This window comes from Passer montanus, unplaced genomic scaffold, assembly GCF_014805655.1.
Source record: "Passer montanus isolate IOZ18808 unplaced genomic scaffold, ASM1480565v1 scaffold34, whole genome shotgun sequence".
Classification (NCBI taxonomy): domain Eukaryota; kingdom Metazoa; phylum Chordata; class Aves; order Passeriformes; family Passeridae; genus Passer; species Passer montanus.
This window is the reverse complement of record NW_024368152.1, coordinates 8,478,501-8,550,589: the sequence shown is the minus strand read 5'-3', so window position 1 is coordinate 8,550,589 and position 72,089 is coordinate 8,478,501. Positions and strand designations below refer to the sequence as shown.

The 72,089-nt window shown below is 40.6% G+C and overlaps 1 protein-coding gene across 1 annotated transcript; it reads right to left on the bottom strand.

The window, feature by feature from the left end:
* Positions 1-41,718: 41,718 nt before the first annotated feature.
* On the bottom strand, positions 41,719-44,543 carry KCNF1 (potassium voltage-gated channel modifier subfamily F member 1). Its single transcript, XM_039715712.1, has 2 exons — positions 44,048-44,543; positions 41,719-43,946 (listed from the first exon to the last, which is right to left on the bottom strand). The coding sequence occupies exon 2, from the start codon at positions 43,745-43,747 to the stop codon at positions 42,284-42,286; it is 1,464 nt and encodes a 487-aa protein (XP_039571646.1). The 5' UTR covers positions 43,748-43,946; positions 44,048-44,543; the 3' UTR covers positions 41,719-42,283.
* Positions 44,544-72,089: the final 27,546 nt, after the last annotated feature.

The window sequence follows — 72,089 nt, the reverse complement described above, 5'->3', positions numbered from 1 at the left end:
ATATAATAAAATCACATAAGAAATTAAATGTAGAAATCGCCAAAAAAATCTTGAACTCTCATAGATATTTCTTTACATGAGGCATGAGGAGACGTTTGATGTAGGCTGCATAGCTTTCCCTTTTTTCCCACTCTGGTGAACAATCAAAACTATAAAATCTTCTGTGCAAATGGAAAAAATTAATAGAACAACCATCTCTGAGATGAATAAGTGACATTTCTTCAGATGAAAGGAACACGAAGAGCATAACTTTATTTTCTAAAAATAGATAACCAGCAGAAGTTTATGAAGTGGTATAGATTACTAAACCTGGTGTGTTAGCCTGCAATCCCCACTGCTGGAGGCAGCTCCTCCTGCTCTGCTCTCCACCATCCAGGACTGTTAGGAGTGCAAATTGCTGAGTGCATACTGAACACATGACAACAGCATTACTGATTTAGAGCTCATGTAAGATGATGAAGCGAAAAGTATCTTTATTTTCTATCTTTATTTTCCAGCCAAGAAATTGAGGGAGGAGGGTTCTGAAGTGCAAGTGCAGGCAACACCTGGGGAGAGAGGAAGTGCCATCCCAAGGAGACAGTTCTGTCTGCAAGAGTGGTGTCCAGCAGTGCCCAGCAGCACCTCAGGCATCTTGTTTGTCCTTGTTCTGCCCTGGAGTCACAGAATCATAGAATGGTTTGGGTTGGAAAGGCTCTGAAAATCAGCCAGTTCTAACCTCCCTGCCATGGGCATGGACACCTTTCACTAGACCAGGTTTTTCAGAGCCTCATCCAACCTGGCCTTGAACACTTCCAGGGATGAGACATACATCCACAGCTTCTCTGGGTGGCTGTTTTAATGCCTCATCACCCTCACAGTACAGAATTTCTTCCTAATATCTAATCTATACCTAGTCTAAAATTGAAGTCACTACCCCCTGCTCTATCGCCACATGCCCTTGTAAAAAGTCCCTCTACAGCTTTCTTGTAGACCACTTCAGGAAGAAAAAAATTTGTAAGACTTTCTCCTTTTGCAATTCTTTAAAGTGAACCCTGACTACCTCTGTCCCATGCTCCAGATCTTAGATAACTAAGCAGATTTTGAAGACCTGAGCAAGTTTTACAGTGAAGATATTTAGAAGATAAATTGGGTAAAGTGAATTGGGAAAGGAAGCGAAGGGAAGGGAAAATGGAAAGGGAAGGAAAGGGAGGAGAAGGGAATGGGGAGATAACTATCTCAAGTGCTTGTACAAAAGGTCTGAACAATAAAAAGGCTCCACATATATATACATATGACTCTTCTATTTAGTTTTGGGGAGCTGTGAGGGTCCACGTCCTGTCCCTGTGCCCACTGAGCCTGACCTAGCCGCTGGTTTTGTACTAATCACTCAATTTACTGGAACATGACACTGCATGTTGTAAATGATAAATGCGCCCACTCCTGCACAGAGCTTGGGCTCTCACAAGGTACAACAGGTGAAAAAATACAGGGTCCCTAATTTTGCTTTTTGAAGGCAGTCAGGAAGTTAGAGGACATCTTCCACTTTTGTTAAAATAAATTACCACTCATTTTGCTTCCTTGTGTGTACCTAAACACCCAAATTCTATTCCTTTTCTTTTATTAAGAAAAGATTTTTCCCCGTGGAAGAAGGTATGAAGCAATAATTAGCTTTCAAGGTTCGTTAAGTGCTGAGCTTCTGTCAAAAATAATCACATGTAATTTCTTAAAAACAGTTTAATAATGAAACTACTTTAGTCCAGCTATTAACTACATTTTGAACAGCTTTTTAAAAGTTATAAATAACTTCAAGCCATCCAAGTGACTGCAGAAAATGGGAGCAGAAATCAGAATAAGGCCATTGTCTTTCACATATCACTGTGGAAGAGTCAAGCTACTGTTAAACAGCTGTTAAAATTCACATCCTAAATTCAAGCATGACAGGCTTCTTCAGTTTCACTGGTTTCTAGTGACTTTAAAAAGGATTAGCTTTTCTCACTAGGTTAGATTTAAAACAACCATCTAATTTCACTTTTTTCTCAATCATATTTCGTTACAATACCAAAAAAAAAGGGGGGGGGGAGACCAAGCTGATAAATACTAATTGACAGTACCAATACTGATTGGCAGTACCAATTTTAAAACTTTTGTTACCAATTCCTGTTCAACAGCAAGCTCCATTCAGGTGACATTTACCTGTCCTCACGAAGAATTAAAAACTGATACAGCTGTTACTACCTTTACAGCATTGCTTTTGTACCGATGACTCCTCCTGCACAGCAAACACCCAGGCTGTGTACACTGTGACACAGAAACAGCAGGAGAGAGCACTGGGGGGGGGGAGACCAAGCTGATAAATACTAATTGACAGTACCAATACTGATTGGCAGTACCAATTTTAAAACTTTTGTTACTAATTCCTGTTCAACAGCAAGATGATTTTAGCTCCATTCAGGTGACATTTACCTGTCCTCACGAAGAATTAAAAACTGATACAGCTGTTACTACCTTTACAGCATTGCTTTTGTACCGATGACTCCTCCTGCACAGCAAACACCCAGGCTGTGTACACTGTGACACAGAAACAGCAGGAGAGAGCACTGGCTCCAGATCAGCTCTGCAATCCTTTGGCAAACCTAGAGTAAGTGTTTTTCAGTATCAGTCTTTAACTTACCTTTTTGTTTCTGGACCCTTAACATTAATGAGACATTTTAGTAACCTTCAGGTACTATTTAATTAGTCAGTACTATAATTAGCTGTAACTGGAATAAACTGAAGACAGGGCAAGCCTTGTACCTGAGACAGCCTGAGATACAATCACAGAGTCTTAGAATAGTTTGGGTTACAAGGGACATTTAAAGGTCACCTAGTCCCACTCCTTTGCACTGAGCAGGGACATTTTCAACTAGATCTGGTGACTCAGAGCCTGGTCTAACTTGACCTTGAATGGTTCTAGGGATGTCAATTGTCGAGGTTTCTGCTGGGCTGTTGGGGTCCACTCCGGCTAGCTATGGACCCTTGCCCACATGATAATTCACAGATGAAAGTAAAAGATTGACAAGGGCTCTTCTCCATGTGGGAAATGCTCTCCTTTATCCCAAGAGACACACCAGGTGGACAAACCCATGGGAGAAAGAGGGGGCTCCCTGCTGGCAGGGGACTTTTGTACCCCTGGATGGGGACTGAGGGAGAGGTCCACAGGCAATGGGATACCAGTGAGGAGTGGCGAGGGGAGTGTCTCTTCACCCGGGAAGCGACCACCAGGGGGTACTGGGGTAGGTGAGGGAAAGACCATGAGATGGGGGAAAGGGATAACAAACTGTGTGATATAAGATAAGCTATGCAGTGCAATGTAAAGACTACTCTGTGCAAATTCCCAATCACCAGTGCAAAAGAACAACTAAATAAACTAGTGCAACAAAACACGGATGGGGCACCCACAATTTCTCTTCTGCCAGTGTTCTACCATCCTTATTGTAAAAAAAAATTATTCTTATAGCTTGTCTAAATACTCTCTTTTAATTTAAAACCATTGCACCTTATGCTATTGCAACAGACTCTGCTAAAAAGTTTGACCCCATCTTTCTTATAAGTCTCTTTCAGGTAAGTGCTGGAAATCCACAATTAGGTCTCCCTAGAGTCTTTTCCAGGCTAAACAAACCCAGTTCTCTCAGCCTTTCCCCACGGGATATGTGCTCCATCCCTCTGATCATCTTCGTGGCCTCCTCCGGACTTGCTCCAACAGCTCCATGTCCTTCCTGTGCAGGGACCCCAGGGCTGGGTGCAGTATTGCAGGTGGGGTCTCACCAGAGCTGGGCAGAGGGGCAGAATCCCCTCCCTCACCTGCTGCCCACACTGCTTTGGATGCAGCCCAGGACACATTTGTCTTTTTGGGCTGTGAGGGCACATGGCTGGGTCATGTCCAGCCTTTCACCCACAGCACCCCCAGGTCCTTCTCTTTAAGGTTGTTCTCAGTGAGTTCTCCCAGTATTCAAGGAATATTATGATTTACTTCATCCTTTTTCTAAGTAATTCTATCAATAGATTTTTATATGCCGCTTGATTTGCTGTGCTGTTAAATTTCCTATTTACAAAACTAATGGATTTCCTTGGTTACTGCTCAATAAAACAAACAAGATGATGGTTTTCCTCCTATACATGCTATTATAAAAATTATTTTTCTCTCAGGGAAGCTTCCAGTGCTTCCTTCTGCATTGTAATTATTGTAACTATAGAGTGGTGACATTTGCATGAAGGAGCAATTCAATCAGGAATATGTAACTACTCACCCCAGTGACTGAAAAGGTGAAATGAAACAAAACTTAGTTGTTCTTTTGATTTGAAGTCATGACACTATTAAAATGACCAGCAATTGCTATGGTGGAATTGAGAATAAGAGTGTAAAAGTGCAGGGCTCCTGTGCAAAAAGCACTGGAAGTATTCTCCCATTCCCTAGATCCAAGGTAAATCGCTGGGATGCAGCACAGATGGATTGGCATGCAGGCTGCTGGAGGGACCTCCACCTTACACATGCTGCAATCCTAAAGGGAAGCCACACAGACTTTCTAAATGCAGCACACAGTAAATCTCAGTGTCCCCAGATGCTCCCAGGCCATCCATGTTCTGGTGCTGAAGTTTCAACACTTGGTCTCAGATGTTGTAAGGACCAATTTCCCAGTCAGCTCGCAGTTTATCCTGATCAGGCACCAGTACAAAGGCATGCAAACATTACACTAACTCTGTTAAGAGCACTTCTACAGAAATGCACTTCTATTAAAAATGTCATTGACCTAATAACAGCTGCAGATCTTTCCGTAAACATTGGAGGAAGCCATCAACAATTCACTTTATTTATTTTATTCTTTCTCCTTGAATTATTTTTTTCCAGGATTGATGGGCTGTTTACAACTTGCTGAACACAAGTATTTTTCACTAAGCTTTAAAACCCACCATGCTTTGAATTTTTCTGGTTTTCCGTAAGGTCTTCAGACTACCAAGTTAAAAGAGAAGATCCTGCCTTGACACCTTACCTGGACATCACCAGATGGCTCTGGGACATCACCTGATGGTTTTACAAAAATGAGTTTTCCCTAGAGAAAAAGGATGGGAATAATTCAGTTGTGCAGCCAACCGACATCCTGGCATATTATTAAATAATTTATTGCCACGAGTAAAGGCAAGTAGCAGGAAGAGAAATTGTAACGCAGCTGTAGGAAGAGAGACTATTTTGGCAGAGAAGGGGGCATATTTTTCATTCATGCCCTGGACATGGATTATTGAAAAAATGTTCAAAATCAGATTCATTTGAGAAGCAAAAGTTTGCAAATTCTACAATTCCAGGTCAGATCTGACCATTGGTGGTGCTCAACTCTGCCCCAGCTGTGTTCTGCTCCCCTTTAAGCTGTGTGATACCTCCTCATTCTTTGCAAAGGCTGGGCAAGAGGCTGAGCACCAGCAATGGTTGATGGTTGGACTGGGAAGACTTTGGCACCCTGGAAGAGACTCGGGACCTGAATTTGCTTCACACGATAAGGCTTGGTCTCCTTCAAACTTCCAGGCTTTTCAGCCTTTCACTTGGGATTACAGCTGCAGGCAAGATCAATCCTCAGGCAGGAACAGGCAGAAGAAAATTCCCTTTAAATTTACAGGAAAGTAATCTTTTGCCTTCTGTGTTTAGCATGGTAGAAGCTGCAGATGTGAACAGTTTTACAAAAGACACTTTCCAGCACTGTGATTTTGACTTCAGAGTTCACTTGGCACTTATGTCTGCATGTGATTTGCAGCTTCAGATACACTTAAAAAAGAATGAGATTTATAATAATTGGCACAGAGGCATTTTTGTCTCTACGGAGATGTTCTTGCTTGGAAGCTGAGCTGGTCACCTGGAGCACACCTACATGAGGAGCTATTAACAAACTGCTGCTACATCACCTTTATGAAGATTATGGGCAGCAATGTGGCCATTCCCAGCCAAGTAAGTTCTTCCTTTTTCCATATTCATATGGTACATCCTAAATTCAGAAAATATTTTGTTCATAGTCCATTATGAATATCCTAGACGGTAAAATCGTGAAATATTTGTGTGTGTCTTGAAGGTGCTGATGTACTGCATGGATTTTAACTGGTCCAACTCTACTGAAGTCTTGAGAAAGAAGCTAATTTTTGTCATTGGGGCTTCATCTTGTCACCATGGCATTCTTTTTCTGCTTTGTTATCAGCCAGCTAAGGAAAGAAAAATATTGTGCACATAGTCCCTGCCAAATGACTCCTCAGCTCACTGCCAGATCCTGTCCCCCTGTTCTCCACACCATGTGACTGGCAATTTGGTCCAGGGCTCTCCTTTTGAGAGAGTTTCTACATTCCCTAATACCACATGAAACAGAGTCAGGGATGATTTGTGTTTACAATGACTGAGCCCACACATTATCTTCCCATATTGTCCTGGCAGGTCTCAGAAATTCATACACCCCAAATCTCGATCAGGCTGTACCTTATTCATTGCACCAAATACCCTCAGAGTCACAGCATGAACCACTCCACTTTCCCACGCTATGGCAACATCTTCACCTTTTTATCAAGTTATTGAAATTAAAAAATCCTAGAAAATCACAGTAATGTTTTAAGTGTCTCTGCCCAGAGAAGACCCAGGATGGATGCTCTGCTCTGTGGATAGGGCCATTTGCTGGACAAGGGGCTGGTATGTAATGTAAATAGTTGTTGACTGATGATGCTTCTTCCTTAGCTTTTTTAAGCATTATATAATTACCCAGGACATACTCATAAATGGAGACCTAGTTTACTCTGCAACTGCTTAAAGTGGGATTTTTTTAAAAGAACAAACATATTGTGTTCCTTGGTGACAACAAGAAGTCAGAGGCTCAGTGGCATAGAATTTCAAATGACCTGCAAGAACTCTAACATTAAATGGGCAATTCTGTAAAGCACAGCTTTAAAGCTCATTCTCAATTTATTTGATTCATAAGCATAATAAGGGGAAAGAAACCCAAGAGGGCAAAATAGCAGAAGCTTGGACTGGGAGTACAGTATAATGCAAACCAAAAATACTTGATTTTTACTTATAATGAAGGGATGTACTTTAAAACTATATTATACACAGTACTGCTCTTTATAAAAAAAATTTAAAAAATAGAAGCTGGAAAGAAGTGGTTGCTGAATCATGCTGGCTTTGTTGGCTGCTTAGAAATCCTGTTGGCTGCTGAACGCTACCAGGAGTTTTCCAGGCACCTCGGAAGTGTGAAGGAGGAATTATTGTTGTAATTGCACAGCACAGGGAGAACACAGCTCCGGAGAGACTTTGGGCCTCTTGAGACTTTATCATCATCATCTGCAATTCCAGAACCTGGATTCAGAGGTTGAATGAGGTGATTAATCCTGAGCCTGGAAAAAGTTGGGCTGTATCACATGTGCTTGCTCAGTTCTTATCCTTCTCTATTTATTTTTTGTATGCATAGTTCTCTGTGCAGAGCTCTGTGCTAAACATTAATCAAGGGATGCTTTTGTGTCAGATTGCATTTTATATAGAAAATATGTTTCTAAACTCCACTGTCACATAGAATAAATAGTGAAGCAGTGGTCTGCACTTCTAAATCCCAGGTGAACCCAGAGAGAATTTAATTTCCTTTTAAATCTTACAAATAAGTCAGTCTCATGAAGTTTTGAAGAGAGATATAGGTATTTAGGCAATTTGGGTAATATAGGTTTGAGGCAATCAGTTCTTGATATCTTAGGCCTGTTTCAAGCAATTTAGATTTTTAACTTATTTTTCAAGATATATTGCTCTGGAAATTGCATTGACTGTGTGGTCTGTGTGTCACCATTCCATTTATGAAGTGAGACTTGGCAGACCTTAAGACCTACTCTACAAAGAGAGTTACCCCATGCTGTGGTGATGCTTTCAGCTTTAATTTGGTAAAAAAATAAGGCACATAAATAATAAAAAACAATTTCTATTTGCACATGAAATGTTTGTGCTCTTGGGCCCGTTGCACACCGTTGGCTAATATTCTGAAGAGTGTAGCAAATCAGTAGCTCCTAACATTGGAGAAGTCATCAAGAAGTTCGTTCCCCAATAACATCTCCTTGTATTTATGAATCTCAAACATTTGGGACTGTGATTAGGGGTGTACCTAACAAGCAGGACACCAAGCAGTTCACACTGGTGTATACAGTTATGACCCTGGATCTTCTCAGTGCTACTAATTTCTGGAAGTAATCATTCATTTCCTATGGATTTTTGTGCTCAAAAATGCCACAAATCAAACCTGGCTTTTCTACTCTATACAAAGCACATTGTGCTGTACAGCGGTTGTATGTTCTGAAGAGAGATTTAATGGGCACAAGTCAAGCTATTGATACAAATACCTGATCCCACAGCCATTTTAATCACTTTTTGTGAAACATAACCTGGATCAATTAAATTTCACATATCCTGAATTTTTGTCCTGTTCCTACCTGTAACTTCCCAAGTTTGGCCTTACCATCTGAGAGCTGTGTCAGTGTTCAGGTCTGCACACAAGAGCTATCGAGTCACCTGCACAGATCCCTTCTTCCCAGGAGTTTAGCTGATACATCCATCTACTGTTCAAAGTATGGCAATCCAAGCATATCTCTGTAATTCATTGTGTCAAATCCCCCACATGTCCTGACACTCCTGACCCAAAGGTGAAAGAGGCAGAGATCACTAGGTTGGTACCAAAGCCTTTTTTTCCAATCCCCTCAAAAAAATCTCTGCATCCTTTTGTCTCTGCATAACAAACAGTAAGATTTATGGCTGTTTCTTAAAGTAATTTAAGAGCATTTTATTGATTTTAATGTGTATTCACCAGTGATTACTTCACCTGTTAGCAGAGCATACCCATTTCTAGGAAAATACAGGAGCTCACATTATGTACAGAAAAGCAATTTGAAATAGGAAATAGACTGTACCCAATTGAAATTATAAAGATATTTAGTCAGGAAGAATGTAATTACCTAAGATGAAATTTGGCCAGGAGATGAAAGCTAATCTTATTCTATCCAGTGTCTACTTAACCTCATATCTTTATAGAGATATATATAGAGATATGAAACTTTTATGAAAAATAGCTTATTATTCCCATCTCTCCCAGTATACACACACACACACACACACAAAATTTACTCTTTGATATCAGGATTTGCTCTTATTTACTTGGCAGAGTTGCTTTGTAATGTAGGATCAGGAAAGTTGCAAATGTAAAATATATTGCAGATACACCATCAAAGACTGCAGAGGTTGTAGAAGGAGCAAAACGCAGGAGATAATGCAGTGGAGCTGCCAGTCACTGAATCCTCTGCTAGAAAAAAGGTATCACCTCTTTACCCTCTCCTCATTTCCTCAAGCATCTTTCTGCACCTCCTGAACCCTTGAATTTTCACACTCTCCCAAAGCAGTGGGGTTTACCAGCTTACAACCACTCTTGTATGTACAAGTTACCACTTGGCAGGAAAACGTGCTCTTCTCACCATGGGCAGGGACATCCTTCCGTCAAGGCAGCTAAGGCTCACACCAAACCTTCTTCTATTTCCTTTGCAACTCAGCATTGCTTCCCATTCCACTTTCCCAAATGATTTAGGACTTTTCTGTATTTAGTTCCTCTCTACAGCAATGAGGCCCTCAGTTTCCCTACAGCATGGGATAACAATATGTACCTTGTTGTTAAAATGTGGTTCTAGCAACTACCCTTTCATTTTTGAAATTTGCTACAGTACTAGTCCTACTGAGTTTTTAGAAAATAATATTCTTCTGTAATTATTAAATAAATTTGTACAGGAATTTGGACATATGTGAGCAATTGTATTTATTCCATATTTCTGACTTCACAGCAGCCAGAATTAGGATGAAGAAAACTACTAGACATCCTATAAAACAATTTCCAGCCACAGCTAATATCACCTGTCTTCTATCATCGCATGGAAAAGTGGAAGTAGAAACATACAAAGAGAATACAAAATTTGAATAACAAATTGATTTTTCCTCAGACCCTAATGGTTACAACAAGGAATAGTGAGAGAATATGCAAGTGTTATACAGCGTTACCTACAGCAACTGAGTGACTAAGATGCTTATTGTTATGTTAAGTAATCAAAAGTAGCTGCAGTCTTAAAAGATGGCAGATCAACCCTATTTAGGCATACTTTTTTAAATGGGTGTTCATCAGCTGTTTTCTTGTAGGAGGAATCAATTAGTAGAACTAAATTGTAGCACTGAGTAGTACATCAGCAAAAATAGATGAAGCGATCACAGCATCAGCAACTGTCATCTTCTCCCTGGAGAAACAAAGGCAGGTTTTAGCATCTTCATGGGCTGCAAGGGACAGCATGGAAAGGAGTGATAAGTGTATTTTTCTGTCTTTTAGACTTTTGTAACACAGGGGAACTGAAATCTGATAGTAAATTGTATAAGCACCACTGGTTTTCTCACTGATTACTGAGTTAAAATTTTCTGCAGTGCAATCAGACAATTGCCAAAGAAGTTTTGATTACACAGTGAACTATGTACTTAGCACGTCAGTAATAAAACCCTGGTTAATCAAGCTCATGCTTCTTCCCCTCTTGACCTCACACCAACAGCTCTCTAAAGCCCTCACGGGTTTGAGTGGAGCACTGCCATGAGGCCTTCCTTGTCTTGTTGTCCTACTGCAGCTGCGTGGTGCAGGAACTTTCACCAAGGGGAAAGAGAACGGCACCCCAGGAGCCATCTCACACACCCAAACACCAACACACCCCAGGCAGAGGAGCACACAGCTATGCCAAAAATTGTTCTTGACCTCTGAGAGGCTTTGTGGGAGGACCACCCCTGACATGACAGTGACTGGACACAGAGAAAGGACTATAGATGTGTAAGGTGGTAACATGCCCTCATATCTGTTATTTACTTGCACCTAGGGATCTGTTCTGTGCTACATTCAGCCAGAAGGGAGGAGTAGAGCACTGACAGGACAGACCATGTTCTCCAGGCATCTCACTGAGCATGGCACAGGTAGGCAGGGGAAAGGTTTTTCTTATATGTCACTCAATGATATTGATACCTCTGCGTATCAAACTAATAACTAACTAATAACTTAACATATGCAACATGTTATTAGTTAGTTATTAGTTTGATACACAGAGGTGCTGTTGAAGTGCAAACCCATTGCTAGGTAGATTTAGACAGGCTTAAGTCCTGTTAGTAAATAAGAATAATAACATGAACCTGGCTTTTTTGTAAGAAGATTTTGGAGCTAGGAGTTCACATGGTCTGTAAGTTCCTTAGACAGCTTTTGCAGCATGCAGTTTGGAAATCATTTGTTATACAGCTACATGTGTTTTCACAGGGGAGTGGCAGGTTTTTTACTAGCTCTTGCTGGATACCTAGTCATGGTGGTAATGAGACAGACTGGAGTGCATCAGTGCCTCTGATAGAATCATGCTCTCCTCACAGGTCTCTGGATTCAGGGAAGAACTCCGTGGAGAATTATGAGGTGAGCTGCTGGGATGGACACAGCAGAAAGTTACCAGAGGCTGAGTTTGATGCAAGTGTACCCCAACTTACCCATTCAGCAATGCTTATCTGTATGAGCTCTTCCCCATGGTAATGTAAACTACATTATCAATGTTTTACAGAAGGACAAATAATCTCATATTTATTGTGGGACAAGGACAGCTACTGCTAAAAAATTACTTGCCTGATTGTGTAGGTCCATCTTATTTCCACTGGCCAATCTGTTTTATTAAAAGTTCATGATAAAAGGTTCATGCAAAGATCCACCTTTATAAATGTTTATCTTGTTATCTGAAAATGCTGCAATGCTAGTACAGGCAGCAAAAGATAATGGAATATTTGTAATGTGTTTGTTTAGCTAGCACAAATGAAATTGATAAAGCAAACTTGTGCCAGGAAGATGGCTTTGTTTTGATAAATTATCCACAGAAGCCTTGTTCTCTAAAGGTTGGCTGATCAGTCAAGGTTCTCTGTATTTGCTGTACAGTATCTGCTGTGCACAGATATCTGCACAGTCACATAAGAGATACCTCAATAACCACAGCATGCTTGCTCTTTGATGTTACTACTTCTCACAGACTCTTTCCCCAAATGCTCCATAACAATTTAGAGCAACAATTGCTCTAACAGCATTCTTCTTTATTACCAGCTTTGCATTTTGTAATTTGTAATTAATTTGTAATTAATTTGCTATTGGTCCGCATCAACACAGACGACAGCCAGCTCTGCTCCCCGAGCTCTGCTCAAAGAAGGAGGCTGCAGTTCAGAGCCTCCTCACGTCCCTGGCAGGGGAGCTCCAGGCACAGGGACCTCCACGGGCTCTGCAGAGGCCTGGGATGTGTAACCACTTGAGAGATGAAGTCAGAGCTGGCAGGGGAATGTAAAGGGGTGTATTTGTAGCACCTTATAAGTACCTAAGTTAAGTGGTATGTCTTCCATGGCATCTGAGTCCAAGAGAATACAAGAAATTGAGAAGATTTGTTCTGAGGGTTCAGCTCCCCATGGCTCCCTGCAGATGCCATGGGAAGAAAGTGTTGTGATTCCTAAATCTGAGTGCTGCCAGCCCTGTGGCAGACTGAGCTGTCCACGCTCCCTTGAGCTCAGGCACTGAAGTGGTCGCAGCCTCAGAGAGCTGTCTGCAGATGGAAAGGTGTCTGTATTTAGGCCAAGAGCTCTTTTTTCTGTTTGCTTAAAGCCTTTTTGTGAACTAGGAGCCTGAACTTTCTGGTGTGGATGTGATGTATTTATAACTCATAAGACAAAATTTGAGGAAGCATGGGAGCTTGCATGAAGGAAATCCCTCAAACTCTTGGAAGGTGATCGATAAATAGCAACAAAAATAGCTTTTATTCTTTAAACAGAAGACAGCTGCTAGGAGGAAAAGCTGATATCTTGGGGACTGCAAATCACAAGCAGATGCAGTGCTTCACTAATTGTCAACTGATTCAACCTCTTCTGCTAATCTCTTAAGTGCCAGTAGTTCTTTTGTAACTCGGACACCACAGGAAATACATTTCTGCATAGAAAACAACTGGGAAAATGTATCCAAGTTAACTATAAGTCTCCGGCTGAGCCTTTGTTTTTTGACTACTGCTTTATCCCACACAGCACAATGGATTTATAAAAATGATGTGGTGAGACAGTATATTCATCTAGGGCCTGCACCATTCAGGTCTGAGTAGTTTATCCTACTGAATAGATTCTGTGCTGTGATTTGTATTGGCAGGACTGGACTAGAATTATGTGTCATAGTATGTTAAGCATAGTCTGCTTTAGAGTTACTGCAAGGTTGCATTTCTTAGGAGACTCTCCTAGGGAAGAAATTAGAAGGATGGTCTTATTAGCATTCATAACTGTACTTGCAAAATTTGGAAATATAAATCTATGTACAGTACAGGTGAGGTAAAAACAGGCTGAAAAAAACTATAGATTGTGTAAATCCTGTTGTGGATTCCCAACTCCTTTGAATTATCTCCCCAGCCATTTATAGCCATCTGTCATGGTTTGACACTGGCCAAACACCAGGAACCCACGAGAGTCACTCACTCACCCTCCCCTGCCACAGCTGGGCAGAGGAGAGGAAAAATTAACAAAGGGTTCATGAGCTGAGCTAAGGACCAGAAGAAAACATTTCAAGGGCAAAACAGGCTCAACATAAAGGTACAAAGTGAGTTTGTTGCTAACAGAATCAGAGGAGGATAATAAGAAGTAAAATATGCCCTTAAAACACTGTTTCTTCCCCCAGCCCCTCCCTCCTTCCCACTGACAGTGCAGGGAGAGAGGGCATGGGGGTTTGCTCAGTTCATCACTGAGATTTTCTTCTGCTGCTCTGGGAGAGGAGTCCTTCCCCTGTGAGGCCGTGGGGTCCCTCCCACAGGAGACAGCTCTCTGTGAACTTCTCCAGCATGGCTCCAGTATCACGAGCAGCAGTCCTACCATACCTGCTGCAAGGTGAACAACCCCCCACGGGCACACAGTCCTCCCAAAACTGCTGCAACATGGGTCACTCCTCCATGGGGTGCAGTCCTCCAAGGACAGGCTGCTCCAGCCTGGGAGCAGGGACCCTTCTCTCCACCGGGTCTCCCACTGGATCACAGCTTCCTCCAGGCATCCTGCTCTGGCATGGGAAACTCCCCCACGGGCTGAGGATGGATTTCTGCATCCCCCTGGATCCCCACAGGCTGCAGGGGCACAGCTGCTTCACCATGGTCTCACCACGGCCTGCAGAGGAATCTCAGCTCCAGTACCTGCAGCAGCTCCTCTCCCTGCTTCTCCCCTGACCTTGGTGTCACCATGTTGTTTCCCTCACATGTTCTCACCTCCTCCTCTTCTCACTAAAATAAAAAACTGTGTGTGCTCTTTGTTTTGATTTTCTTCTCAAATATGTCATCACAAAGGTGTTAACAGCATCTCTAATTGGCCCAGCCTTGGCCAGCAGCATGTCCATCTTCAGGGCCATCAGGGGTTGGCTCTGCTGGATGTGGTGGTGTGAGCACCTTCTCACAGAAACCACTATGGTCCCCTTACCACCAAAAACCAGGCCATGCAAAACCATTGTCCTTGCTCTTTCTGCTTCTATAATCAGCCTCTTTGTACCAAGAAAAGGGTACAAATCTCAGACAATAAGGCAATAACCTTGTGATTTCAGTTATTTGAAAAATATTACAACAAATTAATTCTGTGTGTATGCTATCAATGTTGTGCTCTGGACATTATGCTTATCCTGTAGTAAATGTTCTGCAGGATTGAGAAGGATTTTTCAAGAGTAGAAACTAGCTTTTTGGTTAGGTGAGAGATTTTCAGAGGGCTAAAAGTTTCATTAAAGCAGGTAGATGATCTGCTGTTTCTCCTGAACTGAAGTGGAAAGCACACAGCATGGATGGCATGATAATTTTCTATCTCACTGGGCAATGCTTTGTGCATTTACTCTACAGAATCCCTCTACAGGATGCTGCACAGTCAGCCAGTGCCCCATTCTCATCCAAGTCCTGACAATCAGAGCTATTTGTGTGTGTCAAGTGAACTTGTTAATCTTAGAAATAACATTACATTTTTGACTTAGTAAGTACTAAAATTATTGAAAGTACAAAATTTTTTTTCCCTTTCATGAAGATAATATCTAATTAGATGCTTTATTGCATCTTCTGCTGCAGGAAGAACTAGAGAGCAAAAAAGCCTACAAATTCGTACATGGAAACACCCTCATTATTGTCTTTAAGGAAGAGTAATGGCAAACAGACTGTGACTTCTAATTTCTAAAATCTAGATATTTGTTGATTACAAGTAGGGAATTAAGACTTGAAGTTTAGACTTGAGAAATTACTATTTTCAACCAATGTATCCCTCAGTTACCCCTAAGGAGATGCTGAAATGTGCTCATGTGGGAACTATCTGTGCTTTGTTAGTTTGTGAATTTTGTACAAGAAGGTGCTGGAATTAATAATGCCCATGTAAGCTAAAGAAGTTACACACATCCTACAATTTGCACTATTGGGTCCCTTAAATGCATTCTTTTCCATACTTGTCATGTAGACAGAAACAGTGGTAGAAAGAACATGAGATTTTTCTGAGGATTTTAGGTCAAGTTTAGGGAAGAGAAAGATATGAAAGTAAGTATCTCTATGCTATAACCAAATTTTCTTTTTTTTTTCCCAAAACCAAATATTTATTTGTTATAAATCTGCAACAAGGAAAATTTAAGTTTATTAGCATTCAGGGAAAAGAAAGGACTAAGAATGTCCACTACTTTTTTTTGACTACAGAGAACTGGAACCTATTTATCAAACTCATCCTTCGTGGATGTCTGTACTCTCTGACATCTGTGGCAGAGACCTAAAGTCTCTGTTCCATCCAGTGCACCCCTCAACTTGTTCCTTGTTATCTTCACCAGATTTCCTAAAGTTTTTTTGGCGTTGGTTCACTACTCTCATGATGCTCTCATCATGAAATTTCCAGGTAAAAATTGGCTCTTGGGTGCAATTTCAAATAAAAAGCATGAAGGACAGATGAAATTCTAACATAAAAGCAAATTATTGAGAAAGAACTACTGGCACTGAGGATTATTTTAAACCATACATTTTGTCAGATTCATTAGTCAGGATTAGTTTCTACTGCAAATTTATGCAGTGGCTTGATCATTGAACTTCACTGATAATTACTTACTTGCATCCTCATAAAAAAGAGGAGATAAATGGTAGTTGATGAAAGGCTCTAATTTATTGTCCCTGCAGAAATAAAAACAAACTTTGCTTTTATACAGAATGGTCACACAGAGAATATCTATTTTCTTGCTTTGAAAGTGGGATTGTTATTAACTGAAAGGAATTATTTAACATAAAATAAGAGGTAAAATGTTCTCTCACACTGGGATCAAACTGCTCATTATTGCTTTGATATATTTTTTTAAATAAAATGAAAAGAACTCATCCTCTTTTGGTTGACTTTAAAGTAGATTTTACAGAATATATAGAAGAAAAACCCTGATAATTTTCTTCCTTCCTTCCTTCCTTCCTTCCATTACATTCAATATGAATATTTTATTGACTTCCCCATATTTAGGACTTCTAAAATAGTTGAAGGAAATGAGAGGAATCTCAATTTTACTGCACATTTCTCAGATGCCCCCCATTTGCAAACCCTGCTGGATTTTGATTATGAATCTCTAGGAAATCATAAACTCAATGCACAATTTAGGGAACAGGAAAACATTTCTGCTTGTTTCTTTGGAAACTCATACACCATTTGCAACGTAGGAGAGCCCAGGAGCTCTGCCTGGCTGTGTTTGTGACACAAGGCATTTACGTGGTAAAAAAAAAAATGAACCTCTAGTCTTTTCTCCAGAGAATTACATTTCATGTTCAACAGCACCAGTGGAACAGAACAAACAAAGCAGGGTTGAAAGAGGCAACTCCTCCATGTATGTTTTGCATAGCATATTGTATAAAAATATAATGAACAGATTAGAAGTGGTAACAGATTTTCTTCAGTTTACTTGTTAATTTTTGCTATAGCCTTCTGTAGGGCAAGCTAATCTTTAAGGCTTGGTCATGAGCCATTTATTTAGTCAAGTTTTCTTTTGTTTTCCTTTCTCATTCGTGCATTTCTGGTTTTGGACTCTTTGAGCATAAAATCACAGTGATTCTTTTTCCTCATGTTTCACATGAAAGAAAGAGTCCATTTTGAAATCTTTTCAATGGCTGAATTGAGCACAACACATTTTAAGCAAACAGTCCTTCTCCTCAAATCTCCTGGTTTAAATTTTCAGTCACACAGTACTGCTGTTGTATGCCAAACCACTAATTATGCTGCTCCAAATAATCACCTCCAAATGGAGAGGGTGACACAAAAAATGCCCTTTTGCCAAGGATTTTACAAATCTTGAATCCTCTTGGAAGGGAGACAGACAGAATATGGAGTCAAGGAAGAAAATGTCTTCAAGTAATTTTTGGTAATAGGTTTTGTCATTTTCAGTTTTTTTTTCATGATAATCCTTTGACTATAGTGGAGAAATGGAACATCATGTTTGTCAATTAATGTAGAGTGCTTTACAAAAGATGTTTTGACATTTCCTCACCCTGTCTACATCAGTACAACAGTCTCATTAATAGTTCACTGGGGTTTTTTTTCCCTCATGTTTTTACCATGAGGACAAGAATGGAGTCACCACTCTTTCTGTGGTGTGTGTTTACCTTCTCCCCATGCAGTATCTGTCTAGCCTCCCACGACTTAGTTCAAAACACGACTTTGGATTTCTGTTTGCTGCAGAGAGTCATAAATATGGATTTATGTAACCTAGTGTTTATTTAATGAATCCGGTGCTCATTACACTGGAAGTGAATTGTTAACTGCCTTTTCTGAAAATACCTTTAAAATAAGGGCCTTAGTTAACAACAGGCAAATGTCTCATTTTGGGTTAGCTGAAAATGAATTACTAAGAGATGGGTACTACCCAATGTGCTCTGCACATCCTACCAGCAAATATGAATATTCAATATCACTATAATTTTTTTGGTAACAAGGAGCACAAAATTCACCCTTTATATGACCTTCCCTGTTGCACAGGCACTTTCACAGAAGAGTCAACCAGAAGAACTGAGATTTCTCTTCCTGTGAAGGGCTGTGTGAGACAAGTGCCTCAAACAGCAGGAGATACCTGTGTGTCTATCAGTCCTTGTGGAGATTGGCAATGCCATGCATTGCAGAGGAGACTGAGTACTCTGCTTAGGAATTTTGGAAAAGAAATCACTGGGATGATTTGATATAGATAAATATGATAGGAATTACCACTATTTAAAAATAACAAAAATAGTAAAATGTGTATATGCCTAGGGAAAATGTTTGCATGCTGTTATATTTAGTTTTTAATTGTTTATATATCCTACCAAATGAACCTCATCTCCTATTTAATGCAAAATAACTTAAGCAATAATTCTGCAAAATAGTTAACTGGCAGAGATAGGTGGATTTTAGTCCATATTTACTGTTCTGTAGTAGAATGGAAAACACTTAACTTTATTAGCACAAGAATAATGTGATTTGAGATAAACCTAAGACAAGATGCCAAGAAAACTGTGCAAGACATATTTCAGTAATGAATTGACAGTGATAACATCAGTACACACAAAATCTCTTTCCTTAATATTTTCTTTAACTACAAGATTTGCATTTGACAGTTAAATGCTGTGATTTTGTGGGACTCACTAGACTGCTTTATTTTCCTCTTTTTGTAGAAATCCCTGCTCTCTGATCCCATTCCTGAGGAATTCTAGGTCTATTACAGTGCTGCAATGTCCATTGCTAACTGGGCTTTTGAATGCTCTGTGCCTGATATGAACTTGGCAGTGAAAGGAGGCATTCCCAGATTCTTCTGCTGATAAAATTTGGTCTGACAAAGACTTTCCTCTCTATCTGACCTGTCTGGGACCAGACCTGTGAATTGAAAAAGTGCATGAAAATATGTGAGCTCAAAGTACCCTGAGTTTCTCCTCACCACTGCATAAGGGGAATTTTGTGAGCTCCAGATGTACCAGGGGGACTAAAAAGGCTGCTACAGGGTGCAGCCCTTGCCAGTTTGTTTTGTGGTTTTGTTTGTTTGGTTGGAGGTTTTTGGGGTTGTGTTTGTTTGTTTGGGTTGGTATTTTGTTGTCATTGTTGTTGGGGTGGTGTTTGGGTTTTTTTTCCGTATCCTCTCTGTCTATGCATAGAAGTTAAACCAATAGCCTCAAGCACTGCCCAGGAGAGAAGCAAGAACAGGTTTCTGTGATTCCACTGGGCAGTTTCTGTCTATGTTTACTTGAGTTTGGGAAAAATCATTCACAAAGAGATTGATTGCTGCCCACTAATGATGTAAGAGAAATGCAGATAAAGACATACATATTTTGGGCAAGGAAGTGGTGGATGTTTTTAAACAAAATCCACTCCCCTGTGAAATAACCTGGCATTGCTTGATAGCTGATCTGTGCATGAGCTTTGAATCTGATGCTTCCAATCTCCCATAGTTCAAATTGAACTCTGGCTCATCTGACCCATGGAGACACTCGATGTTTGCCTGATTGAGAATGGAGCCATATCAAACACTGGCATTTACATAATTAACTATATGTAGCAAGCAGAGGTATGAATTCACAATTCACGAACCCAGAACTTGTAAAAAGCTGCTGGCCCTAAGGCTGGCCTGAAGGCTGGTGACTTCAAGCTGTCTTTGAAAGGCAGAAGCTCCCCATGGCGCTTGTTTCCTGATCCACTGAGGTCTCCATGGATGGTTTACCATTTCACCCCTGACAGGAGATAACACCCTGCTGTTTCTTGGGACAGCCCGGAAAACCACAGCCCTAGGTTCTCTTACCTGACTCAACCACAGCTCCAGAAGCATTGCCATAATCAGTTGCATTGCTCAAAGATTGAAATTGTTCCAGCCTGTTTGTTGCTTTTGTTTTTTTTCCCAACTAAAAGCCTATTTAAATTAATGTTGTTTGGCACAAACAGTAGTTGAACTAATTTCTTGCTCTCTCACAGCCTTGTTTGTGGTGCAGCATAGCACTCTGTGCTGTCTGCTGTGGCTGCTTCCTCAACAGACTGCTCAGTGGAAAGGAAAATGCTACAATCAAAGTCATCATAGTGAAAATAGCAGTTTTCTTGAGTTTTCATCTACAAGGAGACACCAAACTTGCAGCCTTTAACTGTAAGGGTTATAAAGGAGAAAATGAATTTTTCCTTCCACAGCACAAGTTTTAAGTAGAATACAACTATGCAATACTGAAATTACCTCAGAAAAAAACTCTGTTATTTTTATAGAAAACATTAAATAATAATTAAAGGCTAATGAACTTTCTTATTAGAAGGGATTATTCAGCCTGACTTCTCTGGAGGAGGACTAGTAGAGTCAGCTCAAAATAACTCTTGCAAAAAACCAAAATCTATTGACGTCAATACCACCCCTCTTTTTCTTCAATACTTAGGAGATCCCCTGAACTACCTCTTAAGTGCAAGTTTTTAAACTTGAATTTTAATGTACCTCATATTTCTGGGTCAGATATCCATTTCAGAGGGACAGTACAATCACGTGTGTGTGTTTGTATGTGTATATACAAACACACAAACACACACACGTGTGTACTGTACTGTACACACACTGTACGTGTATGTACACTCCAAAATGATGGCAGGTTCATTCCATATGTTAGGCACAAATAAGACTGTGAAATGGTTCTCTGCATCTCAGCAAAAATAAAATCCCAGAAAAGACTTGTGCTGATTCTGTGGATGTTATAATTGTGAACTGTTTTACTGAATGTGAGGTTATGTTTGAGGGTGTCTCTGCTTTGAGTTGAGTCTTTAGGTTACCTGTAAAGGCAGGCATTTGTAACTAAAATTTTCACTATATCCAGCCCCAGATGGGTTTCTTGGTTGATGCATGTGATAGGAGTCATCTTTTATCCCTAAGCATCCGTAGACTACACAAGCATGACTTTCTGTTTTCTGTCTCAAAACATCCCTACCAAAGATTCAGCAAGCCTGGCTTGTTTCCAAAAAGCGTCCTTTGTGAGAATTAAAAGAGAATGTTTGGAACACTATATAATAAAAGCAAACAAAATACAGCAGAAATAATTTTTTATCTCAGCAAGGGCTGAAAATGAAAATAAATAAAGACTAAGTGCTGCTTACTGAAATTTCTCTGCAGTGTGCACAGAGCAGAAAATAAAATAATTTTGTTGGTTCTGTTATCATTCTTGAAAGCATGACACAAAGCAATGCTGATATGGTACAGGTCCATCTGCCAGCTGGGGAAGAAGAAAAGAAAAAGCAATTAAGAACATTATAAATTTGGTTTGTTGCTCTCGGCTGGAAAGATCCAGTTAAGCATGCAGTGATTCTGAACAGAGAAGTACAGGAGACAAGCCAAGAGAGAATTCCTCTTGATATTATCACTTGACCTGTTTCCATTGCCTTGCACAGCTCTCCCAGCCAAGGATATATGTGTAGCCAAATCACCCCTGGCTCTCAAAGCTAAAATCTGACAGTCTGTGTATAAATCCACACTCCTGAGGATGTGTGGGCTAAATTCCAGCCTGGACAACTTACTCTTCTAGTCTGACCCTGTGAAAGAGCACCATTCTGCACACCTCACTGAAGACACACAGCCCTGATTTCTAGAGCATGGAACTAGGTAACCGTTTTGACTTGTCCTATTCCTTCTACCATCACCTTCTTGAGGCAAATTTTGCTTGATGTGTGAAACCAGGGAGTAAAAGTAACTCCTGCTCTGTACAGGCAGTGAGAATCCATATCACTTCCAGGAAGAAGGCTCAGAATTAATTGTAATTGTCTTACAAATGGTCTTGTTGTCTGTTTGCAAAATGCCAATTAACCAGCACTGACTTTTCCGGGGGAGACAACACAGGCAAAGAACTGCTTTCATTGCACCTTTTGCACTTTGGTTTTGGTAGTCTCAGTGTCCTTGGTGATTCTGCACAGGACTCCAGTGGTATGCACATAAAACGGCAATGGGAAATGAGCCTATGAGAAATTAATCTAGACCACATTACTCTTAAGTAAGTGCATTGGGCAGCTGGTGCAGGTCCAGCCAGACACAGCTCCCTTGAAACCAAACCTTATCTTTATGTGTCACTGTAATCTGGAGGAAATGAACACAGGAGAGCTCTAAAGTTATATCTGCTTTACAGCATCTGTCCTTGCAAACTGATAATGTAGAATAACCCATTTATCTGGGACTGTCTCTGGTTCCACCGTTCCAGAGCTACTGTGATGCGGTGCCCTAAGGTGTGAAGCACAGCCCATAAACCTGCTACCACTGCCTTAAAATCATTGTTTTGCCATGTGTAGGTCACCCTGAGCCTGCACTAATTGTACTGAACTGCAGTTATTTTTGTAGGCAGCATGGATCATTTTTCCATCCCTTTCTCATCTCACACCTGCTTGGTGCACAGCCAGAGGCTCACCCATGGACAGCTGCCCTGTGCCAGGGAGCAGATCTGCCACATCTGCCAAGGCACCAGCAGGCACAGTTGTACCATTGGTGAGTCACAGCTTTGGGCAGGAACGAAGCTGTCACCTGTTTGTATTTATAAATACAAAAGGAATAGTGTCAGGCCACTGTAGGCTTGGTGGTGCTTTGCAGTCTGACTCTGGGATATGCCTGGGCTGGCTTAGTCATTCTAGTTTCCATGCTCATGTGCAGCACAGAGGAGCCAACAACAAGGTCACACTGGCCAGCAATGGTGGCCACAGCACAGCAACCTGGAAACAGCCTCCCCTGGCCATCAGGCACCCAAATCAGCAATGGCTTGGAAAATGCCATGTGCTGAGAACTGAGAATCAACCTGCCAGCACTCAGCTGAGCAGCTGCAGCCTGGGCACAGCCTTCAAGATGGATATTGCTGCAAGCTGATGTGAAATTTGTGCCAGATTATCTCCATTCATTAAGTGAGAGAATAGAAAAAATGGCCATTTTAATAAGGATGGAATTAAACTTGAATACGAAAAAATGAAACTAGTTGTCTAGATAGAATAAATATTTTATAGTGTTTTATAAGTCATTACCAGCTAGTTCATGTTTGTGTGGAAGATTTTTGTGAAAAGCTGATCTTCTCTTGCTGCAAGCATTTCGCTCCCATTCTGTGGGGGAAAAAATGCTTGGTTCCATTTGTAGAATGAGGTTAGAAATATGATTTTGTGGAGAAATGGTGGGATTCTTGAGACAGAGCAGTAATAAAGAAACCTCAGAAAGAGAAGGTGGAAAAGGGTTATTAGCTCACCAATAGAGGATCATTTGACTCTGGAAATGTTGATTTGCTCTCTTTTTTTTTTTTTTTTTTTTTTTTTTTTTTTTTGTCTGGCACTGGAGAAACCAGAATTGGTTTTTAAATCTAATGATACAAATTGGAAATTAATTTCAAAGGTAAAACTAGAGGTAGATATGTAAAGAGCAATGTTGTACCTTTGAACCGGTAAGTTAAATTAAAAGACAGGTGTATCATAAGGGTTGTAAAAGAGCAAAGCCTGGATAAGCACTCATAGTGCCTCTCCAGTTTGGTTTATTCCTGTTATTAGAAATGGGTGAGCCTTCCTCATAAGAGGCTTGTTACTTTCTCCTTTACTGGGCTGCCTGTTTTCTGAGAGCTTGGGAAAATCTTCATCCACTGTCTAGGCACTTTGAATGGTGCAAACGGAATTTTGGAAGGATTTTATTTCATTGTCTCTTCTGTAATTTTGCCTATTCATTTAACTTGCAATTTTAAATGTATCATTAAACATCTTAGTTTACTTTCAGGATAGGTGCCGCTATTTCTCATTTAGCAAATTAATGAACTGAGGCACAAAGTGTGTAGCTGAGACGGGTGATGCATGCACTAAGCACAGAGTACTTGTAGTACTTGTAGTCACTGGTTCCTGTAGTACCTGTAGTACTTGTTGCTGAGTGAGAAAGGATCTGATATATGGCTGACAGGGACTGAGAATCACATGAAAAATGGGTCACTAGAGGAGGTGGGAATGACCTCAGGATCTTAGCAGCTGAAGAGAATGCAAATATTCTACTGGCCTGAGTGGATTGCTTGAGGTCCCCACAATTTCAGCTGTTTCAGCAGAATGTAATTTAATAGTTTCTAATGGACGTATCTGAATGGAAATAAAAGGCTTCTCTTACAACACAAACCACTAAAAAATAAGTTTTATAAATTAATGCTTCAGCCAGTTCAGCATCCAGTCTTGAATAGTATTTCATTCATAAACAAGCAAGATAGTATTTCTGAACTATTATTGGTGTGGAAAAAAGACTGACTATAAAGAACAATATAAGAAAATTGTGCTAATTGATGCAAAGATGAAATTTTATCCTGACATTGTGAAAATGCTTCTCCTTATATTGTTTTATTAATTCCCAGTAGATGTAGGTTTAAAATGGAGTGCTGATTTGTCTCATGGAATTTAGCAGAATAAAGAAAAATAATTTTAGCTTTGTTGTCTTCTATTTCAATGTACTATTGGTTATTTGAGAGTTTATTGTTTGAACAGGTTGTTACAGTGCATTGCTTCAGCTACCTTAATGCTTTGATTTTGTAGTAAATTATATTCCAAGAATGCTTCTATTTTTCCTTAATTTGCTAAACTTAGAATTCATTAAATTCAAAATGGTCTCTCCATTGAGCAAGAGATCAGTAATTTTATAGCAAATGAAAATCAGTTATTGAACATGAGACATAAAAATTCTAAGAATGTATTTATTGTATTTGTATGTAATCGAGTAAACTGCTTTAAAATAAATATGAATATTATAGATAGCTTTTTGTTGTTCCTGTTTTTCATCTCAGATGATTATTTCAAACACCAGATACTTATCTCCTTAATTATTTTCCAAAATCCAATAACTGAAATAAATTTATGTTCCAAAATGGTAGCATGAGTGGATTCTCGTTGACACAGATAATACCATTTTCATGTTGCCATGATGCTGACATGTCAGTTGTAGGCATTGAAGAGGTGGTTTGGGAAACTTGAGCAGTTCAGGAGTAACAGTTTTGAGCAGGCTCTGGAGTGACTGTAGATTCAGGTTATTTATGACCTATAACTTCAGCTCTGCTGTTTAGTGTATATTCCTACAATGCACAAAATCCCATCCCCAATTGTTATTTGAAAATAATCCTTTGTACTCATGGACTGTGTGGGCTTCATTAGGGGTTTCTGAGGACTTAAGGGAACACAAAATCCAATGTCTTGTTTTCTAGACATTCAATGTTTCTGAAGGAAGAAGAAATGTAATTTGAAATTCTGTTGTTCTATTTATAGGTGACCTAATATCACAGGTTGGGTGCAGACAAAATTTTATTAAGTTCTGACTGATGAATTCCATGTCTGGTAAATCTCTCTTGGTCAGATCCAGGTGTATTAAAGTGCTTGGTTGCTTTAGGATGTGAATGTAAATGGCAAAACTCATTTTATGAGTTTCATTATTTCTGGAGTGAGGCTTCTCATACAGCTTATTAATGTACCTGATTTTTATTATCTTTTCCTCAATAAAAGCCTCTTTCTTAATAGGTATTTTGACACTGAAGTTTAATGGCATTTAAAAAGATGACAGAGCGAGGCACAGAAATTGCAAGTCATATGTATTAAATTGTTCAGTCATGAAAAGATCATTCTGTCCTAAAAATGGAATCACTGCTGTTCTTTTTCCATTTAGGTTTTCGTTTTTGCTCTGGTAGTTTGAACATATTACTCTGGATAAAATAATTTTATTTTGCTTTTAGGAATGATTTTTTTTCTACTTATCCACAAACTAGAAGAGTGAGAGAGACAGCAGCTAGAGAATCCCAAGAACATTTATGTTTTTTTAGCATTTATGAAATCTGTATCAATCAATTTGATAAAACAAAGTCTTCCAGCATGAAAGCCCCTAATAGTACATTACTCTATGGATAGCTATTCCTTTATTTGTACAAGCCACTCTGCCTTTGAAAATACACTGGATCACCATACTAGTATAATATTTGACTAGGTGACCTCCCAATTCTGAAGGAAAACCAGGTCAAACTTCTTATTGTCAAGATTCTACTGGCTTCTGTTCTTCTCTGCCTCATTGACTTGAGCCAGTAATTCAGATAAGACTTCTTCTGTGGGTTTATAACAGAATATTTTATTTTTAGTTTTTTTTCAATATATTTTTCATTTGCAAAAAAGTTCTCTGCATTTTAAATGGATGCATGTATTTAAACTGACATTAATTTTCATAACGAACATGAAAATGTAATATACATAACCAGCTCAAGCTCATTACTGTGCTATTTAAAAACTTTCATAGCCATATTTGTGCTTAAATAAATATTCTCTTTTTCTTAACAACCTGCATTACTTACAGACAGCGATATGCTCTTGCTGTAGGCAGAGGGAGCACCAATTTTCTGATGGCCTGAGGCTTTTTCATCCTGTAGACATGGCTGCAAAAGGATTGGGGATGTAGCCTTGTGGAGAACATAGGTTTTTCCACCATGTATAGAGCAGTACAAACTTCATGCATGTGTTCTCTTCTTGGAAATGTCTGTCTGGGTAACACATGTTTTCTGGCTCTGAAATGCCACACTTCTGCAATATGTTCTCAGCATAACTCTGGATGAGTGCCTGTGTGAATGGAGGCGCTTGCAGTGAAGGAGTAATGTGATCTTCTGAATAGATTAATATGAATGGGAGCACTTTGGAAGCACAGATCGGACAGACTCGTGAAGGATTTTCATTCCATTTGCAGGAATTATTTGTAGTCATTACTCATTTTCCAGGGTGTTGCACCACTTAATGTAAGAGCCTATCTTTCTGCTTGAAGACGGGTTTGTGAGAGGATTTAGTCTTGTACAAAAAGCAGCATGACTTGCTTTTCTCTCTGGTCATTTTATGGTGGTCTCTAGGTTCTTATCACCTGGATATATGAATATGAACTGGCCAATCAGCTTGTTTTATTGTAAGGACAGATGCAGTTAAAGTAATGAAGATCATTTCATTTGTGTTTAGACTCTAAATATTCTTTAGAAGTCCTGGACTTTAGAAGTCCTTCACTTCTAAATTCACTTTAGAATTTTATTGTAAGGACAGATGCAGTTAAAGTAATGAAGATCATTTCATTTGTGTTTAGACTAAATATTCTTTAGAAGTCCTGGCAAACTGCTGTGAAAAGGGAAGCAGAATCACAGAATCAACTGCTTTGGAGTAGACTTCAGGGACCCTCTGTCCAACCCCTTGCTGAAAGTAGGGTCATCTCTGAGTTCAGCCCAGCCTGCTCAGAGCTTTACCCATGTGGTCTTGAACTCTCCAAGGCCAGAGTGGGACTGCCTGTCCAGGCAGTCTGGTTTCCTGACTGCCCTCAGTGAAATTTCTTTTCCTATATCCAGCTGGAATCTATTTCAATTTATGTCTCCTGCCTCTCATTCTCCTACTGTGCATTATCGTGAGGAGCCCATCTCAGCTCCTTGATAACCCTCCAGGCGGGTAGGACCAGGCTGCTGTGAGACCCTCCTGAAGCTGTCCTTCACCCAGGCTGAACAAGCCCAGCTTCCTTCAGCTCTGCTCGCAGGACAAGTCCTCCAGCCCCGACCAACTTGGTGGCCTCCACTAGACTTTTCCAAGTTTGTCAGTGACTTTAGATACCAGGCCAGAAACACTGCAGACATAATTGCAGAAACAAGATCTTGAACTTGTGTTTGTCACTTGAACATTTTTATACCAATTCTTTCTTTTGCTGTTCATTGAGCAAGAACCTGTCACCACTTAAAAGAAAGCAAAATCTATTATCACTCCGTAAGATGCATTGCTCATAACAGCTATCCTCTTGGAATTTCATTAAAGACATTATAATCATTTTTCCTACAGTGTCTTCTTTTCATCTTCTTTGCCAAACTCCATGGATGGCAGACACTTTTCAGGATTAATGAATAGTGATAACATCATTAGTCACTATCTCAAGATCCAATAATCCTTTAAAGGAGTGATGTGAAAGTCAATAGGTAAATGAGAAAAGGCTTTTAAATTGCTTCCTGTCTCTAACAAGTCAATAAAGCCATCAGTGGGAGGGTGAGCATCTCTGTGTCTCAGTCTAACAGCAGCAGAGGCTTCTTAGGAAGCAGGTTGTACAAGGACACACGAGAGACAGCAATGTTTGAAGCTACTTCCAGGCTGACCTGTGGAAGAGGTCCTTTTTTCCACTCAGGGTGGCAAGCTGCATGGAAAGAATAGTGCCTTCTCTGTCTTTATTTCTAATTGACATCTGAAATATTATGTCTGAGCTCTACTTTACCATCACCATTGAAGGAGGAATTGCAGGTGATACCAAACTGGGAGGAACAGTTGCTACCCTGGAATGCAGGTCTGCTGGTCATAAAGACCTTGAACCACTTTGTCTCCCTCAAAATGGGGTAAATGGTATTAAAGAAGTGGACAATGATGTGGAAGTTGAAGAGCTGGGCTGGCATAAGCAAAATACTCATGTCCTATTCCAGCCATTTGCATCCCCACACCTTAGGCTGTGGAGCTGCAAATTCTACACCAAGTAGGATTAAAACATTAAAGAAAAGTAAACTACCATGCTAGCATAAAGAAATATTTCTGCTTGTTTAGAAGCAAGGCAGGTCCTTCACATGTGTCCCTTTCTCCAGTGCTTTTCCTTGATAGTTTGAAGCAAAGCTGCAATATTCCGTGCAGCTTAAAGTAGCCCTGTATCACACCCAGGGCTGTCTCCTTGCAGGAAAACCTGCCTTTTAATTTCTGATTGTGTCTAAAACAAAGGAAGTTCATTCTTGACAGTCTCTTTTAATTTTTTTCACAGAAGACTAAATTATTTTTTTTCCAATTAAGTGAGTCAAGTTTTTGCAGATTGGGGAAGAAATAATAGAATAGCAATTTCATTCTGAGGTAAATGGGTAAATAGGGATATGTGAATAGATTGAAGCTCATTAAGGACTTGGCTTCATAGCTTCATAGTTGTCAATCTCTGGATTGCAACTGGGTGACACTCTGCCAATAAACATTTTCAGCACCATACAGAAAGTAACTAGTAAGAGAAAAATATTTTGGACATAAATTCAAAGGAGGAACATCTTAATATAAGTTAGTTATAGATATACCCAATGGTAAATGAAACTATTGAAAGATTCTTCAGTTACAACTGTAACAAACTTTTCTGAAAGTACTTAAAAATATTTGTCACCAATCCTGCAAGACTGACTGTGTTCGTACATATATATGTGATTGCAAACATACACACATACATGTATGCACCATCACTACTCAGGCTCACTTTGTTGTTAGCAAATGACTGGCAGTGCTAAAAGTAACAAAAGGACTTTCATCATATTGAATTAAAGTCACACAAAGGAAATTGGAAAATGGAGCTTTGTGAGGAGACAGAATGGAATAAAAAATACAAAAGGTCTCTCACCCCCTTCCCTTTTGCCTCTCCATTCTGTAGTGTCTTTCTCTGTACTGCTTTTTATTCTTCTGCTCTCTATTGCCCTTCTAAATCCTGTGCTACTCCCACCTATTCTCCTCCTCTGCTTTCATACTAACTGGCAGTACATCCTTTCATGTTCCCATCAAGCCTGGACAAGTGGCAAATGCTCTCTCTCTCATGCACACTGACTTTTCTCATTGTTCTCAGCTGAAAAGGTGCAACTGTGCCGGCTTTTCAAGACATTTCAGATGGGATTTTTCAGGGTGATGAATCAGACTCATTTTGTTCTCCAGTCACTGCACTGCAGCTTTGATGTTTCTGTTCTTCCCAGTAACGTGTCAATGACAATATCTTTTCTGCAATATAACACCATACCAGGCAGTCTGATGGAGGGATAAGTTCACAACATGACTGCTACCAAGTGTTAATGCTATTTTGACAGTAGTAAAATCTGTGTCTGTCACTCCATCTGTAATAAACAGGAGATGATGTCACACCATTTCTATGCAGGGCCACAGCGTGGACTAAAGAACATGATGCTAAGCTGATGTGTGGCACTAAACATCATGGAGCTACAGCACTACTTGAGCTTCAGCTGATTCATCTTATGATAAAAGAAATGAGCATGCAGCAACTGAGTAAATGTTTGCAAATATTTTGCCACTGAATTTAAATCACAGATTTATTGCAATAATAAACATGAGAGTGCATCTTGATAGTTTGTTAATTGAGTTATGTGGGTGGTTAGCCTTTTATTTTTATTCAGATGATTCTGTATGTGAAATCACATGATTTAGTTATTTAGTCCGTAGTAAGCATACTGACTGTGGTCATCAGCTGTCCCAAGTGATCTTCACTCCTTTTGAAATCCCAGGACAATAACATCAGAGTTATTACACAGAGTTTTGTTTGTTCAAATTGAATATGCATGAGAAGCTGTCTAGAGAAAGCTAGGCAAGACAACACTTCTGTTAAAATGGTGTGAAATTCGTGGGGTTAGAAGCAATCTTTAAGTATTAAAACAGAGCAAAATTTTGTACTGACAGGGTTTATGAAAATGTCACTCTAACATTCCACTATCAATATTAAAACCTGGAAGGTAAATCTCCTTGCAAACTAAGAAAAAAGTTAATTGGCTTGATCTAGCCTCATCAGCTGGAACACATTAACCACACTGTTCCCAGCCATTGTTGAAAGACTCCTGAATTTACATTTCCAGAATAGGAGATGACAGCACAGTTTATAATGCTGTCTCCATTTACATGAGGGATCAGGGACTTGGAGAGGAAGGCTTTTCAGGCAGGGAGAACAGAAAGGGGAGCTGTGCAGAGCAGTGGCTGCCCTGTCAGGGTTATGGGCTGCAGAAGTCAAGGCTGCAGGAGCTGCTGGAGTGTCTCTTGCATTTTGGAAAACAGTCACCATTCTGCTCCCATGGCTGTTTCTGATCCAGTGCCAGAGCACATGGCCCACTGCTGATTTTTATCTCGTTTTCTACTGACACAACTGGCACAAGTCCTCTTTTGATCTGTGAGATCAGAAACAGATGTTGGGTAATTTAGCTTGATGATTTGAGGACAGGATTTGGTAATGCTAGGTGTATAGTTGAACTCAGTGTTGAAGGTCTTTTCCAGTCTGAATGATTCTATGATTTAAAGGTAGGGGTCCAGCAGTCAGATCCAGGCACCTCCTGATCTAACAGGAAGCCTGAAATTCATACCACCATGCTTGTGCCACAGACTGTGGGACCATCCTTAATACCATATGATTAAGGTACCTTTATTCATATCTGATAGTTGTTTTTTTTTCTAACCAAGCAGCAAGGGAGAAACTCATTCTGTGATTCTTTTGTAGAAGAAAACTCTTCAGTTGTAGGGGTTTTTTCTGTAAAACAATACCATTCTCTTTGCTTTTCCTCAGCAAAGTGCTCTGTACCTCACCATGTGATTACAAACTCAGGAAGCAGACAGGAGAAGTGAAGGTTCAGGTCAGCATTAAGACTCTCAGATCCCTCTGGAGTCAGCTGAGATCAACTCAAAGCTGATGGTGGAGCCCAGCAGGCAGCTGAAGTTCCAGGAACCATGTTCAAGCAGACACGAGGGCTGGGATTCATTTGTCCAAACACAGACATCTATTATCAGTTCAGGTGCTGAAGCACCTTTCTTGGCATTTTGAAGGCACTCCAGAAAGGCTCATGTGCTCCCTAGAGTGTATTTGCCATCCCTTGCAGATGTCTCAGATAGCTCATCCTGTCTGGACGTGCTCCTGGACAACCTGCTTCAACTGGCTGTTCTTGAGCAGAGGGATTGAACTGGAGGATTTCAAAAGGTTTCTTCCAACTTAAATAATTCTGTGGTCTCAGCTGGAAAGAAATTCCAGTGCATTGGGCACCTGACAGTTCTGCTCTGCCAAAATCCCCTGACAGTGATTCAGCTGGATTCATTTGAGGGTGTTTAGTAGTTTCATACCCTTCACCTCTCTCTTCACCTCTCTGGGGCAGAACAGCACTTATGGAAAATATACATAATTTCATGCCAGGCCAGGAGGGACACCCTCACCATCTCAAGTACACTGGGTACTAACATTTGAGTGACTGACTCTCAGTAGTCACCTCTTTTGAAATATTATGTGTCCAAGAGTCCAGATGGCAAAATCCAACCATCCAAAATTAATTCTTTCCATGGTAAGATAATTCCTTGCTATGATATTGTGCATCTCCTTAGAGTATGCTACCCTTAGCACTTTATGCTTTTGTCTGTTATGTTAAAAATCCCTCAGCTACCTGGAACTTCTGTGCTGGTACTTGATCAAGTCATCTCTAAAACTAGGGCAAACTAGGAAACAAAACAAAACAAAAATTATCTTTTTTTTAAATTATTTGAGGCAGATCTTTCAGATTGCAGCCTTTCATTCCTGCGGCCTTTACCATGAAAGTTTTTTGAGTCATTAAATACTAAAGTATTGGAAGATCTCCTGAATGCCAGAGGACATGGCTTACTGCAATAGTGTGTGTCTTTTTGTCACTTGATCAAAATGAGGCAGATGAGCCAGAAATTGAATTCTGGTGATATTTAACTGGAGCAAGCATTGTTTCCTGTTAAATTGTAGCAATGGTACAGTCTGAATAGGAGAGAAAGCAGTGGAATCAAATTAACTATGAAAAAAGCTGTTTTCACTTTAGTCTCTGTTTATAAATGAAGAAATTCCTAGAGACATCCCGAATGCCCATTATCCTCCCTTACTGACTGTTCATTAGGGAGAAATCTCTTTTTTTTGTACAAAACATTTTCTGACACAGTGATAGTGCAGCACAGGGAAACGCCCCGTGCATTCCCTGAGCAGAAGAGGAGCTGCAGCACCAGGTTGCAGATGAGGGTCCTTGGGTAAGGCACATTTCCAATCCTGCAGCCCACTGGCATGATCCTTGCCTTCCTACTGAAGCTGGAAGTGGCTTCTCCTCATTACAGAACTGATGTAAAGAAGATCCTGTGTGTTTTGTTGCATCCTATGACTTGGATTGATGTAGCAGTGAATTAGGTTGAAGTCTGGGATTTTAGATTAGTTTGTTGTACTCCACTTCTAATTGTAGGCTGCCCAAGAATCAGTGGTGTTGGACTGCATCATAATATTTTTGCCTTGCTGATCAAAATTAAATTTTTCAGTGTACAAAATGTACAAATTTGGATGAGAAAGCTCTGCCCAGAAGGGAGTGTACCAGCAAATTATCTCACTCTCCCCCCACAACTATGTCATCACTATTATCTCATTTACCCTGGAACAGTAAGAAATGTAGAGGAATCCAGTTATCTCACTTTATTTCCCTTGGTGGATGTCACAGAACATCTCGTGACCTATCAAGTGTCTCAAAGCAGTGTGGGGATTTCAGCAAACAGCCAGTTTACTTACAAGTGGTTGCAACTTCTTTAGTCACATTGAACAAGGCTTTTTATTTTCCCCTCCAAAATTCCTGACAATAGAGAGCCATGAGCTTCTCAGGGTGGCACAGGTCATCATATGACAGTTTAGGCAGCAAAGCCAAGTGTCACTGTCACATGCTCTGACACCTGTGAGTCCCAGTCATGGACTCGAATGTCATCACACTGGGGCTATCTACAGCCCTGTGATTAAAAAAGTGTTCCCCTCCAAAAAAATAAACTTTGGCATCCCTAAGGTTTAGCTGAGGGAACAATCTTGAGACTCCAAGGCTGCCTCCAAGGCTGCTCTACTTACCTCCTATGATATTTCTTGTACTTCAAATCTCATGGAATTTGCGGCAATAGTGGTTTCTGTATGGGGAGTAGGAAGGGACAGATCTCTTTTGGGGCAATATCAGACACAACCATCCTTTGCCACCCACCTGCTCACTGCCAACCAATTCTTAAGGGGCAGTCAGATGAGTGGAGGGAAGAGGCCTTGGATGCCTCTCCTGATGACTCTTGGGTGGCTGAACCAAGCTCTGCTCTGAGCCAAGCCTGCATGCACCCTCTCCACTCAGCCCCTGGATGGTCATTGAAGACCTTTATAGCTTCTTTACACCTCTTTTCCAACTCAGAAACATTTCTGCAGATGAGTTGCATCAGATATGGGAGGTCTCACTTCGATGCATCTTCGAGACACTCAGGTCTCATGTGAGCAGCTGTGACAGTAAGAGCCCCAACACAAGGACTACAACAACAGCTCCAGTGGGCAAGGATGAAGTCCAGCTGGCAGCTGAGGTTCACTCCTCCAGCCAAGGCAGTACAAATGTGCCCTATGTGAGTCACAGCAGGGATGATGTTGTACGGCAGCAATTAATTTGTTTCTAAGGCAAACGAGTCCAAATGGTAAAGGCTTGTGCGAATGGAATTTACTGTTCCAATGTAAATAAGGAACTGGCAAACAATAACCACTCCAGCCTGAAAGCCCAGCCAGCAATTGGTTGACATTTGGGCTGCAGAGAGTTTGCAGATTCCCCACGAGTTGGAGAGGAGCTGTGTTTTGCAGCAACAATTGATTTATTACTGTGACAACGAGTAGAAATAGAAGGACCTGCTGGCAGACAAGGGTGTGATTTGTTCCTTTGCAAACAAGCAAGCAGTGTCCAGCTGGCCAGTGGCCATTGCCAAGCAAAAGCCCAGGGGAGGATGCAGGTTTTATCTCCTCTCTGCTTGAGTTTTGCCCACTAAACAGTGATGGAATTAGGGTGGGTTTTTTGCCTTTGTTTTTTTCTTTTTTTTTTTTTAATTGTACAAAACCAGACTTGTAATTAGTAATGTTTCTACAAAGTGAGTAAGTAAGGGGGAGGCAAAGGTCAGGCTGTCTTCTCGATATTTCACTTCTCAAGCAGTAGGATGACACTTTATCTGTTATTCATGAGCAGAAAATAATTCTCGTTTGTATTGCAGCAGCCCCTGTAAGGACCAATCAAGGTCCCATTGTGCTGATATCTGATTGGTGGCTGTGAGCAGAAAATTGCTGGTGCCTGCTTGGATGCAGTTCAGAAACTTCCATTTTTTTGCCATGTAAGGTTTAACATGAGCACATTCTGATCAGCAAAGCATGTAAGTGCACGTTTAAAGCAATCTCTTTCCAGCCAAATGCCTCAGTGTTTCAATTCTCTCAAAGAGAGGGGAATTTAAATGTGCACAAAAATATTCACCTAGGGCTGAGCATTCAGACAGGACTGCTGCATATGGGCCTCACATCTTCTCTGTGTTCCATGTATGAGAGACAATTTTCTTCTGATGCAGGGTTTGGGGGATGAGAGGACAACATGTCCAAGTGAAGTTTTAAGCCAGTTTGTTTTCTCTCCTGGGCATGTTCTGAGCCTGCACCACTGAAGTGACACCGTTCAGAGAGCTGCACTCAGTGGGATCACACGAGTCATTTGACAAATGTGTCAGGGGTGTGAGCATCGAGACAGATGAATCATTTCCACTTCAAAACGTTGAAGTGTAATAGACTGACATTAAGGTATGAGAAATGAGGGTGAATGAAAATAAAAACATGTCAGTGAAAAGAGATGTCTGATTTTGGAGTAATCTTGATGGAACAAGGGAAGAAACCAAAATGGCATGTAGCATTTCATGGTGATTAATCTGATATTGACTAAGTCAGAAGAGATAGTTCTTTTCTGGTTGACAGTGGACAAGCAGAGATTTCAGGGATATGAGTAGTTAAAATCAATAAGACAATGAATACATCATCTATGTGAATACAGAGAAGAACATTTGTGCTGCATCATTTTTGCTGCAAAAGTAATAATAAGGAAAAAAAGTTGTAGTAGCTACAACTACTTCATATTCTGGATGTTGTGTAAAATAGCCATTATTTACTATGCTAGTAAGCCTGGAAAACATTGACTTTGTAAACCTGATAACAGTAATGCAGTGGAAGCATTGTCTGGGATCAGTGGAGTGCATCGTACTGATAAAGAATTTCCCTGTAATGCTCTTCTAGTAATTGAAGCTGCAGTTTGTTCCTTGCGCAGTAAAACAGTCTGAGGCTGGCAGAAGGTTTACTAAAACTTCCCTGAGCAGTGCCGAGCAATTTGCTGCCTCCTTCCAGTGACTGCTCACCTGAGTTTCCACAGCTTTGAGAGCCCTAACACAGAACCTGGGAGCTCTAGCACAGACTCTAATGAATGTAGGTAATTTCCATTTTTAAGATATTTCACTGTTGTGGAGTGTACAGGTTATTTCCTTATACAATAGGGAATCAGAGAATGTTGTACTTAAAGCCCAAAGCACTGGGGTCAGCAATTGTGTGCATCATTATCAATGAAATCAGCAAAGGGATTCACTGAAAATAAGAGGCTTTTTGTGGGGATATACAGCATAACAGTCAGTCTTTCTTTCCATTTTGAGATTTAAAAAAAAATAAATCTTGTCTACTTAGACTCCTCTAAAGTTTTCCCTTCCTTTCTGCTTTTATTATATGTCTTTAACTGACCAGCATGATTTAGCAGTATTTCACTGTCAGCATGTTAAAAAGATATTCAAGGTTACCTTCACATGGGAAGAAAGAAAAGCAAATTTAAAACACTGGCAGCTTTCTCACCTACATATGAAAGCAACAAGAAACAATTAAATGGCACAGCTTCTCCTGGAGCACTCAGACCTTTCCATCATTTTTATTTTCCTCTTAGCAATTTATACAAGCTTGCCTTGTACATTAGCCTGGCTTGCTTGGTTCCATCATCCCTATAAAATTCCTAAGGCAGGCAAAGCTCCCACTGAATTCAAACCTAATACAGTTCATTGCAGGAAGAGAAACCAATTTTGGTTTTAGTGAATCTCTACAGCTGAAGCAAGTGTATTTAATATACACTGTCCTGAGCTGACTTTCACACTAATGTTACGTTCCTGCAACTCCCAGTGAAGTTTGGTTTACACCAGGCAGTGCAGAACTTATTACCCACATCAGTAAGAACCCTCTGTCTTAAAGGGAAAATGTCTTGTGCAAGTTGGTGTGGAAGGAAACACTGATATTCCCAAATGGACAGTCTAGGTAAAATTCTCTAGTTGAATGACAGCAAGTCAGCTCCTCGGAAACCTGGGTGGGTAACAAGTGCATTCTCCTGTGCATGTGCCCAGTAACTGTGTAAGGAATTGTAAGGTTTTTTGGTGGATATAGGACCGAGGGCTGCATCGAAAGGGAGGAGGGAGGAAGTAATCCTGCCAGGTATAATTCACAGGGGACTCTGTTCTATCTTTTTGAGCATAGCTGGCAATGCAAGTGGCTGGAAGAGGGTTTTGGGGTTTTGTCACAGAATATTCTGACTTGGAAGGGACCCACAAGGATCAACAAACCCAGCTACTAAATGAAACGGGGATCAAACCCACAACCCTGGCATTTTTAGCACCCTGCTCTAACCAGCTGAGTTAATCTCAGTGGATTTGTGTCTTCTAGTATAGTTAATTGTTAATTTCTATTCCTTAACCTCTACTTTTTATGGATATTTGAATGTTCTGTTTCAACAAACACCTGTTTGTGACTATTTTATCCAGTCTTAGGTGAGCATTTTGGGAAGTTATTTGAAAAATCCATATATAGACACTGAAAACAGTCTTGGTTTCTCCTCTTTAGCATTTTTATTAGCTACATTCAAATAGTACATTAGGCAAAAAGAAATCTGCCCAAAGGGTTACTGAAACAGCATCACTGTCAGCTTCACCTGCCAAAAGTGATGAGTGCCCTTAGCACAGGAAGGAGCAGATGGGCCATGATGCCTGGTCCTCAGCCCTCCTTGTCTTTGACAAGAGCTGGCTCTGCCTCCACATGTTCACCTCAACCCATGCACAGTCCAGAGAGGCCAGTGCAATTAACCTGGTGTGGCACTGCCACATCTGCAGGACTTGGAGGCTCTCCCACATGCACAACAGCAGAAAACAGTGGTGTTCTACTACTTCCCATCATTTTGCTGGGTTTTTTTATAAAGTCTCTTCAAATAATATATACATGTCAATCCAGCAATGAAACCCCAGCTGCTGATGGCTGTTTCTGCCTGCACCTGAGCCTGTCTCCAAAGTGGAGGCGGCTGTGACACGCCAGCCAGAGTGTGGTGTGGGCTGACCTGTTAAACCCCTATCACTTCCATAAGACTAATGCTGTGTGTCACTAAATATTCCAGCCATCTCCCATGCTTCTAGCAGCAATTTCCACTCTATTAAATTATACAGTTTATGGTGTCGTGGAAGCTGGAAACAGGCTTCATTTTACCTACAGTTTAGCAATCTTCATCAATCTACCATTGGCTGGGTTATTAAATAGAGGCGATTGAATCAGATTCTACTCGCAGCTATTTGATGTCAGACCTGGATTTAACCTGCATTTACAGCTGTGCTTGATGTTATTTGGGAACTAACATTTTTTTTTTTTTTTGCTTCAAGTTTTAACTCTATATTACAGGCCGTTTTAAGGATTCTAAGTTTTTTAGAAGCAGCCAGGGCTGGCTGCTAGGACAGATGTCCCGCAGGATAACTTCTAGACAGGACAGTTTGATCTGCTCACTGTGCTCTGAAATTGCTTGAATGGTGAACTGAGGAACTTCTGTATGAGAAGGGATATCAGCTAAAATTACAGTAGCTCTGTTTTGTTCTCCATAATTCTGGTCAGTGAGGTTTCCATAGAAGAGTACTACTTTTTTTTCCCCAGACTCCCAATTTCTTGTGGAAACAGTGACCCCTTTCCTTCATACACCTCTGAGTCCAAAGTAGAGTCCTTGTGGAGCAAGAGTAAGGAGAGATCCAGGTGGTTTATTTGGATTTTCTGTGCTTGGATGTATTCTGGCTATCCCAGTCCTGATTCCCAGGTGAAGGGTATTAAACACTAGGGCTCCCCTGAGAGACAGTCGTGCTACAGAGTTTCCCATATGTGTCTGGAGATGGTCTCACTTGGAATGCCTTGCATTCATTAATTTAGTTGTGTAGACTCAGCTAAGGGCCCACAAAGTGCTTGGGAAGAGCTGCATGTGGGGAAGGCACTACTGGGTTGAGTGGTGCAGCCTGTGCCCACCTCACCCAGAGCACAGAAATGAAACCTGCAAGAAGCAGTTTGTGCAGGTGCAGTTAATGGGGCAGGTTCCCCTTTGGAAAGGCTTCAGAGCTTGTCCTAAATTGGGACTTGAGAAAGTCCTGTGTCAAAGAGTGAGGATGCCAGAGCCTTTGGATTGCGTTGCCTACTCTGTGAGAAAGAGCTTCTCTAATCCTCCCCTTCCACCCTGAAGATTTCCAGATTTTTAAATCCTTTTCATTCTTAGACTGTCTTGTAATATATAAGGAAATGAAAATCAGCTCTGCTGGGTTGTGTAGAATATTAAAACAATAGAAAATAAACAACCCTTAGATCACTCCATTCTTTAAGGAGCAGAGCCTTCTGTCCAGCCCTGATTTCAAAGCCAGTGGTTTATGGTAGTTTCCTGATTTGCAAGAGATGTCTCCCCAGGAACCCAGAAAGCCTCTTGTTCTGTACCATCAGAATTACGTGCTCAAGACCCCCTGCTCCTCTCCAGTCTCACCACGTGCTGCCAGCCTGCCCTGTCCTTCCACCACTGCCCATGTCTCCCTCTGCTCCTGCAGGGTTTCCACACCACGAGCAAGGCAAATAGACAGGAATCCATCCTGCCCATACACACATACACAGCCTCTTAAGAAAACATCACTTATAGTAACAAATCCAACAATTAGGTCCCTAGTGCAGCAAGACACACTGAGACCTGTCTGGGCTACAGCAGCACCAAGGCTGTCTCAAAACTCTTTCCACACTGACAGAGCATAGGCAGAGCCCGGTACTCAAAGGCATAACTCCTTGGAGAAATTAGCCCATAAAATTATTTCCAATAAAAGAGGGGATTTTTTAAAATTTAATGTGAGGTTAAATAAATCACAAAGCACGGCAGTGAGGATTTAGTACTTGCACTGCTAAACCATATTGCTTAGCATTAACACAGTGCTTTCCTCATTCAAGAAAATGCTTTTGCTAACTTAATTCACTCTCAGCTACCCTTTGCATGTCACGAACAAAGTCAGGAGTGTGTAGTATTCCTGCTGATAGATAAGGCTGGACTCACATAGCTTTGTTAGTTTCCCTCCTCTCCCATCCTCAGCACCCCATCCGAGTCAATTTTTGCTGGTTTGCAGACCACACCTGTAACCTGGAAGTCTTAAACTGTGCAAGGGACAGGATCCTGTCCTTTAGATGGGAGCCAGCTGTGGTCCTGGCCAGGCAGCCAGGGACAGGAGCTGAGGCTGTTGGGCAGCAAGGAGCAGGTGTCAGCAGGAGAGACAGAGCAAGAGAGCAGTTCTAGAGGCTAAGAGCAGGGATGTGGAGGGGAGGATGGATGTGAAGGTGTGCTTGGGCTGAGGAGGTGCTCATAGTGGCTGTTTGTCTTAGGCAGGAGAGAATTTGGCACAAATGCTGGTGGAAGGATTCAGGTACAGAAATGTTTAGACATTGTTTGAAGTATCTTACCTGATGGAGGTAAGTAAGGAAGGACAGGGCAACAGACTGGGGGAAAGGACATTAGGTCAGGCACAGGGCTGGGGCATGGGGATATCACATAGGTGTCCCTGGAGATCAGCAATTTGAGGTGTGAGGGGTAATGTTGGGAAAGGCCTTCAACCTAGGGAAGCAGGGGCTGGTTTCCATGCTAGGAGAGATACGGGTGGTTGGTGTTCCTGAGGAGCAGCTGTCCTTCCCTGCACACCTGCCCAGCCCCACATGCCTCCACTGCCCTCTGCTCCCAGCAGGACAGGGAGCTCCCCACCAGCAGACACACCACTCTGCCAGGGAACAGGGACAAACAAGGTGCCAGAAAGGAGCACAGAGCCCATCCCTCAGCTCTGTGCCCCTCCAGTCACTGCTCCTGTGGGGTGGATGCCACAGGCCCACTGCTTGCCCACGTCCCAGGAAAAAGGTCCCAAAGACCTGTAGGGGGATCTTGGGCATGAGGTGCCCAGGGACAGGTCATGGCTCGTGTTGCTGCATTTCACCTGGGCCAGGGGCTGCTCAGCACAAAAGGGAACAAATAATGATAGCTACTCTAGCCCTTTAAACCTTTGGGATCCTACTTCTAATTTATGTAAATATATCTGTGTGCCAGTGCTCCCCTTCCCTCCAAGCTGGCATAACTCCTAGTTTCAATGGATTTCTCTGGCACACACCAGACCTATTACACATACAGTTTTTACACCAACCAAATTTAGACTTATGTAGATGGTACTTGCTTTTGGAAAGGGTAGTACCTACACATTGGTGTTGATTAATTAGTATATTTTTTTAATTAATGAATAAGATACTGATTAGTGCCTACTACTTCTGTAAACTAATGTTCACAAAGTTTGTAATTGTTGTAGGGGAAGGGTATGTTATTTTAAAAAATAACCTACTAACATGTTTAGTCAGCTAGAGAATTTTACCATAAATCAATTGGAGACTATACTATTTTTACTGAAACTTTCTGTGTACTTACTTTCAAAGAGTTAAAGTTTCTTATTTAGAATTACTCAATTTAACTTCCTTATAGACTTCCCTTGATTTAGTAGAGAATTAAAGATACCATGATTCAACTTACAGTTTTAAAAAGCTACTTAATTATAAATCCTTCCTGAAAGATCTCTGCATATATAAACCATGAGTAATTAATAGCTAGAACAAATATTTTTAAATTTGCTCCTTAAAATACACAGGTTCTGTTCTGCATCTCTGCTCAAAATATAGTTTCATGTCCCATTGAAAATGACACTTTTTTCTGGAAACAGGAACAGAAATCTATTCAAAAAGTTGACCCCAAAGTATGTTTTACAAAACAAAGCCATTTATTCACTCTAATATTCTGCACACAGTATATGCTGATCCCTTCAGTATCTCTAGGCTCAAACTGCTTGTAACATTTTGCTGTAAGCCTGAATTTAATACAAATGAGAGGCTGCTTTAATTTTTTTAAGGAGCAGTTCCCCTAGCTGCAAAGGCATTGAAGAAAGCCTGGAAGACACAATCTGTGTGATGCTGCTCTTTATTGTCACAGGTACAAAGTTCTGATGTGGCAATGTTGCACATTCAGGTCATTGAACATTTACGGGTCAGGAAGCACTTCTCAGTCTCTGAAATGGTTACAAATGGTTTTTGTCAGAACACACTCAATATAAGCAGTCTGATCTCAGTGGAGTCCTACTGTTTTATTTTGGGTTAATAACGGTAAAGTCTTACCAACTGTTGATGGAGAAGCCATGGGGTTAATTTATATTCATGTTGGAAAAGCAAAGCAGTGCTCCCTCCCAGCTCTGACAGATCTGCGAGTCCCTTCCATAGCTGATTGTCAGGTTGTCCCAATCTGTAGCTTAGCGCTGACAACAGCTCACAGTTTATTTGCAGCTTTGAAGCCTGGTCCTATGGTGTTTCTCTTCTGACAGGAGATGAATAAAGGTGTCACTGTGGGAGACTTTTATCCGGCTGCTATAAAAAGGACCCTCTTTGCCTTCCCTTGAAAGATCCTCCAGTTCACTTCTGGAGCCTGCGGCTTTCCCCTCAGCAGAGTTTAGTTCCATCAGCTCCAATTCATGTTTGGCAGCTGTTTCTAAAACTCTCTGTTTGTTGTAATACCTGACAAAGTTGTTAATGATGGGATGGATGGGGAGAGCGATCGCTATCACTCCACAAAGAAAACTGATGGCAGCATTCAGTTTTCCTAGTGTTGTTTTAGGGTAAATGTCTCCGTATCCAACTGTGGTCATGGTAATGATTGCCCACCAAAATGACTGAGGGATGCTTTTAAATAAAGTTTCGGGGTGACTTTGTTCCATGGTATAACCTAGGGCAGAAAAGACAAAGATTCCAACAGCTAAGTACATGAGGAGCAGCCCAAGCTCCTTAAAGCTGCGTTTCAGGGCATAGGTTAGGGTCTGGAGCCCTGAGGAATGCCGTGCAAGCTTGAAAATCCTTGCGATCCTCATGATGCGCAGTGCCTGGACAGCCTGCTGGACATTGCTCAGCTCCATCAGCTTGGCTCCCAGGTGGGTCAAGGTCAGGCTGACGTAGAAGGGAAGTATTGCTAGCACATCAACAATGTTCATGAAAGAAAAGGCAAAGTGGAGTTTGTTGGGAGAGGAGATCAGCCTCAGCACGTACTCCACGGTGAACCAGCCTATGCAGGCGGTCTCGATGCTGTCCAGGGTCGGGTGCTCCATACGGTTCCCCTCCGCATCTACCACCTGCAAGTCCGGGATGGTCCCCACACACATCACAACAGAGGAGATCAAAATAAACAGAAAGGACAGTACAGCAATCACTCTAGCTGGATAGGATGATTCTGGCTTCTCCAGAAATTTCCAGATACATTTTTGGCACTTTTTCCAGCGACTTTCTGAGGCATCTACTCCCAAGTCATCTAGAATCAGTTGCACCCTTCGGGCTATTTCTTCCAGTTCCTCCTTTTTTTCACTTAGGTGAGCTTTGCAGCAGTCATCCAAAAATTTCAGATCCACTTTCCAAAATTCCATTTCATTCTTGAAACATATGGGGCATATTCCTTTCTTCATGTGAATTTCCCCAAAGTAGTACACGTCAATAATGCATTTGAAAGCATCTGGATCTCTGTCAAAGTAAAACTCTCTCTTTCCAGGATCATAGTCATCACAGAGGGAAAATATGCTATCGTATCCCCCCGATAAACAATTGACCAGCTCTGCCAGCCGTGTTTCTGGGTACTGGTTCAGGTTATCTCCATAGAACACCTGCCTTACCCCACCGACATTGACCACAATCTCCATTTCTTCACTTTTTTCTGATCCATCAGTGTCCACATCTGGAAACCTAGAGTCACCTGCCATTTTATAATTGTATTGGATTTTGGTTGATTTTTTAGCCCGTTGTTTGGTTTCACAGCTTTGTGGTTTTAATGTCTCATGAAAGCAAATCAGCACCGAGCCAGCTCTGTTACAAATGTCACCAAACTGCCCTGGAGTCTTGGTGGGAAAGGTTACTGATAGAAACCTGCGGTCGGGAAAGCCTGGTGAGGAATGCAACAAGCTGCAGGGAAAAGACAAGTCATCGGGCTGCTGTGCCTGCAAGCAGGGAGTTAGAAAGCTCCAGCAGACTGGAAAGAGAAGAAACCATTTAATAAAACTCACCACTCTGTTCAGTGCTCGAGAGTCTTTTCAGGTCCCAATCTGTCTCTAAAAGTGATATGTGTTCACAGCTTGGAAGTCACGGCAGAGAAATAAATCCCGAGCTCTGATTAACGCAACGTGCGGTGAGTGACAGCTCGGAGACGGTCGGCGGGGCGAGCCCACGGGAGCGGCTTCTCCCTTCGGTTCCGCACGCTTCCCTAGAAAGCTGCTTTGGAATTTTGTTTCTCTTTCCTTTTTCTGTTTACTTTAAGGTCTTCCAGAGTTCATCTGCTGACTCTCGCACATAGTCAGTGGGTGCAAACAGGCAGAGGAGAAACTTGTGCTTGTTTTCCCTTCGCTGTTTCCCAGCACAATAGGGAGCCCAGGCTGCCAGGAGTCCTTTCCAAACTCTACCCTCTCCTGGTGAAACGCAGCAAAGCACCAGCTGCACAGAAAGCCCTTCTCAGCTATTTATACGCCTGCCCAGTGGTACAATGATGTGTTTCTATACTGACAGGAACTTTAAGGAATTTTTAAAACAGTTTTTTTTATCACATGCAAAGCTTAATCGTGTATAAAGTCATTCAGAGCTGCAGAGGGACGCACAAACATTTTCTCCAGGCAGAAACCAGAAGAAGCAATACCGTGTTTTGGGAATAAATGTATGGCAGAATATCTTGCTCTCAGAGGGACTGGAGCGACTCTAGAGCATCTCTGTCCTGTGTCAGGATATTGAGTTAATTTGGATTTGTGCTGGCATCTGAAAAAGAGGCAGAGACCATAAAGTTTCTGTTGCACATGGGGAGCAAAATTTCCCCTACACTCTGCTTCCCAAAGCTCTGGGTCCTCAGTTTTCCTACGTTTCTGTGACCTGTAGTCAGCTGAGCCTGAGGAGGGTTTGAGTAATTTACATCTATTATGATTTCTCAGTGACTGCTACTTACAAGAAGAAATGCTTTGTACTACATCCAGCTCTTTAAAAGTGGAAGTAGAATAACAAGCATTTCCTTTTAACTTTGTTTTCTCCGAATTCCAGGATTTTATTAATATTTTCCCCCTGAACCTCTACATGCAGGAAACCTACCACCCTTAAATTATTAAATCTGACTCTACAGCTGATTTTACTGGGTCCAGGAAAACCTACAGTTTATAAGTTAACTGTTTCTGGCCACAGCAGAATGATCTGCACCAGCAAGTTATGATCTTTTCCAATTTACTGGCTTCTGAAAAGCTTCTCAGTAGAGGGGAATAGAGAGGAGCAAATCCAGCTGCCTGTTTGCTTCTCCAGGCTTGTGTCCATCCTGGGACAAAGGTGAGATCCGTGCTGTGCCTGCTGTCCTCCTGCTGGTGCCACACAGCCAGGGGGACCCTGGTGAGTACACAGTGTCCCTGCTCCTCTGTCTCAGAAGCTTATGGGTGATTAATGAGAGGTTGTGCACCAGACCTCATCTTGACATGCTGTGTGCTCCTAGTGTCACATACCCAGGAAAAGGGAATATCAGGTCCCAGGAAGAGAGTAATATCTATTAGTCTACTAATAGACTAATGTCATACTGTGAACCTCTGGAGGCCAGTGTCGCCTTCATGTGCTCCTGAGTGTGCTGCACACTTTGGGTGTAATACAAGAAGTCTCTTGAATTTTTTTCCAAGCACATATAAATTTGCTGATACTTGCAATCTTCTTGAGACAAAAGAAATACTTTGGAGACCTGGAAAAACCCTCAGTTTCTGGGTTCATCAATAAATAATTACCCACCTGTGGCTTTCCTGCTTACTAACTAACTTAGCATTAGCAAAATAAATTTTAAGATGCCAACAGCAGTGACATGCTTGCACAGCAGAAAATGCAGATGGGATTACTTATCCAATCTTACAAAACAAAATCAGGATCTGGAAAAGTAAGCCTTCAAATTTTATCACGCTGCATGAGCATAGGGAAAAGTTCTGTAGATTTAAATCCTCAGATTTAACCATCTCAGATCCTACTCTCTTTGATAAACAATGCATTCCAGTGACCTTTTGGTTTTTGTCTAGGTAATGATAAGAAATCAATGCAGGGTCCAGCATGATCAACACAGAAACCTTTGTTTCCAAAAAGGCTTTTCTCCCCACCCCCCCCCCCCCCCCCCCCCCCCTTATACCTCCCCATCCATTTTACAGAACAAATACCTACAAAAAGGCACACAGGACATTGTTCTGTTTGAAAGGTGAAATCAGCTCCTTTCAGATGATAAATCTCAACACATTCTCAAAAGGTTGAGAAGAAACTATTTTTGAAATGCCAGATCTGTCCTTATAAAGACTTTACTTAGTGTGGCTGCTAAAATCCTTGTGCTTTATTCTCCCTCGTCTTGCACCTTTTCAGAGTTCTTTACACCTTTCAATGTGCCTGTGAAATGTTAGAGGAGATCTGGTAGCATTTTAAATCCACTTGGGCAAATGTAAATGATCCAAAGAACGGTCAGGGAAATCATAATAAATGAAACCCTTGTTTTTGTAGCTGAAAAGAGTGACACAGGCTTGCTTGATGAATGTTTGTATCAGATGTATCACAGATCAGCAAACAATGGGAGCAGAAATAATAATTCATCCCATTAATTCATTTTTCATCCATGAAAAGAAAGCTTCTCTAATCTAAAAATTTCAGTAGATAATTGTTGCCCTGCAATTCATTTATTACCAGATTGCTGCAATTATTAGGACTCCTAAATTCAACTTCTGCTGCCTGTGAGAACAGGTCAAGCTGTGCTATCTGCTGGAAGCAATATGTGCTGGCAATTGAATTCCTACAGACCCAACAAGAAACACAGAGGGGTTTTTTTTTCCTGTGTTGGTGCTTTGGCTCAGAGAACAACACATGGATTTGAGCTGACAGTTGTGTTAAGTTTTGGCTGTGGCTCAGACAGGCTCCTTCAGGGAGGAGGAGGAGGAGGCCCAGCCGGACACCAAGCCCTGCAGGCCGGGAGGAGGCTCCTGGGCTGCTGGACATCCCTGCTGGGGCAGGGGCTGCCTTTGGTGGGGTTGCCAATGTCCAGGAGTGTGCCTGAACCCCAACAGGGCTTGGTCCACAACGTGTAGGTGGAGCTCAGAGTGGGTCCCAGTGACACTGGCTCCTCATGAGGGAAGTGGGGGCACAGAGCACCACAGTGCAGCACAGGGACCTGCAGTAACCACGGTCCCCAGGGATGCTGACGTTCAAGGTTTGCCTCCCTTGTTGGCCACTTTTTGGGAAAGGACTTTTACCCCTGAGTGGCTTTGTGCCAGTCTGGGGAGAGAGACTGCTCCTCTTGAGCGCTAGTCTGGCTCATACATTCCTGAATCCCAGGCAGCGCCTCTGTCCTCCTGACAGATGCACGGAGCTGCTCCCATGGAGCTGTGGGCTGTAGTGGTACTTGAAGGACTGTGAATGGGTTAGGAGCCAACCCTAGGGAGATAAAATTGGATTCCACTTAGAGAAGGGTGCTTAGTACAGAGGCAGGACTTGGACAGCCTCTCTGCAATCAGGCTGGGGTGCAGTCAGCCCCTGCCTGCACTGAGCACAGCCCTGCATCTGACTTCTCCCCTCTCCCAAAATCACGGACAAGCTCAACAAAATTTTGGGGCCTGACTCTGACTCTCTGAGTAAGAAACAGCTAAAGCATGTCTGGCACAGATCCAGCCCACACTGGCCAGCTAACATGGACATTTCCTACCCATCATGTGGCCATCAGAGACAATTCCCAATAGAGCATTTGCAGGCAGCACCACTACTGCAGATTAAAAGGATTTGAGATGGAGACCAGTTGTCAGTTTGCCTCAATGCCTAGAGACATCCTTGGGCACACGTAAATCTGCTTATACTCAGTATAACCCTCTTACACACTTCTGTTGTGTCATATTTGGGTTTTAAATGACACTTGCAGCACTGGATCTGTAATAGATCCAGCAAGAGATCTCAGCATCTAACGCACTGCTTACTTCACCACTTATTTCAACTAAATGCAGACTATGGAGAGCCACTCGAGACAGGAACATGTCATCAAAATGTAGAAAAATCCATCAGGGATATAAAGATAGATGGAGAATGGAAATATCTTATTCTTCCTTTCTTCACTGGGGTATTGTGGGGTCAAAGTTTTCAGCCAGTTGCATGGACATCTCTTCTTCAGCTGACAGTACAAGGTTCTGTAAAAAAAATAAAAGCACCATGTAATTACTTCGTGCCAATCACAAAAAATGGGAAGCAGATAACCTATTCTGACTACTTTACCACAGCCAGCTTTAGTAAGAGGGTCAGGAAATATTGTGCTGTAAGAACCCTTTAGTGTTTCCAAATCTAAGGAGGATTCTACTGGTTAGTGCAGCAACACCACAATCACACTGGAAGACCCAGCAGCCCCTCTTTGGCAAATTACTCCAGCTATGCAACACGCTGGTTTATCCTTTATAGCTCAATATTTCAAATCTGTTTTCAAATCACACCTTCTTTTATCCTTATAACATGCTCTACAATAAAGTCAGCTGTTTTGGCACATCAAGAACACATGGATTGCCTTCCCATGGGCACTGTGGTTCCCAGCATGGATATGGTGGCACTGCCACAGCACCAGCACCAACCTCATGCTCCTCCCCAGCGTATCTGAAGGGCAGCAGGGCATGACTTGATGGCATGGGCTGTTAACAGCAGGGCCTGTGGGAGAGGAGCTGTGGGCACTGATTGCCTGCAGGAAAGCTCTGTGATGCAGTGGCAGCAGCTCGTGGTCCCAGCACTGATGTGTGTCTCATGTGTGTGTACTGGAGTGAATCTGAGCTTCAGCATGAAAGATGTTCATTGCCCACTGCTGCTATTTCTAGCAACAGATGAGTCTTTTAAATCCCTTGATATGGTAAAAGAAAGGTCCCTGTAAAGCTAGAGAAACAAATTTTCTACTTCTTTTTATACATCTCTGTGCTTTGTATGATGTTTCTCAATACACGAAACTCCCTTCAGATTGATATATTAAGAACAAGAGGTTATTAAATGTCTGAACTGAGATGGGTATCTGGACTGTAACAGATACTGTTCACCTCACAAATCTGGTTTTATGTGTCTCTCTTTCCAGCATATTTACATATTTCTCCAAGACTATTATGTCAAAGTAGTTTTTTCCCAGTTTACTTGCCCTCTCTTAGCTACTTTGTTCCTTTTTCAAGTTCAAAATTTATATATATTCAGTTTATTGTATCAGAGCTTTTAATTAATACCTTATTAAAGGGCTGGTAATAGCTTGTTGCAAATTTCAATTTGCCTTGCTTTCCATTTGACATTAATGAGTCTGTTTTCCTGTACAATTAGACCTGCCTTAAGTGACCACTAAGGAGTACAGCCAAATCTCTGATTTAATGTAAATAACTTTAAATAAATAAAATGCATCCTTCACTTTAAGCAGCTAACAGATGGGCTCAAATTAAGCATATCAGTGAGCCATGAATAGGATGGGAGTTGGAGATGCTGTAAAAGATTTAAGAACCTTGGCTTGTTTACAGCATCACTGTCTCTTGAGGAAGGACTGGAATTCTGTTTCTTGCTCTTAAACACTGCCATCAAAAACTTTGAATTTGGTTGCATGTACAAAGAAAAGCAAAAAAATTAGGTGAAAAGACTTACTACAGCTGCAGAGAGACAATGACTTAAAAATTATGAATTGCATATACGTTGAATATGGCCATGGTCCAAAAATTAGCATGTGCACATGTAATTAGGGGCTGTATCATAGTATTTACATAGTATTTGAATCGGCACAAGCCGATTCAATGCAGTTTGTATGGGTGATCTCAGCCCTGGCACTTCCCAGCTCTGTCTGCCTTTGCACTCCCACTGTTGACTTTTGTTAACTTGCTGTAAGTCATTTCCTTCAGGACCCACGAAATCCTGCTGCTGCTGCCCAGCAGCTTCCCTGGAGCCAGCTCGAATGTGGGAGGCCCAGCAGAGAAATGTAAATGGTACTGGGGTAAGGGAGCAGATAAATGTAGTGCTGCTATCAGAGGGTCTTGCTGGTGGCTCTGGTGAAGTGACGGGCCTGGCCTTCCCAAAGCTGAACATTCCCATCACCACCAAATGATTTTGTTACCAATAGTCGACCTGAAGAAAAGACCAAGACTGTGGCAGCAGACAGGGAGGTGCAATGTGCAGACTATCTCTTGAGTTTTGGTAGCCAAGACACAAAGACAGATATAAGACTGATGGGACACAGATTTTTAATGTGGTTTCTTGTTCTTTATGTGTTTTCTTTGTAAAAATTCAACCCTGCAGCCCTCTACTATGCTTGGAGTTTGAATGGTGATTAATAATACTCTGTTTGAATGGTGATTAATAATACTCTGTACAAGCTATCATTCCTAATTCTTTGAAAAAGGATCATGTGTAGCAATTCAATGTGTACCATTTAAAAAATATTTTTTTAAATATAAATCAACATTTTTTATTGTGCCAAATCAAAATGAGCAATATAATAAAATAATTCATAATTCTGCTGCTATGGTCACAAGTACTCCTATATGTGTGCTCAATGAAGAAGAAAGTATATGTAATATTTTCTATGAAAAAGCTGTAAAGAACACCTGTTGGGGAAAAAAAAACCTAGAAAACAATTAATCAGTACTTTGAAACAAAAAAAAAAAAAAGCTTCCATTGATTCTAGAAAACATGGCACTAGAGAGAAAAATACAGGCTTCAGCAAAGCCTGCAATTCTCAGAGGCTCTTGTAAATGCAGCTATAGTTTTCCTTCTTGCAGTGAGTGGTAGAAGAGGAAGGAGAGGAAGGCATGTAGGCAGAAGCAAAGGCAGAGTTCATATTTTCACAATTATGCAATTACCCATGGAGGCATCCTGTGGGTATTTGACTTCATTAAATCCTGCAGGACTGACGGCTGTGGCAGGATGCCCTAGAGCTCCTTGCTGACAGTGACTCCCTCAGCTTGCAGGCTCTCTGGACTTGCTCCCTCCATCTCCTGGGATAGTGACAGTCCTGCCTGTGGCCAGGAAGGCAGTCAGGCACTGGAGGATGTGGTATTTCCCACAGCCAGCTTAGAGTGGAAGCATTAAAGCATGCACATTTGTGGTGATGAAAGTAATTTTTTATCAGTAAACACTTCAACTATAGATCAGAGAAAGGAGACCATCAAATATGCTTTACTCTTCCATTGGTGTTCAAATCACTGCTTTCAGAAGTGATGAGACCATGTTCTTACTCTTGTTGCCTTTGATAAAAGAAGACCAAACCTCTGTATGATCCTACCTTGACAAACTGCTTTCAGCATCTCCTTTTTTCCTGTCTTCTTTAGCTTTGCTTATCAAAAGTGTTTGCTGAATTTGAGTGGAATTTACAAGAAGTTTTAAGTCAATCAAAACTACATTTTCTGGAGGACAAACAATCTGCCAGAAATTATTTCCTGGCCCTACTCTGTATCTGTCATCTGTCACTGGGCAAATCTTTTGCCTTCTTGCTACTTATCTTGTTTGGCAACACAGCGTATTTCTCAATAGCTTACAAAGGAGTCAAATAAAAAAACATTTTTAATTTGACAAACAGATTACAAATAAGCTTTTACATTGTCTGAATGGCTCTAAAGCTAACCCACATATTTCTAAGTGATTTGTCTAGACAAGGGATGAGTCAAGCCTTTTATCCATTCTGTTTTATACAATAATCGGTTCTGTTCATTTAAGATTTCATTTAACATTACTAAATTAAATGCCTTTCATTACTACGTGCTCTTCAATTTAACATTGTATTGACATCTTTCATACTAATTCACTTTTTGCTCAGGGTAGAGTCATAAGCCCATTTGCACGATGTGACAAGAGCACCACCATCCATTGTATGCACTAGTGGTGTCCTCAAAGATGAAACTACAGAATCCAAGACATCCCATTGGGCAAAATAAAAAAGGGCTAAGAAAATGAAAGGAAGCTCAGTGATGAATGGGAGATGCTGCTGCTAAAACCTTTCCTTATTACCATTCTCTGTCATTTTCCATTGTTCTGTCCCCATGAGTAACGAGGACTTCATTGCTTTTGCCCAGCTCCCTGCGAGCTGCTGCTGTGACTAACACAGGGTAATCACAGCACAGGCAAGGGCTCCTCACTCATGGCAGCAGGAGGATTTCAACCCCCCTGTGACTTCTCTTGGGTGACCTTGAGAAAGGAGTTCCTGCCTATGACAGCAAGGATGCTAAAAAACCTTAATCTAATCTCCCCCATGCTCTATACCCACTTTTAACTGCTCAGTCCTCCCTACTATTTTCTTTAGGCTTCTGTGCATATTATTGAGACTACACAGTAACAGAACCACCAGGAAAAAGAACCATTTCTTTGGTCAGAACATCCACAAATCACAGGGACACGTCCTACAAATCAACATAAAAATTCCTATCCTGACAGAAAATAGGACTGCACTAAAGATCAGAGTGGAAACCATAATGGCTCTGGCTCTTCAAATCTAAAACTTCAATCATGAAAAATCAGTATTTTGCTGGCCTCATGAAAAAAGACAGTCTTACAAAAATAGCTCAAATCTCAAAGAAGATTTCCTTTATTTTGCAATAAGTATGGGTACTAGCATACATGTGAGGTCAGGTGGTAGTTGTAAACATCCCCATAAATGTGGTCAGAATACATAATTATCAGATCTTATATATTATATATCTATATACAAAAATTATTGTGTATATTAATATATATAATTAATAATAGATAATAATTGTATAGTATATACCTATATCTTGAAATAATATCTATCATATAGTTATTATAGATATATATAGATCTATATCTACACATAATATATATCTATATCTATATCTATATCTATTATCTCTATTTCAAATATATATTTATTTTTATATATAATATATCTATTATACAAATAAGGGACTTAATTACCTTATCCTGTATTTGGAAATTATTTTTCACCTTATGGTTGGGGTTTTAAAAGCAGCTGTCAATGTCTCATGATAGAGAAGTTTGCCTTTGGTTTATTTGACAACAGAGCCAGATATACCAGTAGCACCATGAATATCCTAAATAATCAATCATTACTCAATACATGGCTGAGTTCTTTCATATTGGTCTTAGACTGGTTGTGTACAGAAATCAAAATCAGGTACTGTGTATGTTTTGCAATAAATTTGTGATGTATATGCATGAAGAACTAAATGGTGACACTGCATAGGTGGGGAACCACAACCCAGCTCCCCAGATTCAAGATCTGCTTGACATTTCTGTTTCAGTGCTGATGACAATTCATTTAATAATCAACCATTTACTGTTTGGCCTTCACTCATCTCTTGAATCCTTTTCCTTGATAAGACTGACTAATATTAATTAATTTTAACTAGACCTTTACAATATACATAACATTTTCTAGGAATTTCTGATACCCTGACATTCTGTTGAGATGCAGAAAGAAGGAAAAACTAATCTACATTTTTGAAACTTCTCTGCAATGTGTCAAACAAATCTAAATATAGGACACTGGAATCTAGTTTAGCAACACTAAAATTTTACATTGTGAAAATGTTTATACACTGTATACTAAATATTACATTCTGATATTCTGTTATAAATACAATGCTGCTAGTGCAGTACAAGGCCAAAATAATAAAAAAAAAAAGTGAAATTACAAACCTTAGAAACATTTTAGCTATAGAGATAAATATATTTTGATATTATGAAAGCAGTTTCTTTCAACACTTTCTTTCTTTCATCCTTCTTTTCAAGGATGTATCTTGATTAAGTGTCTTTATTGCATTTTTTGGCAACTTTCTATTTAACTGAGCTTCATTTATCTGACATGAATTTCTTCTGTCAAAAAATAGTCTGTTCTATTTCCATTGTACAACACCAGTAATTCTAACACTCATGAGATTCTTCACATTTCCTTGCCAGACCCTCTCTTAGAAATTGGAAATGACAGATGGGATTTGTGAGAGAAAAGGATACTTTCTGAACATATAGCCCAAGGGCATGAGAAAAAGTCAACATTCTCCAAATAGATTTTCACTAGCTTTTGCCTTTGTTTTCTCTGTAGCCCTTCTCATCTTATTAAGCCTGAATCATCTTCAATTGTTGTCTCTGAGTACATTTTTCAAAAGGAAAGAATGTCCTTAATAAAACCTTTAGGGAACCCATGGGTGCAATGGAAGCGCTCTTTACCCCAATCAAACAGTAAAGTAGCTGATCCACCCACTGTGCATGGCCTCTGATCTCAAAAGTGGCCAAAAATCTGTAAAACACCAATGAAAATAATTCATTTTCTGTCAGAATAAGTGCAATGAAGAGTGGAATTAGGATCCTACAAAAAAAAACCCCAAACATTTCACTGCTCCAAGCACAACTGGTTTCTAACTGGAGCGCTGCAACATAAATACCTGATATTTACAGCATGAAAATGTTACAGTAAGGCCAGAACAAAAACTGAGGAACCTCACACATGACACATCTCCATACACCTCGTATATGAATATATTTTTATGGGATCATCTGAATTTCATCTTCTGGAAACTAACTAAGGTTCAGCTGGAGAGGATGCTGGGCCATCTTGTCCAGACCATGCTTTTGCCAAGAAAAGCTGGACCAGATGATCCTTGGGGTCCCTCCCCACCTGGTATTTTATGATCTCAAGATTCATACACTAAAGCCTTTTATTCACATGGTAAGCTGTAATATTTTTTGCATGAATAACAACCATGTCTTCAGTTTGTAAACAAAACTCATGTGAGTGTGTCTGCAAGGGGAGATGTATAGATTATTTCCAATGGCTCTTTGGCATCAAACAAATTTGAATAAATAAATACCCCTAAGCCCAGCACTGACACTATCCATTTTAGAGCTGTTGAGTCAATAAAAATTCCAGGTTCTGAGGATGAAAGTGAAAATACCCATCTGAAGTTACCTCTGGGACAGCACAGTATCCCTGAGGCTGCAGCCTCCTCATCATTGCCAGGTTCATGATCTGGTTCTGCAGGTCCAGCTCTGCAAAGACCTATGTTTTACCACTGTTCCACATTTAGAAAGGATGCCTCATGTCACAGCAATGAGGAAAAATTAACACTGGGCATGTGTTCTGTGGCACAGAGGTGCTGTGTCTGACTGATACCTCTGCTCTGCACACTCACAGAACAAGACAGCTTCTGCCCCAAGAGAAAACAGAAATCACGATTTCCTCTTGCAAGTAGAAGGATAGAGGCAGGAAGACTCAGCCTTTTGTTGTGCATGTCCTTTGAGCCCACCCAGAGTCCAAAACAGGTCAGCTGCTGAGCTCACCACCTCCTTCTCCATCCTTCACTCCGGGGCGTATCTCCCTTCTCCACAGCCTTCCTGAGGGCTCCCAGCAGAAGCTGTCACAGGTGCCTGAGGAAGGAAAAATCACCAAAATAAACACTGCTCCCACACATCTCTCATCTGTCTTCCCACACATAGTGGGCATTAGGGAAAGAAATTGTCTTTTGTCATATTTGGAAAGCTTTTTTTCTTTTTAAAAGTGTAAAGCTTGATATTTACTGTGGGTTGTGGGATGTTTCAGTTGAACAACATAATTTCTTTGCTGTGGATCTATAAATAACCTCTTTGAGTAACTGAAAATCATGAAGTAGACATTTTATCCTTCCCAAAATATGTGCATTTCTTACCACTAGATGAGCAACTTTATTCTATTTGGAACTAGCAGTAAATTCCCTAGTGTGTGTCTGGTCTCTGGTGTAGGAAAACGACAAATAAAAGGTAGTTAGAAGAAAAGAGATTTATTTTACCAGATTAAGCTTGAGAAGTTTTTCTAGCCTAAGAATACAAGTCCATTATTTGGTAATATTTTTAATTTTTCTCGGATTATATGTTCTCAGCAGTATTTTGGAAGGAAACCTGGTAGTGTACAGACATTAGCATAATAATACAGTTTCATTGTCTCAATCCCCTCTGAACATTCAGGTGTTACAGTCTCAGCATTTCTGCAGGACAATAAATTCCCTAAAGACGCAACAGGGTTTCAGACACCAATTCCTTGCTGTAAAGGGACACTGAGTGGCCAGCAGAAAGGTACTGTCATGTGAGGAACAGAACAGTAAAGCTCTTTTAGGGGCAAAAAACCAAAACAACAACAACAACAAATATCACAAAAGCAAACAAAGAAAACCAACCACAACAAAAAGCCCAAGTAATCTTTGCTAAACAAAACTAGCTGTCATGACCAGTGCCTTTGTCATTCACTTTATTTCTTTATTAGATCACAAAATTTGATTATTTTTCTTGTACCTTGCCTTGGACCATGGCACTTGCTGTGTCAGGGAAAACACTGACTGTCCTTTTCAACTGTTCACAGAGCAGCAGCTTTGAGTGTCCTGCCTCTGCTAACATATCCATGAATCCTTCTGCAAGGACTCAAAATCTTGCCAAAGTGAAAATATTTCTTTTTTCTCATTTCATGGTCCCTAGCTTTGGCCTCCTCCACCTGCTTCCCCAGGTCAAATGAACATGCACAGATTTAAAGCTGAGAGGAGGTGCTGAAGAGTTACCAGTTAAGAAGCTGGACTACACTGCATATTTTTACCACTATCCATTGCAGTTAGGACTCTTTAGCCACATTGATATACTACCATCACTCCGAGTTTTAACTGAGATACAGCTACTCCAATGCAAAGCTGTTTATTACCAGGATAACTCTATCTTCTCATACAGCAAATGTTCTTTCACATTAATGCAACTGCAGAAGGGGAACACCAGTGCCATTGGTAATACCAGGTTTTAAAACTGGAAAATGCTGCCTGATGACCACTGGGTAAATCTGCCTGTAACAAAAAAAAAAACTAAAGCAATGACAGCTTAGTTTTTCCCATGTGTTGGGATTTGCTCTGCATCTGCCAGCTCCCTCTCCCCACCACCACAGCACTTGCTCAGAGTCAAGCACAGGAACAGCTGCTGAAGGAGCACATGGGTTAAACATGCTGAGTGTTTCTGGCTCACTCATGGGAGATTCTCCTTTCAGTACTTGCCTGGCTCTCATTCTGAGTGCACCAAGCAGTGGTGGATGCACCAGTTCTTCACTCAGGCTTGCTCTCATGCCCTCCTGCATGCCAGGGACAAGAGTCACCTGGGCAGGCTTCAGATCTGGCTTCAGCATCCTGCTTCTATCACATCAAGGTGCCAAATTTCCATGCACTGGTTTGTGGACCAAGCATTACAAGTGACAGCAGTCTCCAGAAACAATAGTTGGGGCAGAGGATGTAAGGAATAAGAAGAGTGAGTAGATGAAAACAGTCTGCAACCTCACAGTGCTATTAGCATTGGGAAAAAAAAGTCCCCATTCATTTTGTCTTATCTGGCAGCCCCAGCTTTACAGTGTCTGGAAGCCAGAGGAAGGGATCAATAGACATTTGCTGACAACTGAGATTTTGTTTTAATCCATCCACAAACTGTTATGTTTTGGTAGCAGATGTTTCTATACAGATCTGAAATCATAAAGAGAAGGCCAGCTAGTTCTTTACAGGACTCATGGTTTAAACAGCAGGAATACTGCTTGCTGCAGAGCACATTTCCAGTTTCTACTGGCAAAGTCCACCCTGGTGACAGAGACACAATTGTCATGCTCAGAGTAAAATAAATGTATTCTGCAGATAGGCTTTTAAATAGAAATGTAATTTATTAGAACAAATTACATTTCTGAAGGAAATAAACAAGCTTTCAAGGATATAAACTATCTTCTAAATGTAGTAGTCAAGGCATGATGAATTGAGTGTTTGTAAATACCATTTGGAGCCTGGGTGTTGAAGTAGCTGTATAGAAATATCAGCTTGTTTTAATAATTTTATGCTCAAGTGGTATCCAAAAACCAATGAATTCACATGAATTCATGCCTACACTTTGTTCATTTAGTTTTATTTAGGGACAGGTACAGCAAATTTCTATAAATCTTACATCAGGATGGAATTGCTAATACCTAAAAGAAAACCTAGCCTGAGAGAATTGTTGGCAAACGTATCCAAGGCATCTGGCCTGTGTACATGATAAAGATGTGAGGTTTCAAGCAGGAATGAGCAAGGAAAACCCAACCTACCTGAAATCTTTAAACCAGTCTAAAACCTTTGACTCTAGCCAAAATGGCAAACAAACATAGTCAACTCAGATTCACAGGAAAGTTATGGACAACAATGTTTGGTGAAACCCTTTGAGATGCTCACCCAGATTGCTGGGCCTCTTTCCTTCAGCCACCAGCTGCGTTTGGTGCCTGAGTGTTTACAGGGCATCAGACACTGTGATATTTTGGGCTGGCTGAAAACCAAAGACAAGGAGTGTTTTAAAAAGGTATTTCCATTAAAACAAAAAGTTGCTTTGTTTGTGCTCCCAGCTGACTCTGAGACTGCCTCAGTTGTAATACCTGTGCTTTACCTCCTGGACCTACATTCTAGACTTATTTCTTGGTTGTTTATTGTAGTTTTGGTTTGGTTTCTTTGCTGGAATTTTCAGTTTTAGTTCCATTTTCTGTTACTTACACAAAAGTATCTCCATGAAAACCTGATTCTCCAATCTTAACATTCCTTTGGGCTGTATGAGAACTTTCATTCCAATTTGTAATTTCAGTAAAGGCACTGCACAAAAGCCACTGAATTATTCAGAACTGTATGTAACTGGTAAAAATTCTCCAGGCTCTGTGTAGTTCAATTCAAGGTGAATCCCAGCAGACATTGTAACTGCAATAGGGATCAAACAGGAAGAGTTAAAAAACCTGTAAATGGAAGATAAATTAAAAAACCCGCCTTCAGTAGATACCTTCCTCCTCTCATTTATATCAAAGCATTCACCATCAGCTTACCAAAATTTTGTTTATTTAGAAAAACCTACACCATTCCATGCAGGACTGATTTTTATGATGACACAGCAGAAGTAGATGGCTATTCACAGTAGATGGTCAGAGTAACAAATCAACTTATTATTTATCTGGGGCCTGATCTCTCTGAGGCATAAAAAAGCTGAAAGTACTTGCCTTAGGAAGTTTTTTCAGTGTGGCTGTGTTGCCACTGCAGGATATAAACCTGCCATGGGATTACAGCAATGACCCTGTCAGATCCAAAGCATGTGGACACCTGAATTTGCGATGTTTTTTCTCAGACTGAATCCCATGACTTTGTCAGTGTCAAGAGAAGCTGCAGATCTGTTCTGAGCTATTAGCCAGGCATTGAGGGGAATATTTACATCCCAAAGCACTGAAGTTGAAGAACAGTGTGAGGCACAGCTGACTGTGAAGAACAGCTGTCCCTGTTATCCTCAGAAAACTCCACAGAATAAATAAAACTTCTAACAACTGCCATAAGCAGATGTTAAAAGCAGGACCTCTTGGGAAATGTAAAGCAAACACTACCTAGAGTATTCTGAATGAAATTAAGTACCTGTCATGAGTACTCTTGAGCTAAGTCCACCACAAGAAGGAGCTGGGTAACCTCTGGAAGTTAGGAATGTTCCCTTTTACCTTTGAAAATGTCACTTCCAATCCTATTCCTTGGGATGTTTGCATGTGGGATGGTACAACCATTCAGCTCCTTAGACCAACAGAAAGACTTTCCTTCTCCCTGTGTCATCATGCAGGTGTCAACAGGAGGGCAGAGGTGAAAGAGAACTCAGCCAAGGGCAGAGCCAAGCCTCCATTCCCAAGACAAAATCCATTTGGGGATTCCATTTGGCCTTCTCCCGCTGCCTTGAGAATGTGGCACAGAGGCCTCATGCTATCAAAGTTGACTGGGAAAGCCATATTCATCTTTGTTTCTCTGCTGGTGGGATGAGGGGATGGATTCCTTATCAATTTATGTCCACAGCAAAGCACAGTGGCAATCTTCCTCAAATCAGTTGTCACACTCTGAGGGGAAGTGGGGTGAAGCTCTGCCAACTTCACTGACCATCTCTCATTTGTATTGAATTTCAGGACAAGTTTCACTTGCCCAGACACAGGCACTGGAGCCATTTTAGATGCTTCATTTTTTTCCTGCTTGACTTCCAAAGCCAGAAACATAGAGAACTACAATTAGCCCTGCAATTAGCCCTGCATCATCTTCATCAACCTCATGCCAATAGCTCAGATGTCATTGGACTCCTCTGACCACAGAAGGGGCTCCTAGTTTAGAAAGGATAGGTAATCCCATAAGAGGACAGAAACCCTATTTAACTGCAGCTTTTATACCGCTGCAATTCCACATCCTTGCTAGTGGAAGCATTAGATAGCATTCAGGCTAACCCATTTTTGAAAGCTAAAATATAAACAGATTTGCACAAAATATTTATTAGATTGCCTAAAATTCATAAAACTTCTAGGAAATAAACCTATTTATGAGCAGTTTAGAAGCAGAGTGGGGCACTAATTTCCTAAAGCCTTGGAAAGAAAAGTATTTAGAAAGAAGAACAGAGAAGAGGAACAGAACTACCAGTCATGTCTCAGTGGTTTGTGGATAAATAATGTGGGGGGAAAATATGGGGTGTATTTCTTTCTATTAAGGATGCTATTACCCTACAAAGTGCAATATTTCATATGGCCTGGCAGGGAAGACTACTGCTAAAATCTACAGACTTGTAATGAGAGAGACAATTCCCCATGCACTGAAGTTTTGGATGTCTGTGGCAGTGAAGTGATACTGGATGTAAACAAGATTTGGAATACACTGAATAACTGAAATGAATGCAGAACAGGTTGTTGCTGCCCATTGGCAACTTAGTCATAATTTAAGCACCTGGGCAGGGATGAAAGGCAGGAGTGGAACTCAAGACTTCTATCCATTATGGGGAAATGTCCCCATAGTTTTGAAGCAATATTGGGCAACACAAAATACATTTACCACAGGCTTCTTTTTCACCATCTGAAGAATGAAGGGAATGGCATTTTCTTGACCTCACCTGTTGCCTTGGGATGTATCAGAGGCAGGGTCTAAGAGAAAGGCTAAAATTGATGGGGCTGTTTAACAGAGGCTGGTTTTACTGATCTCCAACTGGTTAGAGCCAAAAAAGCGAGTGTCATAGCTTGAAGTGTGATTTTTTTTTGGGAGTTAATATGTTCTCTTGAAAGTCTGTAATTCTGTGTAACAATTACTTTTGGCTGAATTAATGCTACAAGTCATTGTAGTGGCCGGAGCTTTGAACATATCACTAGCACTGAGATTCTGGCTATTACCCACATCAGCAGTGGAGTGGGCATGAGAACTGACCAGCACTAGGGTGGGCATTGGAACTCAGCCCCAGTTGCACAGGAGTGACCCTTAAGTGTTCTGTTGCACCATTGTGCTGGACACAAATATGGAATCCAGTGTTTTCAAACTGATTAATTTAAAGGATCCAACATCCTTGTCTATACAGATCAATTATTCCATTCTGAGTGGTTTGCCATTGACAGGTTTTATTCTAGCTAGGAAATCAGACTGCTTTTACCAGACTGCCAAAATACAAGGCCAGATGTTCAGTGTCATATACTTGGGTATCAAGACCGGCTTCTGCAAGTCTGACTGCTTTCTCTGTAACTAAATAGCTTTACCTCTTCTTGTAATTTCATGTAAACATTAGGAGGTACAAGGAAAATGAAGGTGTGAGGTTCATGTTTAAAAGGTTACATGACTAGCATGTCTATCCTGATAGCTGTTTAAAATCACATATAAACACTTCCATACCCAGTTTTCTTATCAGCATTAGTATATTTATGTTCAAACGTAAGTATCCACGTTTTTAAAGACACATGTTCTCTCATCTTGTACAAGTGCTGGAAATGCTCCCATACCTTGCAGAGGAATACAGGATGTGGGTGGCAATTTTCTCCAAACATTTTATCAGGCAATTTTCAGACAGCTTGGATTATGGATTTTCTTTTCTTGCTGAAGAAGTACAACAGTAGTGCTGTTAAAGCTATTAAAAGATAATATCTGATACCTACAGAGCTACAGAGTGCTGGGAAAGTAGGAGAAAAATAGTTCTGGTTTAGGCAACTGATACTAATCCTGTAATATGCTGAGCTACCCCAGCTTTTCTTTCGGTGGTGGACAGAGCCCAGACTGGCTGCAGCCAGTGAGCATGAATTTCAGTTCTTGGTACCTGATCACTGAGACGTGGCTGGCTGCAGCACAGCTCAGGCATGGCCCTGGATTAGTGCTCTCAGGAACCCAGATTTCCTCTGTTCTCAGAAAGCAGGGAGACTGTTGGGTGCAGACAGTTTGGAGCCACATCCATGCAAGGATGGATATGGGGTAGCTCAGCTGTCTGCATCACCTGAAACCATGCTGTGCTACCCCAAGCAGCTTCTGCACAAACTGCCGCATCTGCATGGCACAAGGGCACAACACAGCTTTGTTTAGTTTGTGGTTCAGCACAGCGTTCTCTCACATTGATCCACTGCTGGTAATTGAAATACAGATCAAACTGTATAGGTTCACCTATTTCCAAAAGGAGTCATGACTGTAGAAGAAATGACAAGAAGTGGATCCTGATCCCCCAGACCTCTGGCCTAAGCAAGAGGCAGCCCTATTTGTAAAACGCTCTTGTTACTGTTCATTAATATAGATGTAGAAGATACCTGGTTATCAGATGTACTAGTGGACAGTGAAGAAACCACAAATCACCAGTAAGGCTGGTATGAAGAAACTGCCTTTTTGTGTGTGTTTTATGATAAAGAAATTATTGAACAGGTAAAAGTACTTTCCTGCATTTGGTCATTAAAATTAGAGTGTCACAGGTCTGATGAAGTGGGTGCATGGAGCGAGAATACTGACTGTAAATAGAATTTGATCAAGAGGCACAGGAAAAAGCCATGCTGTATTTTTTAGCTAATAAAACCCTAAGGCTCTTTAGAAATAGAGCTTTATCTACATATCTTCTCAAATTCTGCAGTGAAAACTTGGAGCTTAGTGTAGTGTCTTGCAAAAAGGCATCTACCACTCTTTGCAATGACCAAGAGTGCTCCTCTTGGCTCAGTCTAGAAGGACCCAAGTCTTGGGTCTCTGTCACACCCACAGCCATGCATCCTCAGACACACCAAAGGCCACTCACTAGATGCCAAAGTATGGCAACTGAGTGCAGCCATAAGATTGGACCTGGCAGATCCTTTTTCCAGCTCTGCTACAAATTTCTTCTGGGACTTGGGTTAAACTCCTAAGTTAATTCCTGTAAAGAGACTCAATTTCTATTAACTTCAGTGGGAACATTGATTCTTAAAGAACAGGATTCATCTAGCCTAATTTAGATACCTTATCTGTGCCTGCAGAGTAGATGCCTAGTGAAAAAGTTCTCCAGAAATCCAGGCAGACAGGATCTTCCTTTGAAGACATCTCACCACTGACTGAATGGCAAATATCAGATCTTTTTTTAGGATAACTGTTTTGCTTTGGTATTTAAAATGCAGCACATTAGATGTCTGCAGTTGGATGGACTGGATTTGATAGTTTAGATATGTGGATGTGAACTGTATAATTTAAGTTTAAAAATCCCCAAGATGAACAGATTTTGCAGTTAACTTGTACATGCATTTCTGAGCAGGCTGAGCATAACTGTGAAAGCCATGTGCCCTAAAGGTTCATTTCAGAAAACACACCATTTTGGTGGTACAGATACCCAGATTATGAGAAAAAGGGCAGTGAGTGGAATTTATGGCAGACTATTGAAGATGTTGGCATTAAGTTATACAATGTATTTATCTAATATGACAATATTCGTGCGACCTAATTGCAAGATAAACCAATGTTTAGGACATATACAGCTCTGAAGATGGAAAGTGAGCTATTAACTGAAAATTATTATTGTAATTTAAAAGCACCATCTGTGTTCATCAAACTAATTTTTCTTCTTCTATCATCCTAATTTAAAAAAAATTGAAAGAACATGAAATTTTCAGTATGCAAAATGATCTGCTCATAAGCAGAGCAAGCAGCAGACTAAGAGAATGCAGCAGAAATGACTCAGTGGATTATACTAAATGGCATCTGAGAGAAACATGATTTTCTTTCTGGAATATAGACAAACAAGATGGAATTTAGCAAACATATTTTCCAGTGTGAACTAGTCTCCTAGCTCCTGAAAGTTCAAAAATTAATAAAGTCTAAGCAATGCTACCTCACCAAAAAGTTCTCCAACACTGCAGTAAACACAGATTAAAGATTTGGGCATTTTATCCTTCATTCTCATATCAAAAGCAGTTGTTTGGTCTATGCTCTTCAAAATTTGTGACTGGGATTCATCTCACCTAGCTTTAGACTTTTGCAGTCTCGACAGCTACATCTGATCCCAATGCCTTTGGCTTGCTTTGTACTCAAAGGAGAGCAATAGGTAATCTGAAGTGCAATTTGGCTGTCCTATTTAGGAGGCCTAATTTTAGGTTAAGATGAATCACATTCCAGAAGTGTCTACGTCTCTCCATCAACTAGGAAGGAAGCTCAGATGTGAAATTTCTGCATCGTATTTTTTTTACTCAGTGAACACTGCTTTAGAAACTGAATCTTAATGCTCACCAACTTCATTTTATGCTGTGTAGAAAGGGAGAAAAAGAAAGGAAAGGAAGGAAAGGAAGAAAAGGAAAAGAAAGAAAGAAAGAAAGAAAGAAAGAAAGAAAGAAAGAAAGAAAGAAATCTGTTGGAGGTTGAAACAATTTTAGAAGACTGAAGGCAACATTGAACCCATCTGGAGCAAAGGTAAGCAGGTGTTTAATGCCACATTAATAGAAAATGGAATTCCACCTGAAGAGTCCTTGGAAGGAATTAGTTTGTGCCTAAGACTTCTGTGTCATCAGAGAAGCTTCTCCCATGGCCATACCATTGATCTCTGAACTATCAGGATTAGAAGGAGCAATTTTGGTTTCTGCATCAGCATTAGTGACAGGCGTGTTTCAGATAAGGCATCAGCTGAATGGCACAACAAAGAGCATAAACAATCAAAGCCCTTCAGGAGCTTGCTTTACAAGTTTTCCATAAATACTTTTAAAATCTTCAGTCTAATTGCATTGGCCCAATTTTTGCCCCCAAGTTCCTTCTACCTTAAACAAAAATAAATAAGAGGAGTGCTGGGCCTGTTCTGCTCAAAATTTTTAATGGATGAGTTTTACATTGTACATAGTAGAAACCCCTGCCTTTTTCCCTTTCTCAATACACACTACAGAGGAAACTTCTCAAGGAGACAGAAGTGCTGACCATGCTGCCGTGGCTCCTGCATGCTGTGGCCATCTCTGTGCACAGAATGTGCTGTGACAGGTAATGTCCCACAGCTGGGACAGTATCAAGCACAGCAGAAGTACTGAGTGCAGGGCCTCCTGTGGCCAAAACCTGTTGAAACTGAAGTGCAACAGATCCTAATAAAATCCTTTTCTGGACCGGAATGAAGCTAAAGACCAGGCTGTCCATGAGAATAAACTAAAATCCTGGACCGGAATGAAGCTAAAGACCAGGCTGTCCATAGGAATAAATTAAATTCCAGAAACTGTATAATTAAAACCATTGTTAGGCTACAAGTAAGGAGCACTAGTGTACTGTTGCTGGGTGATGTTTCTACTTGACACTTCTGGTCCTGTCTTTACCAGACTCTGTCCTTTAGCTGAGAAACAGGCCAATACGATTGAGCTTTACAAATCAAGACATGCTTGCATTGTCAGCACTGCAATTTTGGTGTTTCTGCGTGTAGCTGTCGTAAAAAATGGATACTGCAACCCCACCAGAGTCAGGAGAAAGGAGTCCCTTGTAGAAATTAGTCCAGCCCAAGGAACAGTGAAGAAACCCTTGACCAGCTCAGCAGTAAAAGAGTTGTCCTTGTGCTTTTCATTCTTCTTCAGCCAAAACATGCAAAACGTAGTTCTTCTGATACATTAAGTGTAACTATCAGTGACAAATGTCATTCCCCTTATGTTATTTTCATCTTACCTCCTAAATGGTCTATTCTATGTAATGACACTCAATTACAAGTTCCTGTTATTCTTTGAATTGCTGTAAAGCTGAGCAGTCCCCATGTGTTCAGAGCAGCTTGCAATTAGCATACCCTGATCTTAGAAACTGCAGTCTGTTAAAAATATGGACATATTAAAGCACAGCATCTGGAAACCTGCATATGTTCATCTTGCACAGGTTTCAAATGCCAGTGTCAAATGATTCCTAAATATTTTGTAAATGAGCTTATAAATGCCACCATTCAGGTGGAGAACTTTGGAGAATTTTCATACTTTCTTGAAAAATATTATATTACTTCACACTTTTATTCTGTTTTCATATGAAGAAGATGAAGAAAATATACAGATTTTTTTAAACACCTAAGGTTTGCTTTATATAATCACTATGTTGTATTTTGTAATTACACTTATAGCCACATCCCCACTAAAACTAGGGAGATATGAATACAAAAAATTTAATCCAAACTCAGATGTATTTTGCTGTGCAAATTGTCTCATTTTGTGATGTTTCCTTCAAACCAAGGGCTTGCTAGAGAGCCATTTCTGCCTACATGCATTTTTTTTCTTTCCCCTAAAAAGTGTAAGAAGTAATGCTTTCACAGGAATGTAGAGATTGACTGGGTTTATATGGCTTTCAAAAAAGAAAAACCTGAAGTGGACAACATAGTTTTCCTCTTCATATAGCTGTCAGGCAAAGACAGGTCTCCAGATTCTCATTTAAGCAAATATGTGCAGTAGCTGGGGGCTGGTTTCCATTTTAACAGCAAATATTCTGTCAATAACAACCTTGTACATGAACAGGAGCTTTTCTATTTACCTTAATCAAAGTAATTGAATCAAAAAATGTACTGCTAATGAGCAGACACAGGACAATAGATTCTGCTAGATATGAAGTGTTTCTGGAAGTGGCAGTACCAAAGTAAAAAAATCAATTATTATCATTCTGCTGTGTACAAGACTTGAAAATAATATCAGGTAACAACAAATTCAGCTCAGTGCCTTCACTTTGCCATCTCAGGGATGAATTTGGGCCAAAGGCTGAGATCTGGCTGCACATTCAGATACCTCTACCATAAAAGCAGGTGTTCACAGGTAAGGAAGGTGGCTGAAAACTTTGCAGTCAGTGGAGATTTAGGACAGCTGCATCACACCCATGGCCCAAACAAGTACAAAAATGAGCAGGGAAAGATCTGCCCCTTTCTGCAGACAGCTGCTGCAGCCAGGAGGGCATCTCAGGGCACAGCAAACACCTCAGAACTTAGACTTCAGAATTTCTTAGTCAAAAGAATCAGTGAGGCTTGACTGAGCTGATGCACCTGTCCACTTTGGGATGGGATGAGACACCCACTGAATTCCTTTGAAGGCTTTGAGTAGTTCCTCGTTGGCTGTAGGGCTATAGTAGGGTCTTAAGCAGCTCACATACAGGAAGGTACCTACATTGAAGATGCCTACATGGATTCATCTGAAATCAGTGCAGTGGCTCCAGAGGTGCATATATTTTTCCTCTAAATACAGAAACAGCTTATCTCCTCAGTTCAGACTGGATACATGACAGCCAATATGCTGAGCTGAACCCACACTTCCAGCTTGCCATATACTTCCTAGCTTAATGCTAGTACCCTTTGTAACAGGCATTCTTGTAGAAATGAGAAATAAAATTAGTATGCAATTGTCTAGCAAAAATATAGTGGAAATATTGTCTCCTACCAGGTAGAAGAACAAGCTAAACTAAAAAATCCAGAAACTGATTAAATCCTCATGTCTATGCTGGTAACTGGAGTCTGAATTTTTGGTTTAGAGATAAAACTGGCAGAAAAAAAAAATCTGTCCGAATGCCATATGTGCTTGTTAGCTTCAAGTTGACTTTCTAAATGTTTTTCTATAATAATCACAGTTCCATTGTTCTAGACAAAATGTAGATGTGCAATCAAATTTTCTTTTGATCATAATATAGCTATTGCCAGATTTTTATTTGTTACCTTCAGAAGAGTAGTCTGCTTCATGTGGTTTTAACCACTGAATATAATCAGGAAAACCTGGAAGATCTGTTATTTGACATCTTCATTTTAATTACTCCCTACATACTGCATTTGCTCTCTCTCACAGACCTGATCAACTAAGACTATTTTTATCTAGATGTTAAAAACTTGATGGAGTGCTGAGGAAGGTTTTTTTCCTCAGAGGAAAAAGCTGCAATTACTTAGACCTCAATGACTCTACAATCTGTTGTTTGCAAACAAGCACTCTGAGTGGCAACATGCATTCTCCATACCCCACATATCTTGGTAAAATCATTCCATTTTTCCTCACAAACTTCAGCAATACTAATGCGATGCCTTGGCTGCACTCTTCCCATGTCATAAATATTTTGACAACATCCTTCAGAGTATCTCAATCTCAAATCTCATTCAGCTTCTTCTGTCATTTTCTGGCATGTTTTGTTTGGTTCATTTGCTTATAATGGGTAGATTCTGTGCTTTCAATAATAGGAGTCATTAGAAAATACCAATATGACCAGAAAGCCTAGAGAAGACAAAGAAGGAACATGAAAGACCAGAAAAAAGTAAATCATACAAAGAGATCATATGGAGATCATCCTTTCTTAGAAAAATGAATTCAGGAGAAAAGTGGTGAAATTGAGAGGAAAAAAAAAATTAGAGCTGTTTTGTCTTGTAGGTTGCAATTACCAAAAGATGCTCTTAGACATGGGTTTCCATGTTATTTGTCTGTGTGTCTGGTCCTCAATGCAGAGGTGATTTCCAATCCTTTATAAAAGACAATTGCATCCTGCATACACCCTTTGCAAAAGATAATTAAATGAATGGGTTAGGTTGGCTTAGATATCCATTTGTTTGGTAAAATATTACATGTGTCCATGAAAGGAATCAGAATAATCATTAAGAAGATGATTCATTAGCAAACAGAAGAAAAAGCAGTAAGAAGACCTTTACAAGAGTCTAGGGCTGACTGATGTGAGAGATGGTTTGTAGTACCACATAAGCAATGCTCTGGTTTTGCTTCTTATTTCTGTTCACTGGCAGAACTGCCAGAGGCAGCAGAGGCAGGCCAAAGGAAGAAAAGAAAAACCCACACAGCAGTGATTCTCTGGAGACTGCAGCCATCCACTTTGCTAAAGAATAACTCACCCAAGAGTACAAAACATTCCTGCTCCTTGTGGCATAACTGCAGATATTGATGGAGTTATAAGTCTTTGCTGTGTATCCATTTTCCAGCATGGGGCTGTTGGCTTTTCTGGGAACTGACAATGTGCCTTGAATTTAGAAAAAAAAAACAACAAAAACCAAACCACTTTATTCCTGCTTGCTGAAAATGTAACAGAAGAATAAATTTTGTGCTCGCTTCTATAGGATTCCTGCTTGCTGAAAATGTAACAGAAGACTAGAAGTAAGTAAAAACAAAGTGCTCCTCCCCTGCATTTTCTGCAGCAGTGAAACAAAATTTTGCAAGGTTTCCTACTGCTTATCCACTCTTAAACAGGAAAGAGGGCACCATGCAGAACAGGCAGAGCACTGGATCCATGATTTGACTCCTCACCCTAAAACATGAACCAGCAAAAGTCAGATTTACTTTCTGTGCAGTATATTGATTTCCTTTGCCTTCTCTAACAAGGAGGAATTATGATTCCATGCACCAAAAGGAATGACAGTAGTTCAGGGGCCACAGATTTGATGTTTTGCCCCTGTTCCATGCTATGCCTGAAGTCAAATCTGTGTGGTCTTGCCATTGCCAAACACTGCTGAACATGCAGTGTCTACATCTTCTGCCCATTTTCCAGAGCCATATTTAAAGAAACAATTGATCTAAATAAATTAAGGGCTGGTTATCATCCATATGAATCAGTGAAGCTGGGTGTCACCTGCTGTCTGTAACTTTTCTACCTCACTTGGAGAGTGACTGATTGCACTAATCCAGTTATGAAATTGTATTAATACCCCCAAAGGGGGAAACATCCCAAACCAAAAAACAAACCCAAATATATTTAGGAAATTGCAACTGTGAGACTTTTGAGGCTGGAATAAATGAAATTAAATTATTGATTGAGGGGCAAGCCTATGAGTTGACCTGCACTACCTAAATTTTAGATATGTATTTACATTTACATGCACACATTACATTCATATATAGATTTGTAGGGCAAATTACCTGTGAGTAAAAAATGCTTTCCTATCTCCAGTATAATGACAGAACAGATAATATAGATTCCTAATCTTGGGGTGGGAAGACAAAAAGGGGTGATAAAATTGAGCACAGAGAGTAGATGTGTTATACTTGTAATTAATAAGCAGTATTAAAATATAGAGTTCTACTTACTATCACATTCTGAATTAAAACAATGCTGATTGATAGCAAAGAAAAAGTCAGCCATCAGTTTACTAAGACATGAATATGTCCTGAGAAACAAAGCAAGAAAATGAAAAAAAAAAATTGATTCCTTGACTTGTTTTCATTTCCTTCTTCTGTATTATAATATAGATCTCAAATAAGCATTAACCCACAGCTAGCACAGGTCTGAGCAGTGGCTGCCATGTTTTGGATGCATCATTCATAGATATTACACAGACTGGGACGCGCTGTAACATGACAGAGGAAAAATTCTCTTGTTATCAGAGATGGTAGGAAAAGCTTCTGCAAGCAAACTGTGACTATCAAAATTATCTACCTCGTCACAGTCAATATTTCTATACTTAGATGTGAATCAATCTGTGCATTTTCTTTAACAAATAAGTACAGAGAATTATAAATTTGGAATCATAACAAAAAATTCAGCATGAAAGACTGCAAACTGATCTTTAGGACACAAAAATATCTCAATTCATCCAAAAATCTGAATAAAGTTTGTGGAACTGAGGTTCTGTGAGCTTGAACTCATTTTTAATGAGTCAGATAGCAACAGTGCAGCTTCCCATAGCCACAACATCATCATCATCATCATCATTATTACTATTATTATTATTGTTGTTGTTATTATTATGGTTGTTGTTGTTATTATTATTATTGTTGTTGTTGTTGTTATTATCTGTTCTGCTATCTCTGAAGATGTGTTTCAACTGCACAAGCTACAGCAAAGACTCAGTTCTGCTCCAGAACATGTGCAACAACTAAAATGTGCAAATGAGCAAGATGTTCTCCAGGAATTAACAGAGGAAAACACCTTGACTTTCATTAAATCACTTGTTGGGATAAAACAGTGGAACAATGATCAAACCCCTCCTGATCTCAGCCTATGGGACCACCAGAGTGTGGCTCTCCATGGCAGTATTCTCTTCTGTCCTGTTGGGAAAAGGAGGGAGCTGATGAGGGAACTTCTATAAAAGAACTTTACAGAAACAGGGATAAAATTACTCACCAGCCCAGAGGGGAACTCTCTTGTCTGTGTTTCTTCTCCATGTTTTGGAGTTCCCACTGCCCCTGCTCAGCAGCAGTGGTAAAGCTGAGCAGCTGTGACCTGCTGAGGATCCCTCCCAACAGCACCACACCGTCCTGCCCTCTGCTCCTCAATGCACTCCTGGCTCATCCATCCATCCTGCTGGAGCAGAATTCCCACAACAGTTTTGCTCAAAGCAATCCTGATGGGAATGATCCCTCTAAAGGCATGAAAGAAACATTCACTGGTGGCATTGTGAAATGTAGCCAGGGAATATAGAGGAATGTAACAGAAAGTACTGGGACAGATTTAAGCATTTCACTAAAAAATACAAAAACATTCTCAGAGTTTACACAAGCAGCAAGAGCAGGTAAATGCTACAACTTTGTGAAATATTCAGCAAGAGCAGGCAAATGCTACAACTTTGTGCAGAATTAGCCTGTGATTTTTTGACTTTTACTTAAAAGCAAAAATATTGCTTAAACCTCTGCACTTGCCTGCCACTCGCAGAAAATCATTTAGTCTCTGGAGTGCCATTACCACCACTATTGCTTTTCCTGGGAGCATGTGCCAGTCTGGGAGGAACACAGCACACAACAGTGGTTATTCAGATTTTTCTATACATGTACAAAATAAGACATTCATTTCATGAGCCTATACTGTGCCCTAATAAATACTGCAATTTGAAATTTCAGCACTTACGCATGCAAAGGTTGGTTGAAGGAGATATTCACATGTGGGGCTTGATTATAGTGTTTTATCACTCAGCTGAACATCTAAT

What these genes read in the sequence shown, in the direction of transcription:
- KCNF1 (XM_039715712.1), bottom strand. Translation starts at nt 43,747, where the DNA reads ATGGCAGGTGACTCTAGGTTTCCAGATGTGGACACTGATGGATCAGAA.